The sequence below is a fragment of the Dipteris shenzhenensis genome, chromosome 9 (genome assembly GCF_047967505.1).
Source record: "Dipteris shenzhenensis isolate YYH24624 ecotype China chromosome 9, Dip_SZ_1.0, whole genome shotgun sequence".
Classification (NCBI taxonomy): Eukaryota; Viridiplantae; Streptophyta; class Polypodiopsida; order Gleicheniales; family Dipteridaceae; genus Dipteris; species Dipteris shenzhenensis.
The window spans coordinates 8,557,622-8,629,710 of record NC_141604.1 but is presented as its reverse complement, the minus strand read 5'-3'; the positions used below and the strand labels follow the sequence as shown (position 1 = coordinate 8,629,710).

The window sequence follows — 72,089 nt, the reverse complement described above, 5'->3', positions numbered from 1 at the left end:
GGGTTCAGCAATTTCCTCTGTGCCTTTTCTTCCTTCCGCAGATTCCACTACGTTTAGGCGCTTCAACTATTCGGAAATCCAGAAGGCTACAGATAATTTCAGCACGATAATTGGAAAGGGAGGTTTCGGAACGGTTTACAAGGCACGATTTGAGGATAGCTACGCTGCGGCTGTGAAAAGAATGTACAGAGTCTCGAGACAGCGGGAAAAGGAATTTTGCAAGGAGATGGAGTTCCTTGGGCGCTTGCATCACCGTCATCTTGTCACCCTGAGGGGTTTCTGCATCACTAAAACCGAAAGGTGCTCTTATTGAGTGTTTTTGCAAGATATAATCTCTTCCAGAATTATTATGAAAGTTCGCTCTGATTTCACTATCATACAGATTTTTTGCCTTTCTCGGTGTTTCAGGTTTCTGGTTTATGAATATATGGAGAATGGTAGTCTGAAAGAGCATTTGCAAGGTAGAAATACTAGCAAGCATCTTGTCCCACTGTACTTTTAATCAACAGTCATGTACCTGACTCTTTTGTTCCAGTGCTCTGCTCGGAATTAGAGATTTCGGTGCGCTAGAGCAGCCTGTTTATGCTTTCATTATTAAAAATGTTTACGCTGAAAATTGCAGCCGCTCACAGTAGAGCGCCTTTGGATTGGAAGACAAGGATACAAATAGCTATAGACGTGGCTGCCGCTCTGGTGAGGATTGGCCATACCCAGCTAGCTGCATTCACATCTAAATGTGACCGCTTTTTAGCCTGCTTGGGGCTTATGTAAGGCGACGGTCCTTCCTTTCTAACTAGGTTGTTCTGATCGTTTCGTTTGAAGGAATATCTGCATTTCTTCTGTGAACCAGCTCTGTGCCACCGAGACATTAAGTCGAGCAACATCTTGTTGGACCAGCACTTCGTGGCCAAGGTTCGTTGATGCCCCTTTATGCATCTCCTCAGTCATTAGCAAAATATAATCTCGTGCGTATAGATTTGTGGGGGTGTATTCGTTGTGCATTCCTGCTCTTCATTGAGCGTGAAGCCGTGTTTTTCTTATTTATGGAAAATTCTTGTCAGGTCGCCGACTTTGGACTTGCCCACGCTACACCAACTGCAACGTCGACTTACGAGCAAATCAGTACCGATGTTCGTGGGACACCAGGTGATAGCTCAACTAAACCTCACCAGATAGCATTAAGGAAGAAGAGTACAGAAGTTACAGAACTAGTAATGTGGGCAATTCTATGCTTCTCCCTTCTTACTCATTTGCATCTTTAACGATAACAGGTTACCTGGATCCTGAGTACGTGACGACTCGACAGTTAACCGTAAAGAGTGATATATACAGTTATGGTGTTCTTCTTCTGGAACTGATCACTGCCAGAGGGGCAGTGCAAGACAACAGAAACCTTGTCTCATGGGCTCAGCCATATCTTGTAGCAGATTCCAAAATTCCTCTGATGGTGGATCCAGACTTGGAAGCAAATTACGACGTAGAAGAGTTGCGTAGCCTGGCTACTCTTGTAAAGATGTGTACACAGAAGGAAGGAAAGCTAAGACCAACGATTCGGCAAGTTCTGAGCTTCTTGTATGAAAAACTCGACAAAGGAGGTGCAGATGGATTGCAAGGAGCGCCCGAAGGAAACAGTAAGGGTGGTGAGGGGAGAACATTTAAGCAGAATGCGGCTGTGTCCAACGCAGGTGAGACGTCAGGATTTAGCTCCACGTTCTCGTCCACCACTTACAGCACCAAAGCTTACCGATTCGACACCACGTCGGTAACGTCGGCTTCAGATCGGCCGTAGAGACAAATTTGTTTGGGATCTGAGGCGTTGTCTTCAGGATCATAGCTGACCAACATGGTGCTCTGCAAGTCGCAACTAGGTAGCTTATCCGGTTCTTGATCTGGTCGTTTCACAACTGTCGTTACGACTGTATGCCAAGGTAAGAAGCAAATCGGCATTCGGCTCGGAGTGATTAATTGCAACAGCACCGGAGATGAAAGGTTCCATCCACAGATGCAGTAGTCCAGAAGCAACCCATCCCACCAAGTGATTCCGTTCCACTCCAGCCGCATGAGTGGGCGCTGAGAAATTTCCGTTCACCGTTGGGTGCGCACCAAATGAAATCATATGTGCTGTTACTATATCGCCTGCACCTCCTCTACTGACCTGTGACATTCTTCAAAGCGGGAAATATCACGAGGGCAGTTCAACAAAACTCGTATCCCAAATCCAGAGGGTATGTCCTGCTTTAGCTCGGCGTGAATTTAGTGAAAAAGGCGGAAAGTTCTACTTTGGGTGAAGGTCGCCATTTAAAGGAGTGATAGTAAGTTCCCGCAGTTTTGTATAACTTGACTGGCGATGACAGTAACCAGCTGACCTCCCAGACTGCAGTGATGATGCTGTTTTTCAAATGGCCGGTACGACTAAAAGATTTTGTTTTTGAAATTTGAACTTTGAATTCAGAAAACTTGTAGAAAGCACGAAAACTTGTAGAAAGCACGCGTGTTGATGATATGTTTGATTGTCCTTTTGGCAGACTAAACATGTTGTCTTCTCTATTGTGACATAGAAATTCAAATAGCTAACCTTAGCTGCAGTGAGCTTAAGTAAATCTAGCTTCTTAGAGTGAGTTGCATCACCCGTCTATGACGGTATGTCTTAAGGTGAGATCTTAAAATGGCAATAAACAAAAATTCAAGTTTCATATAACTCAATTTACTCAACAAATGCAATTCAATTTATTAGGAGAGCCCTAGGGGGATTTATTATATCCTTTTGAATTTGTTGTTTGTTATATACTCAACAAACACAATTCAATGATTAGGGGAGCTCTCTCATAGTGTATATACACGTGAGCATGTGTGCACATATGTGACACAAATGTACATGAACACACATAAATTCATATGCATATAGCAATTGCCCTTTTGTCCTCTCCTCTCTTTGCGAACAGACATACACACAACCCCATACATAGAGAGAGAGAGGGAGGGAGTAAGGGAGGGAGGGGCTTTTTTTGTCACATGCATTCTTAAATTGCTAATCAAGTCACCTTGCATACTTGGATTGGCATTTGAAATGTTGGCTTAATCTTAACCCATGGCTTTGAGACCTTATATTTCCTCCTTTCATTCTATTGACCTTTCATCTCCTCCTTTCACTTCCATCCCTTCCATTTCATTGACCTTTTGTCTCCTTCCTCTCAAAGTTGCCTCTTTGTCTTTCCACCTTTCCTCTCCAAGCCTCCATCCAAGAGCTTCTTTGTGACACATGGTAAGCTCTTCTTCTTTGAGCTACCATGTGTCCTCTCTTTTTTTTCCTAGTGTATGCAGTTAATAGGTTAAAGACTAGTGACCTTGGCAAGACTATGTGGTGCTAGTTCAAACTTTTTAAATAGTCTAAGAGAGCCTAATGATTTCAATGCATTGTGTTTATTTTTTTGGTAGTAAAGAAATTGAATTATAACAAGGTGAATGATATTTAATCATTCAAAAGGCCTAGTGTCTAAGATAAAAAAAAGCAAGCAAAAAATAATTCATTGGACATGTGTGAAAAGAGACTATAAGAGTTAGAGAGAGAGAGAGGGAGAGAGGGAGAGAGAACCACTTCAAAGTTTGCATTCAAGTCCATATTGGAGTAAATGAAGAGAAGCTAAACATATTATCCAATAGGAAAAATGCACTTTTAAAATTTTTGAAAATGCCTAATTTGAAACTTCCCTAAGGCTACTCAGAGAGGGTAGGCTAAAAGAGAAAAAGTTATAAGAGGAACTCTTTACAACGCATGGCGTAGTGGCTTTGTTGTTATGAGCAAAGATTTAGATACTTTTCCAAAGAAGAAAAAGACATCTAGACACTCGTTCTGCAAGCTAAGATTGTTTACACACCAAACGGTCTCTAAGGTTGGGCAGTTGTTTGGACCAACTGTAAGCCACGACTTAATGTTTAGGCGGGCATCTCTTTATACATACAGTGTCCAAGTGTAGACCTTTTAATCCAAAGTGGAGTCCACATCATGCTCGGAGAAAGGCCTTCCTTAGGTAGCTAAGCTTTGTTGCCCACCGATGGGCAGGGTTGGATTTAGCCAATCACCATCACGATTTAGGTCCCTCACCTCCACAACCATCCGAGCCTCCCTTTTTACAAAAGGGGTTTGTACTTGGGCAGTGTGTAGAAGGGGTGCCCATCTCTGGGCACTCATTGTTTATGATCTCACAATGGGGGGTCGGTGTGTAATGGGGGGTGCCCATTCTAGCTTGCCCATGAATGTTTTTGGGTGCCCACACTTTTGGCATCCTTTGGAGGTGTGTAAACAGCCTAAGCATAAAATCCCTAAGTAGTGGTACTTTTCAAAAAATGCAATTATTCTTGGTCTTCCAAACACCTTGAAGGACAGTAGCCCGAACCACTTGCCAAATCTCGTGCTGTGTTTCTGTCAACTGACCCTTATCTCCAAGTAAGCGAGCGAATCTGAATATGAATAAAAGCCCAATCTAACCAGGATTGCATAGTTCGCCAGACAGACTTGGAGAGCAAGCATTCCCAAAACAAGTGATAATGACTTTCATAACGAAATTTGCAAAAGGGGCAAAAGAGAGTAAATTCCTTCCATTTGCACATGCGATCCTTAGAAAGCAATTTGCACACCATGACATGCCATAGAATGAAATTCAAACATCGTGCTGGAGTCGGTAAGACTAGATGAAAGTAGAGTCGTGAGGAGCAAATCACATCCAAGCTTTCCACACTTCCGACGAGATATCAACAGGAAGAAGAAGAGGGAAATTTTCCTGTGAAAGCTTGGAGAGACCTTTACCTATGGAAATAGACCAACTAGAAAGTTTCTGAGACCATAAAGAGTGGAACTTGTCCGCCAATAATCCCAAAGTCTCTCCAGAGATGAAGAAACAAAGCATTGTTCAGCAGGAGATATGAAAATGAGCTACTATGTCTAGCAAGGATAGGAATTGTGAGAGATAGGAGTCCCAAATAGACTGCCAAGTAGTTAAACCCTTATTGTGAATTCGACGTGACAGTCAAGGCTTGATCTGCACAGGTGCAATACCATTTTGAAATGGCCAACGATTGACCCACATGTTAAGCCCCAACAAACGATCACCATTTAAGTGGGGATTGGTTCGCCATTCAACATCAGAGACCCCGACCTACACCAGATAGGTAAAAGAAGACAAACCAGATCAAATTGTCGGATGTCCACGTGAAGGGCGAAAGAACCACCTCTTGCTAGGAAAGATGATGTCCAAAAAAGTCCACAACATCTGCTTGTTCCAGTCACCATCTATAAACAATTGCCCAAGGTTGAGAAGAGTGAAGTTTAAAAGGCCATCACACTTTGCCTTCAATACTTGGCCAATTCCTTCAATACTTCAAGGCCATCACACTTTGCCTTTAGTACTTCAAGCTCAATTCCTCCACAAGTGTGCCATTATTCCTGCCAAAGAAATTGAGCTGCCAATCGCTCGAACTGAGAAAATCCATGCTGAGAGAAGGGAAGAACCAAGACATGGCTGAATGATGTGCTGAATTCAATATTGTTAGTCAACCTAGGAGAGAAATCTTTTTATCTTGCCACTTGTGGAATCTGCCAAAGACCTTAGCCTTACACCAATCCAACCTCTGTGCCATGGAAATCCCCACTCCACTCATGAGCATAATGTTGGGAGGATGTTTGTTCTCTTGTGGTTGTGGAGATTAATTTTGACTTGCATTAGAAGTAAAAACTCTCTTCATGCTCATCAACCACATCATGCACAGTATGAATGAGTGGGGCCTATTCTTTTTCCCGCTACATTTGTAATAGCTTTCCTCTTATTTAAAGGTTGCTTTATCATTATGCCTCCATTACCTATGTGTCTAGGTCTCATCTCCACACTTATGCCTCTTCAAACCAAAATCCCAAAAGCATAGATACACATCAATCAAACTCTTCAGATACAATTGGCACACCACATGAATGTAAGGGCAAGTTGTCCAAGGATTTAAATCATAAGAATTGGGCAAAATTACCTCTTTAAAATCTCATAACCTCACATAATCTCCTTTGTATTCATTAGCTTGTAGGTGTGGTAAACCCTTACACAATATGATAGATATTGGACCAATAGGCCACTTATGAGCACTCTCTCCCTCACCCTTTCCTCTCATAACTCAATTTTGGTCCACCTTACCCACCCCACGACACTAGGAGTAAGAGTTATGCACTACCATCTTGCCAAATAAAGAACACTCACAGCTCTCATGAGCTATTTATAGCAAAATAGTAAATATTACTACTGGTAAACTGCATAATGCCATCAAGATTTATCATAATACCCATGATATATAGACTATTACTGCCAGCTATAATCAATGGACCACTGGTATCATAGCAATTACTATGGATATCATGGCAATTGCCACTTCTGGTTTATTTATCCTATGCACTAGTGAATTTTTGAGGCTACCAACATAATAACCTTATTTTCATGCTATTTTGTACTAAAAATGAAGATCATGAATGAAACATTAATGCAAACGTGAAAACAATAAACTAAATTCCCGAAGATAATGCATTGAATAAATTATTTTCATAATAAATAGATGTTATAGTTAAGCTTGCAGTGCAAGAGGAAGCATTGAACATACTATTCAACATTTTTTGGACTTTCTCACTTTGTTTGGATTTTTTGTTGGAATGTCACCTCCGCTCAATATCGCTTGATAAACTCTAAAATTGGGTGAATTAGCACCATTACATGGATGATCTTTGCCCAAATATGACCTAAGAATGTTGAAAACTCACCAAAGTTCTAAGCGGTCACCTCCACTCAATAAAGATATAGTAGAATCCAAACTTTGGTTCAAGTATAGCACTATGCAACATATTTCTTTAATGTTTGATAGTGGAACACCATTTGTTTGGAACAAGGCATAGAATATGTTATCCTATGCTTGTCAATGTTGTTTAGAGTCATTAGATTCTAGTATTACATTTTGATTTGATGGATCAAGTCTACCCAAATGATATTTAATATGTGTGAGGCTACTATTAGGGGTTGGGATACATTGTTCAAGGTCATATCCATGCTTCTTTTTTAGACCTGATAGACCTTCTGCTAGCATACAACTTATGTCTTCTCTTCATAGACACAAGCAAGATGATACAATAGAGTACTTCCACTCCTCTCTACATAAGATTGAAAAAAAGCATGCCGCTTACTTAAGACTTCTCCACTATTTGACACCTCCAATTCGGACATTATCATAATCTACAAGGTTTCTTCCAGCACTCAAGGCTTGGAAAAGTTCCACTTTTGTGAGAGTAGCTTGATGCATGAATTGATGGACTGTTCCACTCAGTCCAAGAACGGAAATGAATACAAAGTATTTGTGATTACAGGGCATGCATGCACTCTTCTGCGCATAACGTTGTGTAAAGTCAAGACATGCACAGTGTGAAAATTATGCCAGAGTGATAGAGTAGGTGAGGCGTTTGAGCACTAAACCTGCAGTTCATATATGAAACACATGCAACTCACTAGGTATTATAATATCCCCCTTCACAATGTCACCACTCTCCTTCATTGCCTTCTCTATCATCTCTTTGAATTCATTACTCAAATCTCACAATCTTTCCCTCACAAGACGAGGAGGTCATGCATGACTAATTGCACTACCTTGTCAAACTCTAGTATCCTCGAAAACATCATCCAAGGTAAACCCTTCTTTGACCAAATGATATCTCCTTTGTAGTTAGAGAGGTGCCCCGTGCAATCTTCCACACTCCTAGATAATTACTAGGCACACATCTTGATAGAATGATCCACACTCCATGTGTGGGTAACCGTGGTGTTGCAAAACTAGATGAACTGCTCCGTGATCCCTTTTGGATGTTGTCGTTTTCCCTTGAAGCAGGGTACAAGAACCCCTTGTGCAGACCCTCTACCAAGTGTATTAATCAGTGCTCCAGACCTCCCATGTGCATCTGCCAAGTACCCAAAGCATGTGATTGCACTATGTAGTTCAGTTCTTTGTACTGCCTAGATGGCATCATGCGCATCCTCCTCTTTACAGTTGCTTCTTATTAGTTGACTTGAATGGGTCCCAATGTAAGACTTCCTTTTTTGACCAAGAACTCTATTCATTGTGACTGATACATACTCTCGTCGATGACTATCAAGCTCACTTTCCTCAACTGGTAATCCCAAACCTCTCTTTCTACGTACTATTAGGGGTGGTCGCTTCATATAAGAAGAACTTAAGTCAGCCTCCACAATAGTGGCCTCTATCAATTCCACAAGTTTATTTCTCTGCGCTTTACTAGAGCCACCCTTTGATATGTGTTGCCTCATTACATCCAGATCTGGTCTAGTTCCCAAGTGCTTGCCTAACATAAACGCATGATAATGGGCACTTTGCAAGGCACTCATTGCGTGATCCGTCATGCATGCTGTATATAGAGAACCATATTTTCTTGACCCATGACTTGCTCTTATTCTTGAATGCTTATTCTCAGATAGATTAACTGTAGGAACAAAGCAAGCATTGACTTTTTGCGACATGAACACGCCCCCCATTGACTGACACGCGTGGCCCATAATGCCATCCATTGTTGGAGATCAGGCAGCTCTCCATCCTTTACATGTACTGGAGAGACCAAAACTTTACAATCATGTTTTTGCATTCTATTGCACTGCCCTCCGTGGTTACATTTCTCCAGCTTCTGCACAAATATTTGTGTTCTTCTTGGAGTGTTTCTACACCCGCCATTGTAAACAGTCCCGATAGCAAACCAATTTTCACCAGCACTATCTGCCATAAATCCTCAAAACACTGGTTTATCAAACCCATTCTTTAGAATATGTTCATTCAATGTTTCCCAGAATTGCACCTGAGCAATTGTGTTTTGCACTTTGAACTCACACCTTGCTATTGTCAAAAGCTCTCAAACATACGGGTCATAAATATGAGTGCCCATGGTAGCCCAACCTCTAACACATTGAATGTGATCAAAATGCACCCGCATTTTGCCCAAAATTCCTCCAGGTGTCATTCTATTTACAAGGTCCATTCCAGATGCAGGGTTGATAGTAGACATTTTAAAAATATGAGGTTGGCCTCTATCTTTAAGCTAGCCTAGAAACAATATGCTTCGCAAGAAAGGATAAGTACACAACCAAAATTGCATCCAAGCCACCTATTGACTCTGTGCCAAAATGAACTTATGTAGAAAGAGAATGTGATACAACTTTGTGTTACAACTTTGTGATACAACTTTGTGATACAACTTTGTGATACAACTTTGTGTTACAACTTTGTGTTACAACTTCTACATGTAAAAAGAGAATGTGTTACAACTTTGTGATACAACTTTGTGTTACAACTTCTACATGTAGAAAGAGAATGTGTTACAACTTTGTGATACAACTTTGTGTTACAACTTCTACATACGACTTCAACTTTGTGTTACAACTTTGTGTTACAACCTTGTGATACAACTTTGTGTTACAATTCCTACATGCAGAGAGAGAAGCTCTCCAACTTGCATAAATACCCCATAATGAAATGAAGCCCACACTCTTTGGGGCATTGTGTTGAGTCTACTTTGGTATTCCAAGCATTTGTCTCAAGTGTCCATGCTTCCTTGCACTCCACGTCCAAAAGCATGTCCTAACCTTGCAACTCCTCCTCCCCTCTCCTCCAACCTTGCAACCCATCCTCTCCATCTCCTCCTTCCTCCTCCTCCTCCCTCCTCCTCCTCCTTCCTCCTCCTCCTCCTCCTCTCTCCTCCTCCTCCCTCCTCCTCCCTCCTCTCTCTTCTTCCCCCATATGCTCTTATACCTTCTTCCTCTCCCACTCCTATGCTCCCCCTAAACCCTTTGTTTCTCAACCCTTAAACTCCATGATCTACGAGGGAGACGAGTTCTCCACCATGTACTCTACCCTGAACCTTGGAACCTCCTTCTAAACCTTGGAACTCCTTCTAAACCCTGAAACCTCCTTCTAAACCCTGGAACTCCTTCTAAACCCTAGAACCTCCTTCTAACCCTGGAACCTCCTTCTAACCCTTGGATCCTCCTTCTAACCCTGGACTCCTTCTAAACCTTGGGACCTCCTTCTAAACCCTGGAAGTCCTTTTAGACCCTAGAACCTCCTTCTAACTGTGGAACCTCCTTCTAACCCTTAAACTCCTCCTAAACCCTACAACCCCCAATGAAGGCGAAAGCCTTCATTACCTCAACCATGATGATTCATGTTCCTTTTACACATGCATGCACTTTGTTTGCTTACCACACTTAAGCCTACGTCTCTCATCGGAACACGACTCGAGGTTCGAAGCTACACATATACTACAACGACAACCCCAATATATCTGTAGGTGAGAAAAAGCCTCGGAACCTTGCATACTGAGAGAACCCAGCTCTTCCTATGGAAGCAGTAGGAAAGAGCCAACATTTGGCACCATTGCCGGGGAGACTAGCATCTCAAGTAGTGAGTAAACATATGTAGGTATGTGTAAAGAACAAACTACTTCGAACTTTCATGAACATACCACTCAAGGGCAAGGAGAGTAAAATTTTTTTCCATTTCTAGCCAAACATATCAACCCCAAGCATCAATCTTGGGTTACTACCTGAAGAAATTTTTTTTATTTCTTAAATAGAAGCCACATGATAAACAATCAGGCTAGGTAGTGGACACAAATGTGTAGAGTTTGCAATTTCGATCATTTGACCTTTTTGTAGAAAAGCAAACTGAGCTATCCATAAAGAGTTATGGCTTGGGAAGAGTTTAGGATTGAACCCTAAACCTAAACTCAAATCCTATAAAAACCCACTCCACCCCTCATTCTTCATCTTTCACTTTTTGCCTCCATTCTCTTCTTCATTCTGAGCCCTATGCAAGACACTCCTCCCTCTCCATCGACCACCACCTTACTCCCATCCTCACATTTTGTAAGTGACTTCGAGCCCATCTCACAGTGATAGCCCAGCCTTCCACCCACCGCCCATTGTTCCTTAATAATCCCGTTACATCGAGAAAGACTTGGAGAGCATTCAGGTAACCACCTCTCCCTCCCTTTCGATTTCCGTCCGTCAAGTTTTTTATTTCTTTTTCCCCCCCCCCCTTCCCATTTCCACCTCCCCCCTCCCCCTCCCCCCTCCCATTTCCACCTCGCCCTCCCCCATCCCCCTCCATTTCCACCATCCTCTCCCCCTTCCCCCTCCATTTCCACCATCCTCTCCCCCTTCCCCCTCCATCTCCATTACCCCCTCCCCCCTTCCCCCTCCATCTCCCCTCCCCCTCCCCCTCCCCCCTCCATTTCCACCACCCCCTCCCCCCTCCATCTTCATTTTCACCTCCCCCTCCCCCTCCCCCCTCCATTTCCACCACCCTCTCCCCCTCCCCCCTCCATCTCCACCTCCCCCTCCCCCCTCCATTTCTACCACCCCCTCCCCCCTCCATCTCCATTTTCACCTCCCCCTCCCCCCTCCATCTCCACCTCCCCCTCCCCTTTCCCCCTTCCCCCTCCATTTCCACCACCCCATCCCCCTCCCCCCTCCATTTCCACCTCTCCCCCCCCTCCCCCCTCCATTTCCACCACCCCCTCCCCTCTTCTCCCTCCCCCTCCCCCCTCCATATCCACCACCCCCTTCCCCTCTCGCCCTCCATCTCCACCACCCCCTCCCCCCCCCCCCCCCCCCTTCCATCTCCACCTCCCCCTCTTCCCCTTCCCCCCTCCCCCTACCCCCGTCCATCACCACCTCCCCCTTTCCCTCTCTCCCGTTCCCTCTCTCTCTTACACTCTCTCTTTCTCTTACACACACACTCTCTCTCTCTCTCTCTCTCTCTCTCTCTCTCTCTCTCTCTCTTTCTCTCTCTCTCTCACTCTCTCTCTTTCTCTTACACACACTCTCTCTCTTACTCTCTTTCCCTCTCTCTCTTACACTCTCTCTCTCTCTCTTTTTCTCACTCTCTCTCTATCTCACTCTCTCACTCTCTCTCTCTCTCTCACTCTCTCTCTACTCTCTCACTCTCTCTCTCATTCTCTCGCCCTCCCCCTCCTTCCCCCCCCTCTCTCTATTTCCCCCCCTCTCTCTGTTACCCCCCCTTTGTCTACCATCCCCCTCCTTCTTCTCTCTCCCCCCCTCTCTCTACCATCCCCCTCCTTCTTCTCTCTCCCCCCCTCTCTCTACGAGCCCCCTTCCCCTCTCTGTAACCCCCCCACCCCCTGCCGCCACCCCTACCCCACCCGCCACCCACCCGCGCCCCGCTGCGAACCACCCCCCGCACGGCGATGCGCCACCGCCCGCCCGTGCCCGTGCCCTGCAACCCCATCGCTAACCCACCTTGCCTTGCCACTTGCCCTTGTGCCAGCGCCCGCCCATGCCCTACACGTCCATAGCTCCCCACCCGTCGCTCCTCTCCCCGCCTCGCTCTCCTCTCACCCCGCCCGCCACCCCCACCCGCTGCCCCTCCACCCGTTGCCCCTCTACCGCCCCCTCTCTGCCCCCTCTCCTCTCACCCCTCGCCCTCATCCCTCGCCCACCGTCTCACCCCCCTCTCCTCACCCCCTCCCCTCTTCCCCCCGCTGCCCTCAAAACAACCCCCCCCGCTGCGCTACAGTCGCGGGGGCACTCCCCCCAACTGTGTTTTAAAAAAAAACCTTAACCTAACACTTGGATTAGCCTAACCTAGGTTAGGTTAGCCCCATTAAGGTTCGATAAGTCTAACCTCAGTTTAGTTTACCTTAGGTTAGATAACTAAACTTCAGTTAGTCACTAACTATAGTTATTGCATTCAATTAGGTTAGTATTAACCTACATTAGGTTAGTTTTAACCTTGGCTTAGTTAGTATAACGGTTCATTCATTACCCTAACTATGTTAGTTGCCCTACCTGTGGTTAGTTTAACATTAACTAGGTTAGGTTAGACTAACTATTAGGCATCTAACTAGACAACTAGGTTAGTTAACCTGACTAGATTAACTTGGTTCCAATACCTCAATTGGAATTCAAGTCCATTCACACCACCTTTAGGACCCCCCAAGGTCCTACATTAACCCTTAGGGCTTAACTCATTCGTTTGGGACCCAAATTGAACCCCCTTTGAACCCAGATTTCACACACGAAAACACTACACTATGGGGTATTTTTCCTACCATTTGCACACCATTTAAGCATCCCTAGCACTCGCTCATTGGTGCCCCCGTGTGGGCCCCGTTTCGCACAAATTCGCTCATATCTTCACGCCATAACCTCCGATTAACGATCCGTCTGCACCAGCACATTTCCCTACACACGTAGGACAATCTTAGGCACATTATTAACATGACAGTACCTACACAAACTAACACCACTCTAACCCTCCCAACATCACTACATCCACACCCGCACTTGTGGGAGAGACACCCTTGGCAAATTGCGCACAATTTGCATGCAGCTATGTTCTGGCCAATGCCTTCGACTCCAACGCTCGCCACATCTGCAAATAATTTCGCTACAACAACTGCCCCCATCAATCCTCTACCCCAAAACCCCCCCTGAGATTCAACCACTCCCTTTAACTCCTCCACGACCCAACACATTTCGAGCACCAATCAAGTGCTACGGTCGTGGCAAAAATCACTGAATGGCAGAGTGTCCTCATCATGGTAGCCCAACTACTTTCCAACCACTCTGCAGAGATTGTGGCATAGGACATGCCTGTATGAATTGTCCCATGAAAAATAAGATTCCAAAACAAATAGAGGTTAAGCCTGACGTCCCCATCGGCATCATTGGGGTGGACCATCAAAGTCTGGGTCCGGCAAGTGTAAAGTCACAACCTGTCAATGTAATTACACGCCAACAGAAAGAGGCCACCAAGGACCCTAACATTCTGATCCAACCAAAGCAACTTCTGAAAAAGAAAGCACAAGTGCCTCCACCTCTGCTAAGCAATGAGCAGCCGAGCTCATCCACATCAACTCCCGAGCCTCAAATAAAAGAAGCTCCATACCCGCATGCCGAGGTGGAGAAGGCTCGTTTTCAGGTACTTCAACAATGGGTCCAAAATGAACAAGCTCAATTTGAGGCTGAGAAACAAGCTCAAGACCCAATCCATGACTTGGCCCCACAAAGCATTGATAGTGTACTCAAGCCTTTGTTCCAACAACAAACTCCAAAACAAAATGTACCGCCACGTCAACTTGAAGGAGCCGCACTCTCTAGCATCCTGAGTTGCCCTGTGTCAATTCCCATCAGAATCCTCTTATAGAATTGTCCCAATCTTTGGGAGAGTTTCAAAGGATGGGTTGAACTCGCAAATCCCCCTCCACCTATGAATGACATTGAAGATATCCCTGTGCGGATCGGTGAGAGAGATGACATACACAAAATTACTATGCCTTTGATCCACAAGGCATATACTGAAGCCCAAGCCATAGTGGATGGTGAAGCAGGTGTAAATGTCCTATCAAAGGAGCTCTACGAAGAATGGGGTCTCCCACCAATGCAAAAAGCTAATTTCAACATACACCTTGCCGATGATTCACAGGCTAAACCCTTGGGAATAGTGAATGGCATGTCCACAAAGATCGTAGGAGTCCACTTTTCCCTTCAATTTACAATCTTGGATCTCCCCAAAAAATCCTATCAAATCTTGCTGAAATGTCCTTGGTTATGGGAAGCATCAGTCCTCCATGATTGGGGAATTGATAAACTAACAATCCAAAATTGAGACACTGCAGTTAGGGTGAATGTGGGGACAAGAGCTATTAAACCAATTGTGCCTAGAGCATTGGATGACACATCTTCAACAACAATCTCAAGCAAATAAGCTCCCTAGAAACAGCATGCCATAGCAGGTGACTCACAAAGCAACGTCAATAACTGGATACAAACATTGGCAACCATTGACAACTGCCATTCATTAGACCCCATCTTCTCACAGATCGATGCTAAGGTGCTACAGGTAGATCCTCCACTCCAACATGAAGAACCAATCGATCTAGAGATGCCATTCTTTATGGCTGACCTCGAATGGGATAATGAACCTAAAGAAGGTCCCACTTGAATTTGTAATACCAAGTCTACACATCGCAGTGCAGGAACACATGGGTGACCATGAATCCTTGAAAGAAAGGCTCTATCAATTGGAGAAGCATACAGAGACAAGACTAGTCACCTACCATGCCATGACAACAGAAAGACGTAGAAGAAAGGCATGGTTTGATAGAAATCTGAAAGCTAAAGACATCAAGGAAGGCGACTTAGTCCTGTTATACAATGCCAAAGTACACAAGGGCAAACTAAAGTATCTAGGTCAAGGACCATATCGAGTACGAAAGATGAATCCCATCAGAGGTGTGCTACTAGAAACATTGGATGGAGTCCAATTCAACACAACAGTAAACGGGAACCGATTGAAGCGCTACTACATCAACACCCAAGCCATCCCCAACAAAAATGAAGATTTGGGAAACCAAGTCTTCCTTAGTTAGGATTAGATTGTATCACAAGCCACTCACTCACATATGCACATTTTTGCACATATAGTTTGCACTAGATTGTTACATGCACACTCACTGGCATATGCACGTTTTTGCACATTTAGGAAGACCTAATTAATTTCGTATTAGGGATGATTGAGTCTTAGTTTTTCTATTAAATTCCACAAATAAGCATATAGTTAGACACATCACGATTTTGCATAGGCACATAATAGATTGCATCAAAAATAGTATCACACACTTTCATTCCATACTCTCAAAGCATGCAATGAATTCACAAGCAGGACAAGAAGCTATTTCAAAACTCAAGCTGGATTGGCAAAAGAGTCTGCAGCCACCGCAACAAGACCCCCGCCAAACATCATAACCATCTCCTATATGCAAAAATATCAAAGTTGCATACTAATTATCTACAAGCTCAATGATATGGGTGCAATCACATCCAACATGTATGCAAGATAGCAAGAAATGCCAGCCTCAACAACGAGACCCCCGCCAAACCTCTTCCCAAGAAGATTCGATGGCAGAGTCCGCAACCTCAGCAACAAGATCCCCTCTGAAATTCACAACTATCTACCCCTCCTTAAGAGGAGATAAGCTTCTTGACTACATACTACAAATTGTATGGTGCAAAAGCATTACAACAAGAACGACTCACATGCCACAAGCTAAAGAGCCATTGGATTACGCACATAGCATCCCAACTCTAAAATCAAAATAAGCCATAACCTGAGGACAGGTAATAAGATGGATCCGAGAGTATGTTGACTCTGTGCCAACATGAACTTATGTAGAAAGAGAATGTGATACAACTTTGTGATACAACTTTGTGTTACAACTTCTACATGTAGAAAGAGAATGTGTTACAACTTTGTGTTACAACTTTGTGATACAACTTTGTGTTACAACTTTGTGTTACAACTTCTACATGTAGAAAGAGAATGTGTTACAACTTTGTGATACAACTTTGTGTTACAACTTCTACACATGACTTCAACTTTGTGTTACAACTTTGTGATACAGCTTTGTGTTAGAACTTTGTGATACAACTTTGTGTTACATTCGTAGAAAGAGTTAGGTATTCTCAGTTTGCAGGGTTCCGAGGCTTTTTGTCACCTACAGATATATTAGAGTTATCGATTGTAGTATACGTGTAGCTTAGGACTCGAGTCATGTTCCGGTGAGAGACGTAGGCTTAAATGTGGTAAGCAAACAAAGTGCATGCATGTGTAAAAGGAACGTGTACCATCATGATTGAGGTAATGAAGGCTTTCACCTTCATTGGGGGTTGTAGGGTTTAGGATGAGTTTAAGGGTTAGAAGGAGGTTCCAGGGTTCAGAAGGAGGTTCCAGGGTTCAGAAGGAGTCCAGGGTTAGAAGGAGGATCCAAGGTTCAAAAGGAGGTTCCAGGGTTAGGAGGATCCAGGGTTTATAAGTTCCAGGGTTTAGAAGGAGGTTCCAGGGTTTAGAAGGTGTCCAGGGTTAGAAGGAGGTTCCAAGGTTCAGGGTAGAGTACATGGTGGAGAACTCGTCTGCCTCGTAGGTCATGGAGTTTAAGGGATGAGGAACAAAGGGTTTAGGGGGAGCATAGGAGTGGGAGAGAAAGAAGGTGTAAGAGCATGGGGGAAAGAAGAGAGAGGAGGGAGGAGGAGGAGGGAGGGGGAGGAGAGAGGAGGAGGAGGAGGAGGAGGGAGGAGGAGGAGAGAGGAGGAGGAGGAGGAGGAGGAGGGAGGAGGAGGGAGGAGGAGGAGAGAGGAGGAGGAGGATGAGGATGAGGAGGGAGGAGGAGAGGGAGAGGGTGGGATGCAAGGTTGGAGGAAAGGGGAGGAGGAGTTGCAAGGTTAGGACATGCTTTTGGATGTGGAGTGCAAGGAAGCATGGACACTTCAGACAAATGCTTGGAATACCAAAGTAGACTCAACACAATGCCCCAAAGAATGTGAGCTTCATTCCATTATGGGGTATTTATACAAGTTGGAGAGCTTCTCTCTCTGCATGTAGGAGTAGGAAAGAGCCAACATTTGGTGTCGCTGTCGGGTATGGGGGGGGTTACAAAGAGGGGGAGGTTCCAGGGTTTAGAAGGAGGTTCCAGGGTTTAGAAGGAGTCCAGGGTTAGAAGGAGGCTCCAAGGTTCAGGGTAGAGTACATGTTGGAGAACTCGTCTCCCTCGTAGATCATGGAGTTTTAAGGGTTGAGGAACAAAGGGTTTATGGGGAGCATAGGAGTGGGAGAGGAAGGTGTAAGAGCATGGGGGAAAGAAGAGAGAGGAGGGAGGAGGAGGAGGGAGGAGGAGGAGAGACGAGGAGGAGGAGGAGGAGGAGGAGGGAGGAGGAGGAAAGTGGAGGAGGAGGGAGAGGGAGGAGGGAGGAGGAGGAGGAGGGAGGAGGAGAGGGAGAGGATGGGTTGCAAGGTTGGAGGAGAGGGGAGGAGGAGTTGCAAGGTTAGGACATGCTTTTGGACGTGGAGTGCAAGGAAGCATGGACACTTGAGAAAATGCTTGGAATATCAAAGTAGACTCAACACAATGCCCCAAAGAGTGCTCAAGATAAGATCGGCATCCAAACCTAAGGAAAGATCGGCACTAGAGCTTGAGACTACATCAGCACTCGAACCAGCCATCGATGCCATGCTAGTTGATGAGCCATAAGGGGAGATAGTGCCAGATTAGCAGTATGACTATTGTACACAAAGGACTGAAATGCCATTGGAATAACCTCCCCCAAGTACTACAGAATCATCGGGATGGTTACATGGGCACCACTTGTATTAGCATACATCTCCTCTAGTGTCATGCCATGTATTGCTGCAGTGGGAGTCCTGTTCATTATGTAAATTGCTGTAGCAACTGCTTCAGCCCAATAATAATTTGGTAGATCTTTTTCATTTAGCATGGCCCGAGATACCTCTCCAATATGCCTGTTTTTCCTTTATGCAATTCCATTTTGATGTGGGGTATGACTGCAAGCCCTGCTCAACCATTTGACCAACAGAAACCTGCAAGCCCTGCTCAACCATTTGACCAATAGAAACCAGGTTCTTGCTGATATTTGGGACATGAAAGACATCAGACATGTATTTTTTTTTTCCATCCTGCATAGACAAAGGAATTTTACCAATCTACATAATAGGATGTGCAGTATCATCACTAGTCTCCACAAATCCTGGTCTTTCCATTTTCCTTGCATCCTGCATCTATTCTGCATGACTTGTCATGTGGTTTGATGCACCTGAGTCAACATACCACACATCATTGCTTTCTTCTACACTTGTCACAGAATTGGTCATGTGTTGCACCATAAATAGATGCTCATTTCTATCATCAGTCTGTCTACTAGAAGATGCATAATTGCCTTGCTGCAATTTTCCATTCATAATGTCATTCTACTTTTTGTAGTAGTCCTTAGCCATATGACCCATTTTACCACAGTAGTAGCATTCAACATTGCTGTTTGCATTTTGGCCTCTCTGTTGTCCACCACGGCCTCTTTGGCTCCCCCTACCTCTAGAGTTACCATGTCCTCCTCCATAGGACTGGTTTTCTTGAGTTTGCTGCATATTCTGATTTCTACCATGGCCTCCAAATCGGCCTCCTCTACCTCTGCCTCTACCTCTTCCATCATTTGAGTAGAAGACAGTTTCTTTTAAAGTTCCTCCTGAAGAAAATGCACCCCCATTTCTTTGCTCTTCAGAAATTAGAAGAGCAAACAACTCTTCAAAATCAGGAAATTTTTCACGAACGGCAATGGATGTCCGGAACTGTGCATAATCCTTTCCTAGACCATTCAAGGTCACAGAAACTAGATCATCATCTTCCACTGGCGACCCAATGGAAGCAAGTGCATCTGCAATTTTCTTCACCTTCATGCGGTAGTCATTGATGCTCATATTTTCTCTCTGCACATTGTGCAACTCCTGCTTGAGCTGCATTTTCCTGGCTTGCGTATTTGTGCTATACATTTTTGCCAAAGTATCCAATGCCTCCTTTGGCATACTTGCATCCTGAATATGCACAATCATAGAATCCGAAATACTGAGAGACAGCCAGTACATAAATTTTCTGGCTCTCTCATGCCATCCTTTAAATGCCTGCATTTCCTATTGATTGGGAACATTAGGAAGAACTAGTTCTTCATTTCCTGTAATGAACTCCCAATAGCCTTTTCCCATGAGGAAATTCATCATTCTAAACTTCCATGCCTGGAAGTTATTCTTGTCAAGCTTTTCAGTGACAATCTGTGGAAGAGAATCAGACGCCATTACAGAACACTGCAAAATATTCTGTCACTGCAAAAAACACAGCTTTTGCCTCACACGGGCAGATCTGTAAAACCGACAAAAGTGGTATTTGACCACACAGTCACTTCCTAGTGATGATTTTGCATCAACAGGCAACAAGCATGATTTTGCAACTCCCAATATCTTTGCACACAGGCATACGATGCAATTTCAGCGGCAACTTTTCACCAACCAGCAGAGCAGTGGTCGCACATAAAAAACAGGGCCTTTTTCTGAGTGCCTGCGAAGAATTTCCGCCTTCAAAACGGGCCCCGAAATGGCCCTAAAATGGCCTCGAATCAATACAGGCCCTGCAGCTTATATTGCCCTCTTGCCACACGGCAAAGGGTGTCTCAATCTGAGATAGTGCACTCTTGCACTTCCGACTATGCTACCTGCAGAGATTTGCTCCCAAACTCGAAAAAAAAAAGCAACACTGGTCCTCTTACCAGGACACCGCGAACTTGGTTTGCTTTCTTGAGCTCCTTACCATGAACTAGGCTCGATACCATGTGAAGATAGTGGAAGAGAGGGAAGGAGTCTCACTTGCGGCTTTCTCACATACACAATGGGGGAATACACACAAAGGTGAGGCTGAAAATAGTTTTCCTCTTCTTAGTTGTGTAAGCCAAAAGAACTCTCGTACAAAGAAATAGAAGAACCGTATATGTGGGTCTCAAACCAAACTCAACTAACTAAGGTGGCATACTAACTAAGCCACGAACTAGAGTAGATAAGGATAGCTGTCATCCAACTATTATTCATGGGCGGTGTACCAACTGCATCTGCAGCTAACAAGTCGGTGACATAAATGCACAACGGTCATCTTGGCATATCGCGAGTGGAGCTCGATATCTCAAAACTAGGAACATTCCATCGGGACTAAAACCCTATGCATAATTTGCCAAGACTTGTCTAAAGATAAGAAAAATGTCTTCTGCTTGTCTATACATGCCGAGTTTATAACACTCAGGATAGATGCTTTCATTGCATATGTTTGTCTCATGGGTAGTCCTCCCCTCAGGGTTATTGCAGGTTTGTTGCCATTGCTACAAAGGCCATCCCTATTATTTGCACGGCATGACATAACCGACATCCCACCCATGCAGCTAATCATCCCGTCGTACCAGCAAAAAGAAGTGTCGGAAGATGACAAGGCCTATCTCACATCCAACTTCCCATATCTAACCACTCTTTCAGCCAACATCATAACCTCACTTACCCTTGCTGCTACCACCCTTCCCTGAGCTCCATCCTAACATCTATTCCCTCCATCGTCTCTATGCTCATGCCTCTCACCATTTTCAACTAATCCAATACTCACAAACTTATGAGCCCCTCACACCTAGCTTTTTCCCCTCCCTTGCTAATCCTACCCTTGAGGATTACCAAGCTGCTCAAACCATTTGCCTAGTTCTTCCCCCCCTCCCCTCTGCTCCCCCTTCCACCACTATCACTTTGCCAAATTTCTCCCCAATGTCCCCCGATTCTCTCCCTGCCCCGTCATCACCTCCAATACTTTTGGTGCTTCCATCAATAGAAAATGACACAGTATTTGATTTTGAATATCACGATCTGGATAATCCAATTCATACTCCCATGCCAAGTTCCAATGATGGGTATGATTTTGATGAGATATCACTTCCCAGTAACCCCATCAAGGAAATTTGGAGCAAATATCTTGATATGAAAATTCGAGGTGGATGGTGGACCCTGGACAACTTTCCTACCAACCTTCGTCAGCATCAAATTAGTGAAGGTTGGATTAGCAAGTTGGATCCACAAGTTGGATCCACAACCTGATTGGCACCATCCCAAGCTCTTTGATGTAATCTTCTTAAAAGAGTACTTACGGGCACCTCCATGTCTCAGAAGCCATCCCAAGTTCTATGCAATTCCACGGTGTAAAAAATGGGAAGCCAACATACACACTTTGGCTGAAGATCTAGTCATTAATTGGCCAATGATCGAACCCTACTCTAGTGTAGAATGGAATATCCAAGGCACAATGGTCCGAGCACTTTAGCAGCATGAACAAATAATGCGCGACAACATTGATCGCTTCCTTCGCCAAAGTGCTATATTCTGTAAAACATTGGAACTCATTCTAGAGGTCCCATGTTACCTTGATTCCCATTTTCCTCCACTCAGCTTTAATCCCAATGAAAGGGTTGATGCTCAAATTACAAGCCAGCTCTATCAAAGAGTGATCTTCTTAGAGGCATGCTACATATCTCTGTTTGAGCAAATGGTGGATATAGGCTACTTGGAAACTGCGCAAAAATTGTATGGTGCTAAGGCTTTATAGCAAGATCGATTGGCACGACACAAGTTCCACAGCCACTGGGCTAAAAACATGGCAACCCAGGTATGTGCTCGCAATCAGCCATAACCCCAAGATGGGTAATAAAATGGATCTGGGAATATGTTGACTCTGTGCCAACATGAACTTATGCAGAAAGAGAATGTGATACAACTTTGTGTTACAACTTTGTGATACAACTTTGTGATACATTTTTGTGTTACAACTTCTACATACAACTTCTACATGTAGAAAGAGAATGTATTACAACTTTGTGTTACAACTTTGTGATACAAATCTGTGTTACAACTTCTACATGTAGAAAGAGAATGTGTTACAACTTTGTGATACAACTTTGTGTTATAACTTTGTGATACAACTTTGTGTTACAACTTCTACATACGACTTTGTGTTACAACTTTGTGTTACAACTTTGTGATACAACTTTGTGTTACAACTTTGCGTTACAATTCCTACATGCAGAGAGAGAAGCTCTCCAACTTGTATAAATACCCCATAATGGAATGAAGCCCACACTCTTTGGGGCATTGTGTTGAGTCTATTTTGGTATTCCAAGCATTTTTCTCAAGTGTCCATGCTTCCTTGCACTCCATGTCCAAAAGCATGTCCTACCCTTGCAACTCCTCTTTCCCTCTCCTCCAACCTTGCAACCCATCCTCTCCGTCTCCTCCTTCCTCCTCCTCCTCCCTCCTCCTCCTCCTTTCTCCTCCTCCTCCCTCCTCCTCCTCCCTCCTCTCTCTTCTTTCCCCCATGCTCTTACACCTTCTTCCTCTCCCACTCCTATGCTCCCCCTAAACCCTTTGTTTCTCAACCCTTAAACTCCAGATCTACGAGGGAGACAAGTTCTCCACCATGTGCTCTACCCTGAACCTTGAAATCTCCTTCTAAACCCTGGAACTCCTTCTAAACCCTGAAACCTCCTTCTAAGACCTAGAACTCCTCCTAAACCCTGGAACCTCCTTCTAACCTTGGAATCTCCTTCTGAACCTTGGATCCTCCTTCTAACCCTGGATTCCTTCAAAACCCTGGAACCTCCTTCTAAATCCTGGAACTCCTTCTAAACCCTAGAACCTCCTTCTAACCCTGGAACCTCCTTCTAACCCTTAAACTACTCCTAAACCCTACAACCCCCAATGAAGGCGAGAGCCTTCATTACCTCAACCATGATGATTCATGTTCCCTTTACACATGCATGCACTTTGTTTGCTTACCACACTTAAGCCTATCTCAGCGGAATACGACTCGAGGTCCTAAGCTACACGTATACTACAACGGCAACCCCAATATATCTGTAGGTGACAAAAAGCCTTGGAACCGTGTCTACTTAGAGAATCCAGCTCTTCCTACGAAAGTAGGAGAATAGAGCCAACACCACTGTCGCCTATGTAGGAATCCTTTCTTGCACATTTGATAAATCTTTAAAGATGCCTATGGTGGTACAATGGAGTGATTGATTCAAGCACCTCGTTGAAAAGGAGGGATGAGGGAAAGGGTAGGGGCTGCTTTGGATAGATAGGGGAGAGGGTGTGTTTTGGCAGGGGTAGGGGCTCCCTTGGATGAATAGGGAGAGGGCAACAAACAAAGACAGAGAGGAAAACAAAGAGGGAGAGAGAGAGGACAGCCAAGAGGGAGAAGAGCAACCCCAAAAGGAGCGGTCTGAGGGGGAGAGTATCTGGGAGGTAAAGAGAGTAGATTGAGGGGGGAGGAGAGCAAGATGAGGAGGGGGAGAACAACCCAAGGGGGAAGGAGAGGAACTTTGGTGGGGAGAGCAGCTCGGGGGTGGAAGAGGGCAGCTATATGGAGAGAATACTATTGAGATATTGAGCTCCACTGGTGATATGCTAGGGTGACCGTTGTGCAGTTATGTCACCAACTTGTTAGCTGCCAATGCGGTTGGTACACCACCCATGAATAATAGCTGGTACACCACCCATGAATAATAGCTGGATGACAACTATCTTTATGTACTCTAGTTAGTGGCTCAGTTACTATGCCACCTTAGTTAGCTGAGTTTGGTTTGAGACCCACATATAGGGGTTCACCTATTCTTTTGTACTAAGAGAGTTCTTTTGGCTTTCACAACTAAGAAGAGGAAATTTGTTTTCAGCCTCCACCTTTGTGTGTATTCCCCCATTGTGTATGTGAGAAAGCTGCAAGTGAGACTCCTTCCTTCTCTCCCACTCTCTTCACATGGTATCAAAGCTCGGTTCATGGTAAGGAGCTCAAGAAAGCAAACCAGGTTTGCAGTGTCTTGGTAAGAGGATCAGTGTTGCTTTCCTTTTTCGAGTTTGGGAGCAAAGCTCTGCAGGTAGCACAACGAAAAAGTGCAAGAGTGCACTATCTTAGATTGGAACACCCTTCACGGTATGGCGAGAGGACATTATTCTTTTGATTCGAAGCCATTTCAGGGCCCGTTTTGGTAGCGAAAGTTTTCCACAGGCACTCAGGAAAGTGCCCTGTTTTTGCTGTGCGACCACTATTTTGGAAGTCTGTGAAAAGTTGCCATAGAAATTGCATCGTATGCCTATGCGTAGAGATATTGGGAGTGATAGAATCATTCTTGTTGCCTATTGATGCAAAATCATCGCTAGGAAGTGACTGTGTGGTTAAATACCACTTTTGTCAATTTTCCAGATTTGCCCTTGTGAGGTAGAAGTTGTGTTTTTGGCGGTGACTTTTGACAATAGACATGTGGTTGAAACTTCAAAAATATAAGTATCATAAAGCCAAATCACACTCCTAATCTTGTGAATGACCATGTGGTTGTGAAAAGATGAGTATCATAAAGCCAAATCACACACCTAATCTTAGACATCTTTACTCATCTTTACTATTTAGTCTGACACTAAAGTAGTTATGCTAAAGCTTAAGATCAAACAAGAGCACACATAAGTGTGCAAAGCTAGTGGTGACTACAAAGAACCACCTACTTGATTAGCATCAACGATAAATCAAGCACTTTTTTTTAAAAAGTCAAATGTATTGCTAGAGTATAAACATAAGCTTTTTCAAAATTTTAGTGTAAATGCACTAGTGATGGTAACCTTCTTTCATGTGTAAACGCAATAGTGTAAATGCAATAGTGATTCTTACCTTCTTTTCATGTAGAACATTGCATTGGTTGAATAAAGAAAGTCAACGCAAGAAGGTCAAATAATCATCTCATGGAGTACAAGAGTTAGTACATATAGCGTTGTTTTTACTAAGGTAAAATGCATTAGTGTCCACTATCGCTAGCTAGGGTCCACGATTGCTACTACTAGAAGAGGGAGAGAGAGCTCATAGTGTAGCTTCCAGAGAAACCTTGCCAAGCAAAACAGATTTGTGCGTCCAAACTTCAATGCACGATGCATGCATATGCATACGACGACGTGGCATGGCGTACCCTCTGATCCTCGATGTTATCCTTGTGACCATGCCATCTTTGTTGTCATTCTTGCTGTCATCCCTTGTGCCCATGCCATCTTTGGCTAGCGTTTCTATAGAGTCTTTCATGTAATCAAATCCATGCAATTGCTATGGACTGTCTAATTTGGCGCGTTCACCCTACAGAGTTGATTTGCATAAAATGGCGGTGCATGGCACCCCCTTGATCCTCGTGGCCATCCCTTGTGACCATGCCATCTTCAGCCATCATTTTTACGAATGTGATTGAATCCATGTGTTTGGCATGGACCATTTGATTTGGTGCTTTTTCCCTAGAGAGTTGATATGCATGAACATGCTTGCCAAGTGAGCCCTCTTCTCTTCATTAAGGGTGGGTTTAGATTGTTCGGATGTCGCTAGTCTCCCAGGAGCTCACAGGAGTGTGTAGTGACATGGTGCCAATCTATTCGAATTTTGGAAGTCATCTGGGGGAAGGGCTCGCTCGGCACCTCGGCCCAAACATCTCAATAGTTGTGGTCAACTGTACATAGAACCAATTATACGTGGGTAAGAGATGAACCAGCCAATAATGTGTGAGTAGGAGCTAGTTGTGTCCACCCCGTATGACATCAAACCTGGTTAGACATCCTCTAAAATCAATTAATGAGGGGCGGGCATGTGGATTGGGTTTTAGGCTCAATGCACACGGACTTGAAAATGCGCCACTCCTTGCGATTCCAATGTGCCTTTGGTGCTCGAATTTGCACTTTGATTTTTGAAGGTGCACATTCAAGCATTGGAGTGCCATTTTGAGTCTACCCAATCCCAGCTTGCCATTTGTCTTTGACTCTACATCTGAGTGCCTTCAATATGCCTCTAGCTATGACAAGATGGTCTTCCCCAACCAGTAAACAATGGCCATGTACAAACTTTGACAAAGCTATGCTATGCAGGTCCTGTAATGGCAATGTACAAATCTCCATTTGACTCAAGCGTACAAATGAATCCTTTGTTTAGTGCACGTGAGAATTCTCCGTTTAGTTTCACGTGAGATTTTGACGATGTCTTACCAGTTGGACACATTAATGGACCGTGTGCACTCACCCTTTGAGTCCATGCACACAAGAATAAAAATGCTCACTTGGTGTGACCTTGAAGCCCAACGTAAAATAAAGCGGGCAAACAAAAATGGTGGCTATTAAAAAAAAATCAGATCCTGGCTCCAAAATGTTAGGCCCAACATTTTCCATGGCATTGGACAGGTGGTCTGGCTTTGTCAATTCTAGCCGAGCATTCCAATGCCCAAGGACAAGCTGGCTTTGCCAATTCTAGCCGAACATTCCAATGCCCAAGAATGCATCTTCTCCTCGTCCTTGTTTGCTTGTTCTTTTTGTGGTTCCGCCATGAAAACTCGAGAGGTGGAGCTCTGTCAAATCCAGCATTGGTACCCTCGCTTCAGCTCCATCTCCTTGAAGACCGCCATCCACCCCTTGCCCGAGCCCTTCGTCTCCTACCTCCTCCAGGATGGCCTCTTCCTTCCCAGGTCCAGCGACGCCTTGCCCTCCCGTTCCCGCACCCGCTACTCCGATCTCGATTACCAGCACTGGGCCGAGGAGGACCAGGATCATGACGAACCTTGCCCGCCCTCCTTCCCCCAGCTCGAAGCTCACGTCCTTGAATCCATTCGGAACTTGGGCGGTGCCGTTTTCCCTAAGCTCAACTGGAGTGCCCCTAAAGATAGCGCTTGGATTAGCTCCTCGGGATCCCTCAAGTGCCAGAACTTCGGTGAAATCGCCCTCCTGTTGAAGGCTTCCGATAGCCTTGTCCATGACCTGAGTCATGCTTTTGAGTCCTGCGAGGATAAACCGGGTGACAGGCCGGAGACTTTCGTGCTCGCTCTCCGCAAGTGGTATGATATTAGGCCGGAAATGGAGTTTCGAGGGTTCGTCCGGAAGGGGTTGCTTGTGGGAATCTCTCAGCGAGAGGTGACTGGATTTTATCCTGCATTGGTAGAGACCGCAGAGTCGTTGGAAGAGACCATCTTCAGGTTTTTCATGGAGAACCTGAGCGAATCTTTTGAACTCGAGGATTACACTTTCGATTGCTATCTGACCCGAAACAGGCGTGTCAAACTGGTAGATTTTAATCCCTGGGGAGCATTCACCCTCCCTCTTCTTTTTTCTTGGGAAGAGCTGGAGGATATATATCTTCGGTTAGCATTGGCAGTAGCCGAGATAGAGGAGAATACAGGGAAAAATTCGGAGGTAGGATGCCTGAATAGAGGGCTTCTTCGTGACGAGTCATGGAATTCTGAGCTAGAGCCGGATCGTAATTCGAACTATAAGCCTTCTGGTTTTTTAGAGGGGACTGTAGAGTATGCAAACAATGAAATACAAAAGGGAACCCAATCTCATACAAGTGGCAAAACGTTATCGAACGTTAGGCTTAGGGAACGAGGTTACAAAGCTGAGTTCCGGATTGTGAAGAGTGAGCGTCACGTGCAACCAAATCTAAGGGTGGGTGGGGGATTACCCTTCGACTACGTGGAAACGGGACCTGGTAGCGCTTGGGATGAGTTTTTGAGGAGAGCAGGTGAAGAGCTACAACACCAGCCGAGGGACACTGCTGCTGGAGGTTAGAGTTGAGCGTCATCTCATGTAAGCAATTCCTTTTGCAAATTTTTTTCCACATCGAGAGTATATAATCAGTTGAGACAAGGCGACCTGTAAATCTTCTCATGCTCCTGGATTCATCTAGATCTACCTTAAGTATCTTACCCAAGAATCAGTTTCATTCTACACACTTGAAAATATGCCGGGTCCCCCTCTCCCCCCCCATCCCCGCTGCCAGAAAAAAGCCCATGCTGTTCCATTCATGTAGCACCATTTATCACTAGCATCGCCAATCTTGATCACGAACGTGTCAGCTTCTTCTGTGCATCCACGTACTAACAATAGGTCCACTCCGTTGTCCCCCTCATGAACTGGTAACAGTTTGATTGCTACAAAGCGCAAAGCCTCCCAGGTCTATTTCAACTCATCTAATCCGTAAACAGATCCATGAAACACCCCGAACTCCAGCGGGTGTATGCATGCTCTGTTAGAAAAGTCAGTGACTCACCTTTGTGCCCCTATATGAGGAGGACAATTCAGTAGACTAGGGAAGCCAGGGTTACCTGGAGCCGGGATCTTGTTAGAAATGAAACCCTATATAGTGTGTATCCCGCAGTAAAGATTGATAGAGCGTCCCTAGGAATTACATGCAGAAGAAATACTGCGGAATTAAATACTTCTTTTCTTATGTGTACTTCACAACCATTAGTATGGACAATGTTCCAAGAAAGATATAGGATCCACAATGGTATATTTCCATCCAAAAACAGACACAATACAAAAGAGATGCAGAGTCCCACCAGATTGTGGTCCTCTGATCTTACCAAATGCTCTCCTACTATTTGCTTGGCACCTTTAGATCCCTAAGTCTGCGTGCTCATCTTTGAGCTTATGTAGACTCTCCGTCTGTGATCTCTTAATCTTACTGCTTGGGTAGTCAGCCTAGGTGGGCAACCCCTCCAAGCTTAGTCTGCACTGTGCAGCCTCCAGCACTCTTTTCTCCTCCTGGATGTAGGCCCGATCTGCTGCTCTTTGCTACTTGTTGCTTCTGCTCCTGATGATGCCAACCGGAATATTTCATGAAAGGTGATTGTGGTTGTAGATCCATACGATGTTGAGAAGCAGGAGGAGAAAGATGCCCAAGCCCTTTCAGTGATCATAGGGCCAACAACGGATTCTGTCATTCCAGATGTAGAATGGTCATTCTAAGAGACTTCTACGAGATGAACAACACTCCCAAATCAGTATTTGACAATGAAGATGGAGGAAGTTGGATCATGTACATGACCATCTCACGAAGGTGAAGGTGGTGAAGAATCAGCTGGTGGCATTCAGCAAGACTCAAGACAGCTGGCATTGTTGGTTCTTGGGATGCTTCCGAGAAGTTTCGAAAGCTTCATCACTATTGTGATGGCAAGGGAGAGGACTGTACTTGAGGACTTTGCAGGATTCTCGAGTGATAGACATTTAAACCTTGAAGAATTCCCCTTGTGAACTTGGCATACATGACTCAAATTATTGAGCCAAGGTCTTTTGAGGAAGCAAAAGATGTATCAGCGTGGCGAGCTGCCGTGAAGGCTAAGATGGATGCCATTTTGAAGAATGACACATAGGACTTAGTTGACATACTCTTTAAGGGAACGTTATGCCCACACAAGGACATAAGGTGGCTTAGTGTTATGGAGGTCAGGTTAGCCTTTGGCCATGTTTCCTAACCATGGGACAGGGAGCCTAATCTGCATGAATGGAGGCAGCTTGATTGGTGCAGCTCTGGTCCTCTTGCAAGAGAAGGGAAACAAGCTGAGGGGTTACCTATCGCCACTAGCCTCAATGTCAAAGCGAACCCTGATATGAGTCGAGGAGCCCATCAAGTGTCATAGACACTACATGTGAATCTGGCACATTCTCATCAACGTTGATGAGCTGCTCTCTAAAATCCTTAATCTTGGTGAGATAGGCTTCCATGCTGTCCCCTTCGTTCATCTTCTTAACAGTATCCAATTGCTTGCGTAAATAGGCAATTTGGGTGTAACCGGCCTTTGATCACAAAGGGCAGTGTAACTGCCTCTACTATCTCACAAAACTGAAAATACAGCCAACTCAAAACATTGCCATTTTCCACAAACAAATCTTAGAGCATAAAACTTCACGTAAGAGCATCATTGAACCATTTAACAAAGGGAGGCTAGATTGCCCCTACTCAGAAGCATGAAGAGTGACACCTGTTGACCCCAACACTTGGCACCCCTTGTGGTATTTATTTATTTACTGGTTAGCTCAAAATACAAAGGGACTCCCTTCTAGATCACCCGCAGGTGCAACCCAGTACAACGCCAACCTGTGGCTGTGCTAGTGACCAACTCCTAGTGCTATTCCTTTGGTTCCTTTCAGAAGTCATGCATAATCACAAATAGACCAATTTGACAGCATGCCAAGCAATGCATTGACACATAACCAAGCCATTACCGAGCCCAAGGCTAACCATTGCACCCCTAGGAAGAGAGTATCACAACTAGTGCCCCAATCCTCTCTTGGGCCAACGGCAGGGCATCCAACCTAGCAAGAACTCAGTAGAAATGGCTGTAGCATCGAGTAGAAAGAGAAGATGAGAATTCAGCCAACAGAAAGAGCTTGTTTCAGCCCGAAACAGCTCCAGAAGTAGATTGAATAGGTAGGAGGGAGCTGCCTATGAGTGTCTTCCAGCACCAGAAAAGATAAGAAAAGAGAGCGTCTAGCAAGCTGTAGCAAATCCGCCATGAATGCGTCCACCAGAATGGAGTTTTCAGCCCACCACCAACTCCGTTTTCAGTGCGCCTTGCACTATTCAGGAGCAAGAAGAGAGGCGTCCAAGAATATGGCCTGAGATGCAGGAAAGGAGAATTTCTGTCGCAAAGAAAGTCGAGATAAGCTTCAAAAATAGCCTAGAGTGAAGGCGTCCAGATCTAGGAAGCATGCTTGCAGCAGAGAGCACCAAGGGGAGGAGAACTGTCGTGAAGAAAGCTCGAAAATCCATTTCAGCCAGCAAGAGGAGAGCTGCAAAAATCCTCCATCTAGAGAATGAAGCTGCCCTTGGTAGGGGAGAAGTCTTAAATCAGCATGGAAAGGCAAGGAAGGGCTCCAGGGGCTTCCAGGGGTGACACCTAGGGGCCACAAGGCAAGCAGATAAGCCACATGCAGACACATGTACAAAATGAGGCGTGGGATTTTAATGCCCTTAGGGGGTCAGATGGCACACCATGACCCTAATGCAATGGAACCAATGACCCTAGCTTATAGGATCTCTAGGGGGTCAGTTTTTAAAGAATGACCCCATTGAACCAAACCAATGACCTTAGAAATTGAAACAACTCTAATAGCACGAGAAGTTGCACTTGTTGCACATGAAATCATAGGTACCTTTTGGGCATTAACTAAGGCCCCTAGCCTAGTATCCTAGGCTAAATTTAGTGACAGTTAGTTTAGACACTTCACCATCACCACCACGTCCCTCTGACTGGGCCTCATTGCGAATCTGATAAAGACTGGCCAAAGTATCCCATGCATCCTTGGCTGACTTGCAAGACCGAATGTGAGGTATAACCTCCCTCTTGCTATCCATAGCAATCACTACATGTGCGTGTGCATCTCTCTGATCCCAAGTACAACCACATGGGATGATTGTACCATCAAGCCCGTCTTCATGGGCAAGCATTCCAAGAGATTGATGGTGAGCCATTGCAAATAAAAATCCCCAAAGAAAAAGAGTGCCCTGCAATGTCAAAGCCTCATGGCTACAATGTAATGAGCTGGCTGCTCCAAAGCTGATTGCAAATCTTACAAGTGCCAACCCAAAAATGATAGCAAATGCTCTGCAACTGTAAATGCCAAGTAGGCTTCTCAAACATTGAGCAAAATGCACAAGCTATCCCCAAAGAGTGACCTGTAAAAAATATATGTTCCATCAAAATCCCCTTTGCAAAAGAGTTGTCCTGCAAACAACCAGCCCAAAACAAAGGGCAAGGGGCAAATATCCAAGTTTTTAGCTGAATCAGTCCCAAATGTTGGCTGAATGCCACAAATTGCAAAGGACAAATAGCCCAAATCAAAGGGCAACGACAAATAGAACCCAAATCTGGCTGTGCCAAGCAAATATCACTACAAATAGCAGCAAATCTGACAAAAGCCCCAGATTTTGAGAGGGCAAATATGCCAAAAAGAGGGCAAATGTGGAAAAGTGCTGTAATTTTGCAAATGTGACCAAATCTGCTGCAATTTCTTGCCAATGTCCCTGAAAAACACTAAATTTCAGATCAAAGCAGCCATATGTCACCGCAATGAGTGCAAATGTGACAAAACAACGAGAATATCCCGCAATGTGCTAGCAAACAATCGAGCAGATCTGCGCCAAGAGGGAGCAAATCCCAGCCAAATGGTGCTAGAGCTGGTTGGAACAGCTGGAGGAAGGCCTGAATGACAGAAAAAGTCAAAATTGGAGCCAAAAACACCCAAAGAATGATCGAAAAATGCTTGAAATCACGTGCAGTCAGCTCGTACCAACTCTTGGCAGCGTCGTGCACTTGCTCGTACATGTTTGTACATTCGTATGGTGGTTGTACAATTGTACAGACGGAGTTGAAATGGTGTTGTTTCTATTAAAACAGCTTGGAAATTTCAAAAAACATCGAAATCGGACCTGAAAAAGCAAATTAACAGCCATTGGGCTCAAAATACAGGTTTCTGGCAACAAAATGAGGGACCGGACTGAACTGGAGCAAAATGGTAGGTAGGAGCAATGGCAGAGCAGAGCACGAGGGGAGGCTGGTAGGAGCAAGGGAATCTACTCTGATACCACTGTTGGGTGTACGTTCGTACGTGGTCGTACAATTGTATAGATGGAGTCGAAATGGTGTTGTTTCTATTAAAACAGCTTGGAAATTTCAAAAAACATCGAAATTGGACTTGGAAAAGCAAACTAACAGCCATTGGGGCTCAAAATACAGGTTTCTGGCAACGAAATGAGGCACCGGACTGAACTGGAGCAAAATGGCAGGTAGGAGCAATGGCAGAGCACGAGGGGAGGCAGGTGTAGCATGCAACGGTTATCTGATCGTGTAATTCACAGCAAGACCTTCTTTAAACCTTTAGCGAGGAATGAGCGTTGTTTACCATAGAGAGAGAAAGGAGATGAGGGTAGAGAGAGAGTAGAGTAGACAACCGATTGGGTCCCCGTACCCACTGAGGGCCCCCTCCCTCAATCAGGGGAGAATTTGCTTTATACTTGGAGAACTGAGAAATACAAAGAACACTCTTCGAGAGAGCACGGAACGTGCTTTTGAAGAGCTCACTGTGCACACGTATAGCAGACCCAAGGACCTAAGAGGCAACGCCGACCAATGCCGAGACCTTGATGCTGTCCACACTGACGATGTAGGACGCTTCTGCAAGGCAAGGAAGAGGCTTGTGCTGTCTACCGGAATGCAGGGTTATCGCGTGAGTGAGAGAGTGAAAACTAGAAGTGATAGATCCTATAAGAAACTGAGAGATGATTGAAATATAGAGCTGAGAGTGAGCTGTGTAAACTGTAAAAGAGAGCTGAAAAAGCTGAGGAAACAGTGTCCAAACCTCTCTCCGTTTGCTGGTCCAAATGTCCGACTGTTGTACTGCGTGGTCACCTTCAGGTCAGGCTGAACTGATGGCCAAGGGACTGAGGCTAGAGCAGGGCCAGATCTGAGGATTTCAGGGGCTGCATAGGAGGCTGAAGTGGAGCTGTAGGAGGACTAAAGGCAGGAGCAAACTGAATGAGAAAACAGGGCAGCCAAGGGGCCCTTTTATAGGCCTGGATTGAGCCAATCCAGTCTGTAAACAGACTGACTCAGTCTGTTTTACAGACTGGCTGGCCTACAACCAGCCTATAAAAAGCCCTCCCTGGCTCATTGCCAGGGGACTTTTTGGGCAGCCTGCAAGGCTGGACTGAGCCAACGCAGTCGTAGACGGACCGACTCAGTCTGTTTTACAGACTGGCTGTATAAAGAAAGTTAACCCTGAGGGGGAGGGATAAACATGGGAGGCGGGATACGACATGAGAGGGGAAAAAGGGGCAGCGGGAGAGATAAAGGGAAAAAGGCTATAGGAGCCCAGTGGCATGGGAGAAGATGGAGGATGAGAAGCCACTGGAGGGAAGATGGCAGCGGAAGATATGAGAGGGATGGGAGGGAAGGAAGAATGAGACCTGAAAGCAAACTCATTGCCTGATGAATTTCTCCTTTCTTGTCTACGAGTGTTCACATGCATGTATGGATCTGTGTCCTTGTGATTACTCGTTCCTATGCCTTGCATAACAGACGGATTTGCACCAAAGGGATAGGGCAGCATACCTTGCACTGATTCTTGTGGGATAGGCATTGTCGAATAACCCGTTGTCCTCGTGCCGGCCTGTCCTCTTTTGTCAGGGTATACTTGTTCTTCGTTGGCACCGAACTTGAAATGTTGCTCCGCTTCTTCCGAGTTGAATAGAGGTCCTTGTTGACATATCGGAGAAAGCTGTGGAGAAGAAGAAACTTGGGGTGTGCGGGTACCTGCTTCAAGTTCCTTCCATTTCTGAAATTCAGAAAATTCTTTAAAGAGTTTGGAGAGGTATTCATCACCTTCGATCCTTGCAAACTCTCTCTTGACATATGACGAGGGTGGTGGTTGAATAGAGGTGGATTCGGGCTGAGATCGCTTCGGGGAAGAAGGAGAAGACATCTTCAGTTGATGATCTATCTTCCAAGCTTTCCAGGTCAAGGCTCAGGTGTCGGCAAGCACACCTTGCTCTGATACCATATAAAGAAAGTTCTTGGAGATAAATAAGACAACACTGAAGACGAAAGATAGCTGAAGAAGAAATATATATCACCAAAGGAACTCAATACAAGAGAAGAGATATCTGCGAAAGAAACTGTGGAGGGAGCGAACAACAGTCCTCCAGAGCAGTCAACTGAAGTGGGCTCTGCACTAGCTTCACAAGTTGGAACTGAAGCAGATCTGAGTCAGCAACCTATTGCCAGAAGAGCAAAGGTTTGCTGCAGATCTGCAAAGAAGGGCAGCAACAATAGAGGAGTAAGTCGATGCTGATCTGGAGCAGCTGCAGGAGAGGATGATGGAGCGGAAGCAGAGGAGGCAGAGAAGTTGTTGGAGCAGAGGCAGAGGAGATGCTGAAGCGGAGGTAGAGGAGGTAGAGATGCTGGAGAGGATGCAGGAGCAGAGGCAGAGATGCTAGAGCATAGGTGTGCTGCAGCTTGTTCCAAAAGTGATGTGTAGCCAGGGGGCCACCGCCTTTTATAGGCCTGACCCAGGAGGTCGGCCAGCTGGTCGGTCAGTTCCAGGTCGGCCAGTTCTGGTCGGCTAGTAATGGTTGGCCATTTTTGGCCTTTCTGGCCACTTGTTTGGCCCTGGCTTTTGCGTTTGGAGATTGCCTGGCTTAACAGGATGGCCTACAAGTTACAACCAGCCTATAAAAAGCCCTCCGTGGCTCATTTGCCAGGGGAGTTTTTGGGCAGCCTTTGCAGGCTGCCTTCCCTGCTTACCTGTCCAGCCTTTGGGGACCCTAAAGGGACTCCTAACCTAGGCTAAGACCTAAACTATAAGATGGAAACACTTAACCTACTGTTCTCCAGTGGGTGCTAGTGAACAAGAACTGACTACTGACTTGATCTAAGGCTGAGAGATTGACCTACGTAGCTTCTGCCTGACTGTCCCTGGACAAGGGGTCACAACATACGACAAAATCTCCTATTTGGGAACTATAATGCACTTGTCGATGTAGCCAGTGTGTCATCTTGCACCCAAGTGCAGGGGTGCATGTGACATTCCCTCCTTAACTTGGCGGTAGGTTCATTGCTTCCAAGTAGTCCGCCAATATCTAGGGAAACTCTTGGAAAAAATCTTCGTCCAACCACACTGCTTCATGGGTACCTCAATCACAGAACTCGGTGTAAAACTCCCGGATCTTGCGTCGTGACCCATGCTTGAATTTATGAAGAAGGATCTGTTCTAGTTGCAAAACTTCGGCTTCATCAAGAACTTCAGGTTGTTGCTCGTTGGAAATCTGTGAAAGAGGAGGTCCAAAATATGGCTTCAACCAAGCTGCATGGAACGTGTTGTGCATAGTCCAACTATTTGGTAGGCTTAACTTCATTGAGACATCGCTGATCTTTTGAATAATAGGGAATGGTCCGAAGCTCTTGAAGGACAGCTTAGGGCATCGCTTGCCCACCTGCTTCAATCGTTGCTTGATAATGCGTAAATACACCCATTGACCCTCTTTATATTGGACATCTCGTTTGGATTTATTAGCTTGGCGTGTATACGATGCTTGAGCTTTGGCGATGCGGCTTTTCACGGACTCCGTAATCTCTACCATGAATTCGGTGGTTTTGTTGGCTTCAAGAGATGGAGACACCATCTGTGTGAGGAGTGAGGTAAATCGTCGACCAAACGCCACTTCATAAGGTGTGCGACCAATACTCGAAGAATAGGTATCGTTTAGAATGGCCTGCACAAGTGGAAGAAACTGCTCCCACTTTCCCTGAGCATCATGACAATATTCAAATGCCATACCATTATACTTTTCCGTCTTGCCGTTCGATTGCGGATGGAAAGCGCTGGACATCTGCAGCTTAGTACCAAAATTATCAAACAAGGTGCGCCAAAAGTTAGACGTAAACTTGGAGTCCCTGTCGGATGTGATGGTCTTTGGCAACCCTCCAACGGGATACCAATACTTGATAAACAAACGAGCTACATCTTCAGCACTGGCCGTTTGTTTGCAGGGAATGAGCATAGAATATTTACTAAAGCGACAAACAATAGTAAGACATTGAGTATTACGCGTACCCGCGGATGCTGGAAGTGGTCCCACGAAATCCATACCTATGTCCTGGAAAGGACCGTCGGGGATTGGCAATGGCATAAGTAAGCCTGCCGCTTTCTTGTGGGAAGCCTTGACCTTTTGGCATATTTGACAATTCTGCACATAGCCGTATACTGTAGATGCTAAACGAAGAGAGAGAGAGAGTGTGCAATACAGGACGAGTCGAAGAAGAAGTCACGTCAACTTAGATTGATAGATAAGGTTCCTAAACACAAGTACAAAGTACTTGTATCTAGGCCTAGGACTAAGTGTCCTAGGTGTTACATAGGACTAAGTGTCCTATGTGGCATAGAAGGCACTAACACAATAAGTGCCTACACTTATGCCTACACGGCACATACCATGGCCTATAGGGCATCACTAGAACCACCAAAAGATGGCCTACAAACCCCCCTCCATGGGATGGGCTGAAGTACTCTGGAAACATCTTAGAATACCTAGTAGTTTCTGGTCATGGTGGCACATGTTCATCCAAAAGGATATAGCCACCTATGAATGTACAAGGAATGTCAGATCATGTAACAAAGGGAACCAAGTGTAAAGCCTGTCGGAAGACTTCGAACTTGGGACGAGGAAGTGCCTTTGTAAACATATCTGCGATGTAAAAACAATTGCCAGTATGTGACACTCTGGTGTCAGAACATCCTGCCCAGTCACTATCCGTGTAAGCATGCATGGTAAGTGAACCCTGATCACCATAGAAGAGGGCTAAATCCTGAGTGCCTCTGAGATATCTGAAGACTCTCTTCACTGCCTGCCAATGCTGTGAACTGGGCATGTGCATGAATCTGTTGAGCTGAGATACTGCATACTGCAAGTGAGGTCTGGTGTGACATAAATAAATAAGGCATCCAACAGCCTGCTGATAAAGAGTGATATAACATGGTGGGCTCCCATCATGAGCTGAGAATTTGAAGCCAGGGTCCACTGGAGTAGAGATTGGCTTGCAATCCTCAAACTGAAAACGATCAAGGAGCTGTCCAATATACTTGGACTGAGACATCATGATACCCCCCTCAACATGAGCAAACTGAATGCCCAAATAATAATGGAGCTGTCCCATGTCTGACATGTCAAAAATCTGCTGCAAATCAGCCTTGAAAGCTGCAATTTGCTGAGTATCTGGGCCCGTGATAAGCATATCATCCACATATAAAATCAGCACTTAAAAATCAGATCCACTCCCACGGAAATAAAGAGTGGGTTCTGTGGGACTATTCTGAAAACCAAGGGATAGTAAGTGTGCATGAATTTTGGCATACCATGCCCTGGGTGCCTGCTTCAAACCATAAAGGGCTTTTCTAAGCCGGCATACCTTATTTTCAGAATTAACAACCTCAAAACCAGGAGGTTTTGTGACATAGACTTCTTCCTGTAGATCCCCATGAAGAAAGGCAGTCTTGATGTCAAGTTGGTGCGCTTGCCAATGATGATGGGCTGCAATGGCAATGACACATCGATGAGCTTTGTATCGATCTATGCTGCCATCAGATTTCCTTTTTAATTTGTAGACCCATCGCGTTCCAATGGCATGCTTGCCAGGTGGGAGATCTACTAATTCCCAAGTGTCAGTTTTGGCAATAGATTGTAACTCAGCTTTCATTGCATCCATCCACTCTTTGCTGTCAAAAGCATCTTTATGGCACAAAGGCTCTTCATTGCAAGCTGTAGCAAGGAGTGCAAACTGAAGAAAGTGACCATGCTGTCTATTCCCTGATCTTGTCCGGGCAGCAAAAGGCTGATCTTGTTTGCTGTCCCTCAATGTATCAAGAAGCCATCTGGGAACTTGCCTTTGCTGTCTATTAACAGCTCTTTCTTCAATGACTGCATCATGAGTAATGGGATCATTTTGTGCCGGAAGAGAAACCGGCAAATCAGCATGAGGTTGAGGCTGATTATTGCTTTGTGGAGGGCCTGCAGGAGGCGCATGTTGCTGCTCAAAATCCTCTTCTGATGATGGTAGAGGTAACCAAGATTCAAAGGCATCAAACATGTCAATATCTGGCTTTGCTTTGCAGTCCACAAGAGGAGAAGCTGAATGTTCAGCAAAGATCACATCTCTACTGACAATAATCTTCCCAGTATTTGGTTGATATAACCCATACCCTCTGCTCTCCTGGCTGTAACCAATGAATATGCATTTGGTTGCCTTGTCATCAAGCTTATGTCTCAGCTGAGATGGTACATGAACATATGCAAGAGACCCAAAAACTTTCATGTGTGAAAGTGAAGGATTCCTGCCTTTCCATGCTTCATAAGGTGTAATAGTCTTTAATGCCCGTGTAGGTGATCTATTCAGCACATAGTTGGCACACATTACTGCATCAAGCCAAAATTTATTGGGCAAAGACTTGGCCTTAAGCATGCATCTGGCCATCTCCATTGTGGACCTATTTTTCCTTTCAGAAACAGGATTTTGCTGAGGAGTGTAAGGAGTAGTGCATGAGTGAATAATGCCCCGTGAGGAAAGAAATCCATCAAACTCCTTTGACATATACTCACCCCCCCTATCTGTGTTGAGGGTGACAAGCTTGCATCCTGATTCATTCTCAACCATATTCAGCCATCTCTGAAAGCATAAGAAAACTTCAGATTTGGCCTTTAAAGGATATACCCAGCAATACCTTGTGAAATCATCAATGAGAGTCATGAAATACTTGTATCCTCCAATGGCATTTGTCCTCATTGGGCCACAGACATCACTGTGTACTAGCTGCAATTTCCTTTGTGAGAGTTTTGGACAATTCTTTTGAAAAGGAAATCGATGCATCTTACCCAAAAGACAACCCTCACACACATGTTTAGAAACTGTGTGAGTCTGAGGTACATCATTTGCCATCTGCTGTGAATGTAGCGTTGCAAGAGCTCTATAATTGAGATGGCCCATTCTCTCATGCCAAAGATGAGTTTCAACAAGCTGTGAATCTGAAATAGCCAATGCTTTGGTAGAAAGTGCAGCTGCATGATGATCAAGGTGATAAAGCCCTTTTTGTAAAGTGCCAGTGAGAACTATGGCATTGTCATCACGAAGATCATATACTAGGCATCTGTAGCCATCAAAAATTACTCTGAAACCTGAAGTAGCAATTGCTGAAATTGAAATCAAGTTGACTTCAATTCCAAGCACAAAAAGAACATTTGTCAGAGTGACAGGATGGCTGGAAATGGATGTGAGTTGCACATCTCTAACTCCTTTTACAGCATATGAAGCATTAGCCTCAGAAGGGCTCCGACTTAGCCCTATCTTCTGAAAGAATACATCAATCCTTTGGTACCAAGCTCTGGGGGCTTGTTTCAGCCCGTATAACGCCTTCTTCAACCTGCAGACCTTTAATGGGGACCCTGGATCTTGAAAGCCCGGTGGCTGCTCTACGTATACCTCCTCCTCTAGGGTTCCATTAAGGAATGCAGACTTCACGTCCATTTGAAAAATAGGCCACTGGAATTGGGCAGCAAGGGCAATCACTGTCCGGATAGTAACCATGCGAGCTGTGGGAGCAAAAGTTTCATCAAAATCCATGCCTTTAGTTTGAGCAAAACCTTTGACCACTAACCTTGCTTTGTACTTATCCAAGCTGCCGTCTGATTTGTATTTAAGTTTGTATATCCACTTAGTGCTGACGACTTTCCGTCGCGGGGGCCTGGCCACTTAGTCCTAGGTATTGTTCTTCAGGATAGCATCTATCTCTGCGTGCATGGCAGCCTACCATTCTGGATTGTCCTTCGCCTCTCGAAGGTCCTTGGCTCTTCAAGCTGAGCCACCAACGCAAAATTCACGGATGGGGTCTTCTGAAGACGTTGGGACCGACGCAATCCGAAACTGCTACTCTCAGGTATTTCGGTGACTCAAGAGTCTTCCAATGTTCTTAGGTACCATTGGGGCAACCTCTTCTGCTTCTCAGTGGGAGGAGGAACCGGAATTGCTTCTGGAACATCCTGCTCTTCCTTAGTACCTTGTGGAACATCAGCTTCCGATTTTGCCACCTCTTGATGGTCAACCTGGGGCGGGGTGGGTTCGGGGGTTGAGCAATCTCCCCCTGCTCAATTTGAGGCTTCTCCTGGGGTTCAAGTTCCTTTTCCTCGAAGACGACATCCCGACTGATAAGGATCTGCTTCTTTACTGGGTCAAAGAGTCGATAGGCCTTGGATTCTTCGCTATACCCAACAAAGATACATTTTCTGCTCTGGGAATCAAGCTTGGTCCTGTCTTCCTTGTGCACATGCACCCATGCGTTAGAACCAAAAATGCGAAGATGAGTGATAGAGGGCTTCTTACCATAAAATGCCTCATATGGAGTCTTGTCCTTGAAGGTCCGGCTATCCCCGACAGAAACTTAATCCGGGTGTGTACTTTCCATGGTTTTGAACCAAGTCTTTCTGTTAGACATGTGCTTTGAAGCACCGCTGTCAACATACCAACCCTCTTTTCCTTCACTAACTGCATACGTTGAACAATGTTCACTGATTAAAAACAACTGTCAGTCGTAACATTGGCAGAATCATTCTTAGGCTCTTCTTTGTTCCTGGCTTCTCTCTTCCGCTTTTGATCCGCCTTCTTCTTTTGGCATTCTTTGGCGGAGTGGCCAAGCTTTTCATAGTAAAAGCACTTCATTTTCTTCTTTCGGTCAGCGTCCTCTGACTCTTGAACTCCTTTGGCTTGTCTTTTCCAGGCTTGTCTTTGGCCACTAATGCCTTCTTGTTGGTTTGCGTAAAGAGTTTCTCTCGAGCCTCCTCCTGAAGCAGGAGTGGGCCAAGCTCCTCAAAGGTGATTGGCTTAGTCCGTTGACCTGCAGTGACCGTGGTCCGTAGTCGCAAAACTTTTGAAACTCCGTGGCAACTTGTGGAGTGTGAGCAATGCCAATTGACTTAAGTCCACCTTCTGACCAACCGCTGCGAGCTGATCCCGCACGACTTTCAGCTTTGTCAGATGGTCATGCACACTATCACCCTCATTCATATCAAGATTATAAAGTTGATGCTGAAGAGTGATGATACGGGCTGTATTATCGGTTTCATACAGCTCCTTCAGTATGGCCCACGCCTCTGAAGACGTATCTGCCAACTGGATATGAGGAATCACAATATCTGATGTCGTGCCAATTAGCATTGCTAAGGCTTGAGCATCCCTCTCCTCCCATGCACTGAGTTCATCCGCATTTGCTGTGAGGGAAAGAGGGGAGTGGAACGATAGGAGACAGAGACACAAGGAGTGTGGGTGTGTAAAGAATGCAATGAGCCACACCACAAACTCAAAGGTTTTATTAGGATTAGGTATTCACCCTATGACTGTCTTAGGACAGTCAACCCTATGACTGTCTTAGGACAGTCATAGCAGTCATAACATTTAAAGGGTGGCAATGTGCCTTTACCCCAACAACCTCCCACCTAAAGGCCAATGTGCCTAAAGGGGAGAAAAGAATAAAAAATTACAGCAATATACAGTTACTGTATACAAGACCATAAAATTAGAATGGTCTCATCTAATCCCATGATGTGGCGACAATGTGCAAACCACTCTGTAGGCAAGCTCTTAGTGAGCAAATCTGCAAGATTATCATCAGTGTGCACCTTCACAAGCTCAAGCTGCTTGTCCTCCAGTACCTCCCTGATAAAATGATATTTCACATCTATGTGCTTGGTCTTCTGATGAAAGACCGGATTCTTTGCCAACATGATAGCACTCTGACTATCACAATGCAAAACTGGTATATCTCCTGTAATGCCCAAACCTCCCACCAGCCGAGTAAGCCATATTGCTTCCTTGCAAGCCTCAGTGGCTGCAATATATTCAGCTTCAGTGGTTGACAGTGCAATGCATTTCTGCAAACGAGACACCCATGATATAGGACCTCCTGCAAATGTGAATATATAACTGGTAGTAGACTTCCGGTTATCTGCATTCCCTGCATAGTCTGAATCTGTAAAACCATGCACCAATGCATTCTGCCTACCATAGCATATGCACAAGTCTTTGGTACCCTTGAGATACCTCAAGACGCCTTTCACTGCTTCCCAGTGCCGCTTGCCTGGATTTGCCATATACCTGCTGATGACTCCCACCGCAAAAGCAATATCCGGACGAGTGGCAACCATGGCATACATCAAAGAACCAACTGCAGATGCATACGGAACCTTGGCCATCTCAGCCTTATCATCATCTGATCTGGGGCTGTCCTTACTGCTGAGTTTTAAATGAGGAGGCAACGGGGTACTAATAGACTTCCCCCCTTCCATGTTAAACCTCTGCAGTACCTTGCCAATGTACTCTTCCTGTGATAGAAACAAAAGTCCCTTAGACCTGTCACGAGTAATCCGCATACCTAGTATGTGATTTGCATCACCCAAGTCTTTCATGTCAAAAGACTTATGTAGTTGCTTCCTCAAAGCAATGATCTCCTGCTGAGATTTGCTGGCAATCAGCATGTCATCCACATATAGAATGAGTAGCATCAAACTGCCATCCTTTGCCCGTTTGGTGTACAAGCAGTGATCGGTCTCACACCTATGATACCCTTGGGACTGCATGAAGGCATCAAACTTCTTGTACCATTCCCTTGGTGCCTGCTTGAGTCCATACAAGCTCCTCTTGAGCTTACACACAAGCTGCTCTTTCCCTTTAACAGCATATCCCTCTGGCTGACTCATGTAGATCTCATCATGGAGATCTCCGTGAAGAAAAGCAGTCTTCACATCCATCTGACATAAATCCATGTCCTCATGAGCAACAAGAGCTAACACTGCTCTCAAAGTAGTCATCTTGACTACAGGGGAAAAGATCTCATCAAAGTCAATGCCCTTCTCCTGCTTAAATCCCTTGGCAACCAATCTGGCCTTATACCGCGGTAAAGCATTTGAATCCACTTTGACTTTGTAAACCCACTTGCATGGCAAAACCTTTCTGCCTGCAGGTAGCTGCACCAAGTCCCATGTATCATTTTGAAGTAGGGAGTCCATTTCTGATTGCATGGCTTTCTCCCACTTCCTTTTCTCTGTTCTTCCCATAGCTTCCTTGAAGCTGGAAGGCTCACCACAATCTGTCAGCATGATAAAATCAGCCACATTATTGGCTCCTGGAACAAACCTGTCAGGAGGCCGTTGTACACGGGTGCTCCTCCTAACAAAATGCTCCGTATTAGGCTGCTGTCTAGCCTGTTCATCATGCATGACGGGTGGCTGTACCACCATATTTGGCTGTCCTACAGCGCCATTTGTTGGCATATCCAGTGGTGCATCATTGGCAAAATTGTCTGGCTGATTTTCAGCCTGTATACCCTCTTGAACAGGGTTATTTACAGCAGCCTGCTGCTGCATATTAATGGGCATTCTTTGCTGTCCGACATCATCATAAACAACCCTCCTGTATTCCACAGGTTGCATGGGTTCTTTGTGTACACTATCCTCTTTAAAGATGACGTCATTGCTGCGTATAATCTTCCGTTTGACAGGATCCCATAACCGAGCAAAGCACTCGCAGCCAAACACACGTAAGTGCTTATATGAAGGTGGCTTGCCAGACCACACCTCCTCTGGCACTTTCAACTCCAAAGCCTTGTTCGGCGATGTGTTAATTAGGTGAACTGCTGTTTGCACGGCTTCTGCCCAAAAGCCATGGGGCAATGCAGCATAAGACAACATACATCGAACTTTCTCCTGAATAGTTCGATTCATCCGCTCACTCACACCATTTTGAGATGCATTATGAGGGGCTGTGAGTTCCTGTTTAATGCCCTTAGCTTCGCATAACTGTACAAAAGCATGTGACACATACTCACCCCCATTATCGGATCTGAGGCATTTCAGCCTGCATCCTGTCCGATTCTCAACCTGAGCGACAAACTTCTTGAAAGCATCTAAGGCATCGCTCTTATGCTTCAAGAAATAGACCCACACTTTGCATGTGGCATCATCAATAAAAGTAATGAAATACTTTGCACCCCCTAGTGATAGCTGTGGCATCTCACACAAATCAGTGTGCACTAGATCAAGCGGTGCTCTATTCTGGGGAGTTCTCCTCTTATGAGGAGTCATAGAATGCTTTCCAAAAATGCAATGATCACAAGTAGGCAAATCTGAAAATGAAAGACGGCAGATAACCCAAACGTGACAGTTCTTGCATTCCTTTAACGGACATGTGTCCCAACCGGCTATGCCACAATGAAACCTTCGGCAGCTCGGTTATGGCAACAACATGATTGCCTACACTGGAAACATAAAGAGGGTACAAGGTATCACTCTTATAACCCTCAGCCACTACAACCTGGCCATCAGTAATCACCCATTTGGAATCCCCAAATGTGGTGTGGTAACCACTGTCATCCAACAAGCCAGTGCTAATCAGATTTTTCTTGATTTGCGGCACATGGCGAACACCATCAAGCATAAATATGCGTCCGTCAGGGAATACTATCTGTATACTGCCAATCCCTGCAATCTGACATGCATAGTTGTTCCCAAGGTGAACAACTCCATGAGTACCTGTGTAGGAAGTAAACCACTCCCTATGAGGCGTAACATGAAAAGAAGCACCTGAATCCAAGGGCCAGGTGTGCATGTCATGGCCATCAACAACCAATGTATGTGCAATTACAGCAGAAGAACATAATACATCATGTCTGTCACTGTCACTGTCCTCTGCTGCAACATTCACTGCATCCAAGTCATCTGCCTTGGCCTTGCCTTTGCCTTTGCTTCCACTGCCTGCATCCTTTGTCTCAGCCTTCTTGGCTTTCTGATCCCGTATAAACTTGAAGCACTTAGACTTCACGTGTCCCTTCTTGCCACAGTAAAAGCATTCAATATCCTTTTTGCCACGGGAATGACTGCGGGATTTGGACTTGCCAGCAGATCTCCCCTTCTGCTGAGTCCTACCTCTTTCCTGTACCTGCAAAGCATTGGAAGACTTGCTGCCCATATTATTCTTCCTGCTCATCTCCTCCATAAGGAGAGAGCTCTCCACATCAGCATACATAAGAGTGACATTTGAATTTGACAGAGTGGTCTTGAAAGTGTCCCAACTCTCAGGGAGGGTACACAACAAGAAAGTAGCCTTGAACTCCTCATCAAGGTTCAATCCCTGTGCGATAAGCTGTGTAAAGATGGCATTGAACTTACTCAAGTGTGAGGTCATAGCTGTACCTTCCTTCATGCGAAGGTCGACAAGCTTCTTCAACCAATAAACCTTACTGGCTGAACTCTTTTGGGCATACAACTCTTCTAGCCTCTGCCATAGGCCATAAGAGGTCTTTTCTGCCTGAACATTGAACACAAGAGAATCAGTGAGAGTAAGCATGATAGCCGCCCTTGCGGACAAATCAAGCTCCTCCCACTCATCATCTGCCATCCCAGATGGCTTGACACCCTTCAACCTTATGGGCTTAGAAATCTTCTTTAGCAGAAGTACATTCAAACACTGTTCTGCCCATAATGCATAATTGTGTGCCCCTTCCAATTTCTTTATGTTCAGTATTGAGGATTCACTTCCCCTTGATGCCATATCAGACAAGGAAAGCGCCTGACTCCCTGTAAGTCAAAAAAATGACTAAATAAAATTCTGATTTCTCAGAAAACCTGCTCTATCAAGAGCCAGGAGCACTCACAATAGTGCTGTTTTTTACTGTCAAAAAACCTGCAGCAAAACAGAAAATTTTCCCTCCAGTCACTGTACCTTCTGACACACTGTACCGTGCTCAAATAGGCATAAAAGAGTAACTACAGAATGCTGCAGCTGTTCCACAAGTGCTTTATCAGTGCATCATCATCTGACGAAGCACAAAACACTGCTGTCCTGGACACTTCTCCCACCTCAGATGAGGTATTGCACTGATTTTATATGCATAAACCACTTGGCATACACTGTTTTGTCCACTGAAAAAAGCTCCAAACACCTCAGCCTGTCACAAACCTGCAACAAAGTATGGGACAAATCCCAACAAATCATTCTTAAGTCAAGGGGATAAAAGACATCTGAAGTCTCTACACAGTGACCAAAGTGCTCTCAAGCACAATCTGGGCAAAAGCCCCTTGATTTGACACCTGTACCAAGTGAAAAACACTCTCAACAATGAGGTAGCATACAAAATTCAGCACTCTCCTGGCACTTTCACCTGACAATGTAATGCATAAATTGCCTGTGTGCACAGTAGCAACACAGATCCCAACGTACAAACACCGAAAAGAAAATCTTTTGAGCACTGTCAACGATGGACAGTTAGGGACTGAGTAAACTCGATGCGCCCTGGCCAAGCGTGGCTCAACTGAGATTTTCTAAGTGCCGTACACAAAATGTGACCTACATAGAAATGTCACTGATACACTGCGGAAAACGAGACCAATGTGGGCACCGTGGCTCCACACTGCCTCAAGGCATACACTGCATACACTTCCAGGCAAAAGCCCTATGAAATTGTCACCCGAAAACTGAGATTCGCACTCAGCAAAAGCATAAAAGCCCTCTGCAAAATCAAGGCATATGATCTCCCGTCAAAAAACTGTGCAAACAACCACACACTGTGGCCCCGGTCACCTCCTAGCAAGAGGGACAATGAGAGTACTTGTTGTACAAAAAAAAAACAGTTTTCCTCGGGAAATGTATAAACAGCCTTGTTGTACTTTGTACCTGCGCGTACTTGCATGTACCACGCAAAAGAGCAGAGTGCTCTTCACTCTTTTCCTTCTTCCAAAAAAAAAAAATCCTGTGCCTGCTGTACCTGCAAGTACCTGCTGTACCTTGTACTTGCGAGGGCACGGATCCCAAAAAAAAAAGGTCAAAATTTTGGCTGAGGGTACAGTCGGTACGGCTGTACTTGTACGTGCACGCCCGCTGATGGAGGTTGGCTGCCTGTGTGCAGCCGGCTGCTGCTGGTCACACGACCCGGCAGCTAACAGCTGCACGGCCGGCTGCCTGTCGTGGCTGGTCGCGGGCATGACCAGCTGCCTGTGCAACCTGGCTGCGTGCAGCCGGCGCTGCTGGCTGCGCCCGCCTGGTAGGCTGCGGCCGCCGGTAGGCTGGCAGCAGCTAGCTGCTGCTGCAGCTATGGGTGCTCGTGCACCTGCTGCGCGCAGCTGGTCGCGCACCTGCTGCGCGCGGCTGCGCCCTGCTTGCTTGCTGCTGCGCCCTGAAGCACACCGCGTGCTGCCTGCTGACAAAGGGCACGAGGCCCGAGGGGAGAGGGAGGGGTAGACCGGAGTGAGAGAGGGAGAGGGTGGCTCTGATACCACTTGTGAGGGAAAGAGGGGAGTGGAACGATAGGAGACAGAGACACAAGGAGTGTGGGTGTGTAAAGAATGCAATGAGCCACACCACAAACTCAAAGGTTTTATTAGGATTAGGTATTCACCCTATGACTGTCTTAGGACAATCAACCCTATGACTGTCTTAGGACAGTCATAGCAGTCATAACATTTAAAGGGTGGCAATGTGCCTTTACCCCAACATTTGCTTCAAATAGAACATCACCTCTTTTGTCCACAATGTCCTCCGGCTTCATCTTGGTCCCAATCACTATCTTCCATGGCTTCCGTGCCACCAGATGGCTTCGGATCTTGACTTTCCAAATTGGATAGTTCGTCCCATCGAGCTTTCCAGCTTCACCAAAATTGGGAATGAATGAAGAAGGAAGATGACTGGAGGAGAAGGAAGGACAAGCAGTGGGTGTAGAGGCTTTTGAACGCTGATCCATCTCGGTGAATAGCAAACTGAAAAACTGAAGCAAAAAAGATGTACTGAACTCCTGTGCTAGCCTGAGCTGAAAACAGAATCGCCTTTCTGCCAAGGGACTCCTTCCTTCAGAGAGTGCTTTGATGAAGAAGAGTTGAGAGCCTATGGCTTTGATACCATGTTAGAAAATAGGAGGGAATGAATCACTCAATCCTCCACCCAAGAGCTCTCCAACTCTCGCACACTCAACTCAGATAGATGATCACAGATGCAACAAACACACACTCAAAAATATAGACGGAGAGAGAGAGTATACTCATCCACCGGATGGTGGGCAGAAAATGGCTCCAAGGGAGCAATACAAAACTCAGCAGGGTGCTGGAAAACAATGATGAACTCTCTCTCAGAAGCTGCTCCAGATCTGAGTGCAGAACACAGCCTTGGAGAGGGGCTTTCAGTTTCGCACTGGATGCTGGGCTGAATGGAGAAGTGGGCCTTTCCAGGCCCCTTCAGATGACCGACCAGCAGGGTTGGTACCCTGTCTGGTGGCCGACCACATGGGCCCCATTAAACCGCCCAGGGTTGGCCCTGGTTGGTGGCCCTGGTTGGGCTGACTTGGCCTGCCACAGGCCCCTATATAAGGGTGCCCTGTGCAGCCCGTCTGCGCTGCTGCAGGAGCCTCCACGTGAGGCCTAAAGCCTCTATATACCTGCTGTTGCAGGCAGCGACCAGCCCGTGTGTTGGTTGCCTATTTCTGCCATGCTGTCCTCCCTCTGTTTCTGGCCTGAGTCTCTCCCAGCCCTCCTACCTCTCACTGCCCCTTGTCCCCTCAAATCGGGGGCTCACAGGTGGGCACAGTGAGAATCTAACACTACTGACTTGACCTAAGGCTGAGAGACTGACCTACGTAGCTTGTGCTTGACTGTCCCTGGACAAGGGCTCACAAAGGGGTCACAGCATACGACAAAATCTCCTATCTGGGAACTATAATGCACTTGTCAATGTAGCGAGTGTGTCACCTTGCACCCAAGTGCAGGGGTGCATGTGACAGCAGGTAGGAGCAAGAGAACCTACTCTGATACCACTGTTGTGTGCGGGAAGCAATGGAATGGGAGTGGAGTGCAAGGGAGCAAACAATAAGCTGAAGCAAACGCGAGTACTAGCAAATGGATTATGAGAAAATACAAAGGGGTGGTTTATATGGCCCCCAAGTCAACAATATGGTTGACCAGTGATGTCAGTTGACTTGACATACAAGGCACATACTAGGGCTAAGTGCTAACAATGCTTGTAGGCTAGAATAGAGATAGAGGAGATCCTAGAACCCTTGCTTGGGGGCTGTTTTATATGCTATCAGAGCAAACTCGATCTTCTAGATTCTATAACTTTGAATGTTTGTTTGGCTCTTGCAATTGCTTGTGTGTGATTGCGTGCCAACGTCAGGAGAATGCGTGGTTCCTGTAGGCTGCTGACGTGGCAGCCACTGACATGGCTACTTGCGTGGTAGTTCACGTGGTTGGATCTGCTACCAGCATGTCCATGGCATGAGGATGCCTGTGACATTCCCTTCTTTTGAAAGTCGGACTAGGATCTGAAGAGGGCCTCCCAATATGCTAAAGGAGGTGGCTAACTGTGGTAAATCGGGCTTATGAATCCTGATTGATACTTGGCTCATGAATGCTAACGTGAAGGAATTGAATCCTAAGGTCTTCTGCTAACTTCTAGTAAGGATACTTGTTGTGGTGTAATGCTTCAAGATGATGCTCAATTCAGTTCTACTTTGTGCATAAGTCTTGCTGTGATACTATGTCGGACTGGGGCTTTACTTGGTCCCTATGAACTACTGAAATCAAAGGTCGAGGCGGAACAGCTCTAAGCCAAGAAATGAACTTGGACCCATGACATGGGATCTTGACATCATAGCCTTGGTTTTGATAATCTGGTCGGACTTCATAGTGGTGCCACCATGGTGTCCCCAAGCTGATGTCCGCTGCCTGCGTAAGTGCAACCTTGAGTGGCCGACTGTGTACTCACTCTGAGATCTTCAAAGTTGTTGAAGCTACTTGCATGTTGCTCTCTATTTGCTGCCCCAGAAATACCCCATACAAGGCAATGGATCCATTGGCATAACAGTCAACGGGGTCTGCTTGGTTGCCTTGGTGGAAATGATGTTCTCTAAGCTGCGTGAATCTGCATAAGGACCTTTTGACCACCAATGTGGCCATAAAACTGAAACATGTTGGGAAACTGACGAGGCTTCCTCTTCTGCTGATCTCCAAGTCCCTTGATGACCACTGAGGTTGTCCTCGTAGGAGTTGAACCTGTGGATGAACCACTTGACGTAATTCCTTGTGCTCAAAGCTTTTGGTAATGTGGGCAATATTATTTCTGATGATTTCACAAATGACAATGGTTTTGGAAATATAGAGGTCACCTCCCCGTCTGTAAGCCCGAATATGAGGACAGCATTGCGGGGGTGAAACTAGGGTTTGAGAGAATGCCACATGGGCAGAATATGGCTGCCGTGTGGACACCATTCAGACAACAAGAGAGAGAAGTGTGGGGCTGCCACATGCTCAGCAAACAGGCTGCCAGCACACCTCATAGCAAACGTGGCTGTAAGGAGCAGCAGGAAAGCAAGGGAAAGTGGCGCAATGCCATGTGGCTGATCTGAAGATGGCAGGCTGACATCAGCAACGTACGGATGGCATCAGCAGCAGTACGGATAGTACGGAAGACCCATGGCGATCGCTGTGGGCAAAGGAATGACCTGGAAAGAGGCGACTACATGGAGCTGGTAGAGGGGCCCTGGCAGCAGCACAAGAGGAGGTAGAAAGGAGCAAGGGGGGAACTCAACCCTTGCCCTTATATATAGGCTGGTTGGGCTGAGCCAACCAAGTCGGTTGGGCCAGCCAACCAAGTCGGCCAGTAGGGAGCACTACAGTCGGCCCCTAGGGTTGGCCACTATGCCTTAGGGGGTTGATATTTTTGGGGGCATCCTTCCCCTATAAAAGGGAGGCCCTAGGCCTCATAACACATCATTTGGAGGAGCCCCGAGAGAGCAGACAGGGTCAGCAAGAAGGGAAGCCTTGGGCCTATACACAGGAGGTGAAGGTGACCCTGAAGGAGCTGCAGACTGAGCTTGAGTGGCAGGCCACCTAGGCTGAGGTTCCGGACAGCAAGGTGGAGAGATTCTTTGGAACGGAGAGTCTACATACGCTCAGTGGAGCACGCGGGCTTAGAGATCTAGAGGTGCTTGGCATACAGTAGGAGAACCTTTTGGTATTGTATCTTGTCCAGTTTGTGGATGGACAGATCTATAAAGTGTTGCTTCTATGTTTGTCTCGAGCACAACCTATTTGCTAGTCTGCACAAACACATGAATGTTGTGGAGTACACACACTTGATGAAGCTTGATTCCATAGAGAAACAGTTCTGTGTTAATTCTTGGGCTATCTATGAGTCTTTTGCTGCGGGATACCGTCTGGTGGGATTTCATTTTCTAACAAATGGAAGCATCGGTTTTCCTTGGCATAGGCTGCTTATCCGCCATGGCTGTTGCTATCCTTCACCATCCAGATCTTCTGCTACCCAATCCCACCGTCACCTGGCGTGTTATCTTGGGACTTCTAATTGTTGACCGCTTGGATTCTTGACCCTTGTGCATGAGCTCGAATTTTGGGCAAGATTGCATGCACTTTCGTAATCCCGTGGCCTGCAACTTTTGACATACCACTAGATGTGTGTACGCAGCCCATGGAGAAACTTGCTCAGCTTCTGATTTTCCTCCAGCTGCATTTGTATAAGCACTTGGGCGTAATGATTCATTGGCTCAGTATCCACTGGCACATGTCATAGAACTGACTCTAAAGTCTGTCCAAGTACTGAGGTGGCAGGAACTGTGCTCCCATGTCTTTGACGAACTCCGTCCACCTATACAAAGAGGCCTCCTCGTGTGTGTCATAGTGGTCCTTCCGCCACTTGAGCCACCAGGTTACTGTTGGATTAGGGTTAGTCTCCCCACCTGTGTGCCCCCAAATGAGGAGTACATCTATGGGGTGGATCATAGGACAATAGCATTAGGTTTGGGGCTACCACATCGACATCAAACAAGCTTCCATGTGGGCAGCACAAGGAGAGAGATCCTTGGCAAAGGAAAGACACCATGGAGGGCAGATCCGGCAGAGACATTTCAAGAGGCCGTCCATAGATGGGACAAATCTGCATTGGGTTTACAACAAAGAACGTGATGATGACATCAGCACTGACGTCAGCCAGAGTAAGGACACCTGCAGCAGGGTCCACAAAGCAGATTGCAAGGCCTTTGGGGCCTGGAGAAGGTACGGACAGGTATGGAACAGTTGCAGGATGGAGGCGCCTTTTGTCGGGTCTGTCTGAAGTGAAAGAATGATGGACTCAAAACACAGTTGAAGTGAAAGAACGATGCACTCAAAACACAAGTGGAATTGTGGAGTGAGTGAGAATCAGAGGGAGAGAATATAGTGGGCCTCCGAAGAGGGAAAATAATAACAGAGCAATGTCTGGCCCAGAGGGCTGAATACAACTCGAAGCAGAGGGCTGAATACAACTGGAAGAACTGAAGGAACTTCATATTGTATGGAGGGCCTAAACCCTCACTGCTGGACTGAGTGCTGAGGGACTACTCTGATGCAGAATCCTCATTGCTGCTGCTGTACGGACTGAACCGGGCCTGGAGATGCCCCTTGTGCCTTAAAAATGGTCGACTATGCTGTTAAAGCCCACTGACCAGCTTCCTGCTGCTGCCCGGCCTGCACTGACCTGCCCTGACCAGCTGTCTGCACTTCCGACTGCCATGTGGCAGTCTGACGCTGATGTGGCATCTGCGACTGTTCCTGTTGGCTGTGCAGCCTGCTTGCATGGCAGCTGGGTTGACATGGTTGCCTGCGTAGCAGCCACGTCGATCTACTGATGTGGCTGCTTGCGCGGCACCCATGTGGCTAGATCTGCCGCCAGTATGTCCACGACATGAGGATGCTTGCGACAGAAAGAAAGTTGGAGAGGGGTGCGGAACCATCTCTGAAGAGACAATGATAACGACCTTGAATCTCCAAGGAATTTGAAAGCAAAATGCTCCTCTGACTCAATCTCATAACCATCATATAGGGTGCAGATGTGGCTCTCCCTAGGTATGCCCTCAGCCGGTATAGAGTCAGTTGATGAGATCCAAAACTGCGCGACTGATATCCTCAACGAATGTGGGAGGTGGATCCGGGTATACCCTGTTGGAAAAGTCACCTCCCCATTTGTAAGCCCCATACGTCCAGGGCATCTGAAAACAAAATGCTCCTCCAACTCAATCTCATAACCATCATATAGGGTGTAGATGCGGCTCTCCCTAGGTGTGCCCTCAGCCGGTACAGAGTCAGTTGATGAGACACAGAACTGCGCGATTGATATCCTCAACAAATGTGGGAGGTGGATCCGGGTATACCCTGTTGGAAAAGTCACCTCCCCAATTGTAAGTCCCATTTGAGGAGAGTGTGGGGGAGGTAGACCTATGGTTAGGGCTACCACATGGGCAGCATATTGATTGCTATGTGGGTGGCAAACTCAGAAAGAAAAGCAAAGGGAGGGGGCTGCCACACGGGCAGCACAAAGGTTGTCATGTGGGCAGCACACTCCAGTCTCCCCTTAGAACTTGGACATGATAACTTTATCCTTGACCTCACTGCCTTGCAGTAACCCCCCCTTGGATTCAGATGGTCTCACAGTATGAATGTATTGCTGAAATGTGAGGACTGATCTGAGATCAACAGGCAATTCTTTGTATACATTAAATCTCTGACAGAGCACTTCAGTTTCAGGATTGTTACTTTGAGGTGCTCCATATGAAAGCTCCTTTGCTTTATGACCTGTCTCTTCAAACTTATATTGAGCCTTCCTAGCTGAAGCCATAAATCCTTCAGGATTAACTACATGTTCAAGATCATCATCTGAGAAAGGACCTGCTTCAAATTCAGTCACTATGGGTCTTTTTCCTTCTTAAATTTGGCTCCTCTTGACATGATCAAACTCTTTATTGATAGTGGCAGATAGGTTTTGCAGCCATTGGTCCATTCTACGATTGTTGAACTTGATTACATTAGTTAGCTCCATGAATTCTTGGTGTATAGCGATCAAACAACTTTTGAATCAATTACTCTTGTATTGATTGCATTTGTTCTTGATGGATGGCTTCCATAGAGTCATGATCATGGTTTCCAGACTTTCTGGTAGGCATTTCAGATGCATTAGAAGTCCAGAATTCAATAAATTTCACTGTTCTCATTCAAAAAGTTGAAATTCAATAATTTTCACTGTTCCAATCTAAAATTCAATAACTTTCCAAATTTGTGGCATAGACTGAAGTCAATAGAGCATAAGCAAAGGATAGAATGGTATATTCCTTTTCCCAGATTTGCTAAAAACAGGTTATATTTGTGATAAAACAGCTCTAAAAAATTTCCCTTAGGTTGGTAAATCTTTTGTGCATCAAAAAATCCTTGGCCTAAGTTGATGGAGCTTGACTTCACAGATCTGATGATGAGCAAAGTGTTGCGTTATTTGTGTGTGAGGTGTTCTTATTAAGATTTTTGGAACTTGTGTAAGCTAATAGCTACCTACTGATAGAAGATGATGTTGATAACGGTGGCAGAACATATGACTTTTCCTTGCATGTAGATGCAGCAACTACGATTGAGCCCTTCCTTCATCATATTTTATTCTTTCCCGACAAAAAAATAAGTTTCTGTCCAAAGTGTCATCCAATGCCAATGCAGGTAGTCCATTGATAGATCTTAGAATTGCCTTTGCTGTTGTGAACATTGATGCTTTCTCGAAGGCAAGCAGGCGGCTATTTGAGCAGCTAACGATGGTCGATAGACCACTATCAGCTCATAGAGCTAGCGTACTGCGCCTAACGTCAGAGTGAAGGTAAGGAAATTATTCACTTCCCTTTCATAAAAACTTCCCGAATCTTCTGAATATCATTGGATTGTGAATGACTTTCATGAGAGAGCGTAGAATATGGGGGTGTGGAAGCAGTGAAGCAACACACTATTAATACTAGACGGTACAATCCTCACTCCAGCTCCTACTTTTGGAATAAAGAATGAATTAATGGATGCCTTCACAAGGCTATTTCAACTCTGGGAGACGGACTGAAGGTAATGTGCTCATAGAAGTTGCTTGAAGAATAGTTGTTTTATGTGTTTGCTTTGTGTGAGTTTGCAGACTATATGATGGTTGACATAACACTGAGTTTCTCATAGAAACTTCTATTCTAATGCGTAATTGAATTTCAGGTCTTTGGAACATTACGAGTTGTCAAATTAAGCAGTGTGAAGGTTGGATATATTTGCAACCAATGAAAAAACAAAAGGGGAGTTGGCAGGGACATGATCATTTCTGTCATTTGTTAGCTAGCTACAATGAGCCAGATAGCCACTCTAAAAGGAAAAATCAATTTACGTTATGGTGCACAGATGAATGTGTTGCTTTATGGTTTGTAAGTTGACACGTCCAAGAACCTTTTCTCTCCATGTATTCCAGAAATTCGATGACTGCTAAAGCATTGTTGGCAAATATAAGGAAAATTGGTGCGTTTCTAATTAATCTTCAAGGGCATATTCTGGACTTCAGTTGGACAAAGGAACTTAGATCGCTTTTTGCAGATAGTTGATGTGTCTAACTTGGAGCTTTACCTTGGAGCTTTCTAACTGTTTCTGTCATAATTGTGAGACCTTGTTAGATGATGAAAGTACAATGGATTCCCTCGGACTTCGGACTTGCTAGAGGAAACTAGAACTATTATGCTGCATGTACCTCAGATGTTGCTTTGTTCATACAATACTAAATAGCTCAAATTTGCAGTTCGAATCATATATACAACAGTGCCTTGGAATTCTTTTGTACCAACCTTTTTTCAAGATCAGTTAAACCTTTTTGTTTGACTTTCTCTGGATTATGAAATAAATTGATACCAACAGTTTACATGTCTCTTGTACATTTTCTGGTGCTTGTAATAGTATGTAAGACGTTTGATACATTCCCTTCATTGGTGCATTATCAAATAAATTCTACCAGGAAGAGACTAGATATTTGTTGCGCCAATCTTTTCTATGGTTGTAAAATTAGCAAACCTGTTTCACAACTTGTCTGTATCGATTCATAATTGCATAGCTAAGTTTTGTAGCTCGAATCATAGTTGCAGCGATACTTTTGATATTTGTTGCAGCTATCTTTTTGTCCTCAGAATAGTAGTAGACGCTTTTGACAGCTTCCTTTTGTTCATATGCTGCGAATACACTCTCAACAGCAGTTTTGATATCTGTTGTAGCACTCTTTCCTGGTTGTAGCATTAGCAAGCCTTTGTGAGAGCTTGTTCCTGTTGGTACATTATCAAATTAACGTGGAGAGTCCATATCTTTCTTGCCAAAGTTTTTTGTGCATGTAATATTGCAACACCTTTCTGATAGGTTCAATGTTTCCATGGAATGTTCTTCAAAGAGTATGTATAACTTATAATGCAAATACTAAAGTGAGCCATACAAAGGTGTTTAATGTCTAGTAACCTCCAAAAAATTTAAAAGGATGGAATTTGTAACTTATAATGCAAATGCTAGTGCGAGCCATACAAAGGTGATTATAGTGCGCGACATGATTGAGAAAACTTATTTATATTCCCAACCAAGCACAGACAATGGTCTTGATCGGCAAACGCGTGCATGATGGCTTGCAGGAGAGAATGTTATAGTCAATAATTTGATAGGAACTAGAAGATTTCCTCGAAATCTTGTTGAAGAGTTTGAGACAATGTCAAAGAGAACAATGACAAATAGACAAATTCAAGAAAAATGCACGAGGAAGAATAGAAATGAGTTCTTGCTTTGGGAGCACGTGACCAACAAGAAGTAGTTGTCCTAAGAGCCTCAAGCCAGAAATTGAAATATTTCAATGCTATACTCCAGCACCTTCCAATCCACGCGCTTTTGGTAAGAATTTAGTTTTTAAGAAACAACTACGACATTGGAGTTTGCACTCAACGATGGACTTATTTCAATGCATTAGAATGTGGGCCTACAGAAAAAGTTATCTATGTGAGAGATGCACTCAATTCTTCAATTGCAGCAAAATACCTAAGCTATTTGCAAATTCTATATTGCAAATGCGTTGCGAAGTGGAAGCTATAAGAATACCATTTGCATAGATTTGAGAGTAATATGGATTGCTCGGAAGCATGATAAATGCCATGGTTGACGTGCAAAAAGCACAACAAATATTGCTAAGCTAAGAGTTTTATCCGATGAAGGATCGATGTTGGTAGGCATCAAATGAGGACTTGTATCCAAACATTGCTACATGAGTGGAATTGTTTGACCATTCGTAACAATGAAAGCACTCCATGCACTCATTCTAACACTGTTTTATACATAAAACAATGTCATCCTTATCGATACATGGATTAACCACATCACTTCATTGCCAAAAAAACAAGATCCAATGAATACATCCATCACAACCCTTCGGATGACAATGACCTTGAATAGACACATTACTCTATGGATTCTACACATCACAACAAGTTGTTGACTATAATGACTCCATCACATAGCTTGCACAATTGGAAGGGTATATTCTCCACTAAGCCTATTCAAAGATGTGTTCTATGAAGAACTCACTTGACATCTCTTTATGGACCCACACAAGAGAATGATTCCCAATGATATTCTGTGGACAACATAGAAAATACCATTGCATGTGCAATATGAATTACTAATCATAAAGTGGGAGTTGCTAAATCAAGATAGAAGATTTGCAAGAAACTTTGAGAACCTCTTGTTTATGACAATGAAAATTAATGATCTTAAAAGTCGTGTCATCCACTTGAGTGCATCAAGAAAAGTAACTTAATGCGAAGGACGTTTGACAAGATACAAACATTGATCAATTACTTAATTCAAGGATAGGAATAGGAGCATGTGGTATTACCAGCAGTAATCTATGTATTACCACCAATAACATTAATACTATTGGCAGTAGCATTACCACTACCGCAATAACGTCAATACTACCTGTAGTAGCATTACCACTACCACTAGTAACATTATAATTATAGGCAGGAATATTGCTACTACCATGGGTAATAATACTAACGACAATAGTAGAAGCAATACTGCCTCTAGCATTAGGGGAATTTTGGAGTCAAAAAGGGTCTCTTGGATTAGTCCCTTAAGATTTTGATTAACAAACTAGCTAATGGGAAGGCTTGGGCATTAAAAGAATGGAGGATGCCATATTGGCCTCTCATTGGTGGAGATTCTTCCCTTGGTACCCACAAGGCTCCCACATTCCTCCCTCTTGCCCCCACCACCTCTTGGGGCATTTACTACCCCCCTTAAAACTTTTGGCTGGTCCCCATACCTTCCTCCCTCTCTTGGTAGGCCCTCGAATTCATTAGTTTTTTCTCTCTCCTATGCCTTTACCCCCCATCTACATGCAAGTGTATTTTGGTGAAGTAGGATTTGGCACTTTCCACTTTTGGAGAGAGACTAGCAGGAAGACTTATCGCAGCCACTGCTTTGGGTGCTTTGGCAGTTGTTTACGATGCCATGAATCTTGTAGAAACATTCACAGAACCCACTGTCTTGTCATCTCACAGAAGAGCAGCAATATTAGCTCAAGCAAAGTAAGAAAATCTTTTGTAAAAAGTCTATCATCTGGAGTATACTAAGAAAGATTGTATGTACATATCAAAATTTAATATACACTTTTCTTTTTCCCTAGATGTAAGGTATTTTGCAATATCATTGAATTTTATTATGTCAAATTTGTGTTCTCATTGTAAACAGTTTTTGTGCTTCCCCCATTTGGCCCAAAATTGTGCCTGCACATACATGCCCTCTTCTGGGGCCTTTTTTGTAAATTTCTTTTTGGGGGAAGAATACCCCATGGTGTATTAGATAGTAATACACCATGGGGGATTCTCCCCCTTAAAAGTTGTTTTCAAAAATGCCTGAGAAGGGGGCATGTGCATGCAGGCATGAATTTGGGACAAACGAGGGGCTGCTGGCCCAAAATCATGTCAGTGTGCACCTACCAACTTCTAGGAAATTTTTGTTAATTTTTTTGGGGGGGAAATAATCCCGCATGGTGTATTAGGTAGTAATACACCATGGGGGATGCGTCCCCCAAAAATAAATTTCAAAAATTGCCGCCACAAGGGGTATGTGTGTGCAAGCATGACTTTGGGAGATGGAGGCCCAATTTCATGCCTGTGCACACATGTCCCCTCCAGGGGCATTTTTTGAAAAACGATTTGGGGGAAGCATCCCCCATGGTTTAGAAGCCCTAAATAATTGAGAGTATGGATATTTTGATGCAAAATGCAAACTTCCTTTGATGTGCAAGTAGAACTTTCATTAAGAACATACTAATTTGCCCAAAATATTATTAGCAAATTAAAAAATTTTAGAGCAAAGATTAAATTATTGCACAAACACTATGTCCAGATCCAAAATTTCAAGAAGAATTACAGTTTCCAAAGGTATTGTATTACTAGAAAATATTTACAACCATCTTTGCACAAAATTGTTTCTGACAACCAAAATTGGACTCCATAATCAATACAACAACAAAAAATCACTAAAAGATACATCAAACTTGTTAGATATCAATGCTCCACTCTTATGTAACTATGCATGAACCAGCTAACTCTACTTGTAAGCCCCCCATATGAGGAGAAGGCATTTGAGTAGCTCAGTTATCTAGTAGGTCCTGGTTTGGACACCAGATGGGGGCCATGTGTGGCCTGATGGCTGGATGGCTTCAGATAGAGTTGGCACACTGCCAACTAGGCTATGTGCAAGTGCAGGAAGGCATCCCATGACTGACCGCACTGAGGGTAGATAGAGCATTTCCTCGGGCAACCCACTCTCGGGCTACAAGGCCCTTTTGGATCCCCAGATGATCCCAGATGCCCCAGATGATACTGTATGGCTGAACGGTGATCGTAGGTTAGTTGCTCTATTTTGCGCCACAATTCTAACATGTGGTCGGTGGCCTATTTTGGGACCGACCTCCAGTCAGCCATTTTGGGCTGACTGGGTCGGTCTCCCAATTGGGTCTAACCGACTACGACTAGTGGCTATCTAAGAGCAAGCGTGTGAAGCCCATTATCATCACTGGCTATAGCAACCCTGTTTCCTTAGCATCCAACCTCCGGCCTCTATTGTTTCCAGCATGCCATCGAAGCTTCGCACATAGGAGCACATGGCTAGGAGGTAGTGCCATCTATTGTATCAGTTTTACAGTAATCAAATTTTTGATTCTCCATACTATTTGCTTTTCTCTCTTGCATACGAGATCCTATTATCTATTGAGCACAGAACCTTACACGACACACTTTTTGCAAGAAGGACTCTTCATCGCACGAGGAAGTCCAATTTTTGTATAGGATGTCACAAGGTTGATTGTTGCAAGAGACCGCACGGAAGTGCCCTTACGCTCATACTGCCTTCTAGTTCCAATGGCCCCATACATGCAAGCCATCTTCGACATGATCACCGTTTGTTAATGGGTCACGTTAAACGCTAAGGTGCATACAAAGATGTTGACGTTTAAGTAAGTTCTTGAGCGTGTGGTGACTCTGTTCAAGAGAGTTTTCGATAGGGCTGTGGTTGAGCTTGCATCGGTTTTGATGAAGATCAGTGTGGACAATTGTTCGGCCCTTAAATGTATAGCCAACGAAACCGGTGTAAAAATTACAAGAACACCCGTGATGCCTAGAGTCTGATTTATCATTTGCAAGGAACATGTATTCAACATGTACAAAGATTCTTGTTTGCACTACAAAACAATAGAGCCATGGGCCTGACAAGCACAACTATGACTTTGTAGAGGTTAAGTTACGAGAACTTTCAATGCCTTCTTTCAATGTTAGACATTCTACGATTCTCATTCACAAGGAATGCTACCGTTGTTATAGGCGAACTTTGGGAGGTGCACTCTATATTGCTAATGCTACTCTCAATGACCGTATTCGATCTTCCATCAGAAGCACCAAGATGAGAAGCTCGAAGGATAGTAGAGGTAGATCATGACAAGCTTTTGTGGGGATTGGGAGGAGCTCAAGGGTCCCTTCAAAAACTCTAAGAAATTGGCAAGGAAGAGAGAACCATAATCGTGCACGTTGGAAAGAAAGTAATAAGAATTAGAATAACTCTCCTTAATAATCACCCGGACACACCTAATTGAGAACATTAGATATGGTTTAAGAGGCCTCCAATATTGTGCTAAATTTATGCATACCCATTCGAGGAACACTCCATAACTTTTTCTTGTTTTGTTGAAAACCAAAACCAATTAAAAAAATGGAAGCCAAAGTATTGGGACTAGTCCTTAAAACATTGATAGTTGGTGATATTGGTATCTAGATTCCCTAGAATGGAAGAATTTAAAAATGTGCGATTTGTGCATATGCAAAGATCTTTTAATAAATCCAACACTATACATACAATTTTATATTGGTTCTTTTTCCATGCAATTCCTTGCTATATGTGTCAAAGGTCATTGCATTTCATAATGTACAACATGCAATATTCTCGATGCAAGATGAAGATGTTACATATCCCATGCAAGATGTAAATTGTTACATATGCTATGCAAAATAACAAAATTACTTTCATCTAACAAAATGTATATTTTGCAATATTGAATTACTATTAATAAAATAAATTGATAGACTTGTGGGCAAACGTGGAATGGCAAAAATGAAATTTAATTTTTGAATAAAAATTTCATTATAATAAGTTTGACACATGGGGTCCTAAAAGTATTACTAGTCGGAATCCACTTGAGCTTAGATACTAATTGGATTATTAGCATTTACACAATATTAGGTAAAGAATTTGTTAGTTGCATTTAACATTGTAGGTGTCTTTGAAAAAATACTTGTTTTTAAATTTTTGCATGAAGTATTTAAGTTTGTAACTTGTCTTGACTCTTTGGAAAGACTTAGGATTAGGTAAAGAGTTTGTTAGTTGCATGGCTTAGGATTTTAATTTAGTTGCATGAAATATCATAGGTACTAGGAAGCTTTGAAAAAATAGAAAAGTTGACATTACAAGTTGAATGAAGTGCTTTACTTTTGGAAAATCTTAGGATTTTAATTGTAGTTGCATGAGTTTGAGAAAGCATAGGGCTCTCACCCTAGAAGAGAAAGTCAATTGGGAGATGCTAAAGAAAGGCCTTTAGGGATTTGCCCCCAGTGGCCATAAATGGAGCCCAATTAACCAGTTGTATGAGGCAAAGCAAAATGACAAGGAAAACCTTAGGGATTTCATAGCCAGAATCAAGCACCGCAATGCATGCTGTGAACCGTACAAACGGATGAGTGATGAACGACTGTTGCCCTACTTTTTCAATGGATTGGCAGACTTGAAGTTGCATGATCACCTAATGGTGATGAATCCTACCTCCTTTGATCTATGTAGCAAGGTAGCTATCCACATAAGTGACAATATGATGGACAAGGCTAATGCAAATAAAACCCCAAATCCCTAAGAGATAGCTCCATCAATTGCGTCTTCCAGTGTGGAAGCGATCAAGAAAGAGACCAACGAGCCAAAGGGCTTGGATATGAGTGAGATGGCCTCCAATTTGCTAAATCAACTAGGCCAATAATGGAGGTCAAGAACCTCCAAGGAGGCACCAAGCAACCCCCACTTGTTTCCATGAAGAGACAACGTCTAGTGTGGGGTATGCAATGGCAACCATCCCTCCAATGAGTGTCCATGCTTGAGGGCAAGGTCGACACTCTACTGTGCATAATGCCATAGGTGGGGAAACCATGATACCTCACAATGCTGATTTTTGAGGTCCCTTCCCCAAGCTTTGGATCAAATGAGACCCCATTAGCCCTAACGGCTTCGCCTAATGCTCTGAATACACAAGATGGCCCTTTGGCTAGCTCAGACCAGTATAGAGCTCAGTCGGCAAGTTGTTACCACCATCCATAGTGGGCCGTCAACCTCCACTACCTCACATAGCTCCGGTCAATCAAGTATTGGTAGAGGAAGTGGCCAATGACTGGGAGGAGATGGATCTAGATCATGGACCCCTCGACTACTACCCCTATGAGGAAGGAAGTGGCACCCTAAGTCACTACCTCCTTCAAGAGGATCAGCACGTCCCCATGTTCTATACCTCTCTCATGAACTCAAGGGCTAGAGACCTAAACTCTATGGCCCGAAGGTTCCCGATCCAATGCTATACCTACCCAGGCACCCACAAGGCAAGTGAATGCCCCTATAAAGGTACTTCGAACACTCTGGTGTCATGCTTCAAGTGCCAGGGGCCACATTTCTTGAAGGCCTGCCCCTATAGGGATCTTACCCCCGCCGCTCCACCTAGTGACCAGCCCCACACCCTTGTGTGCAAGGTGTGGAATCGAGCATCTATTCAAGGACTATCCCTTAAGAAGATCGACAACCCTAGTCAATCCTCCTAAGAGCACCAACCTTAACTTGTTTAGCATCGAACAAGGCCAAGTGGCCATAGTACCCTTAAAAATCATCACAAGGATGCAAGCCAAGGCATTAGGCAAGGTAATGAGGAAACTGGCAAGGAAAGATAAAGGGACCCTACTGCAAGGCCCTAAGATCCCTCAACATCCGCTGACCCGGTCCAAGAAGGCCATAAGGGTAGGTGATTGGTTTTACTAGGTGCTCATCTAGGACAGTTCCGATGAGGAGACCATATTGAACATATGATGTTGAGATGGTTCCTCAAAATAACCCATGCTCTAGAATGGGCTTAAACGTTCAATAAGTGTTGTTGGTCAAATCATGGTGCAATTTAGCAAGCTCCTCCAAAAAAATTTGCTGGATGCATCTAAATATCCAAAGAAATCTAGTTCCTCAATGCTGGGATCCCCAGTCCCCATGTATTGGGGATCTTTAAGAAATTTGGGGATCTTCAAGAAATTTCACAAGCCCCATCCACAAGCCAACCAACCAAGCCCCCTTTCTATAGGGATGGAGACTCCTAGCTAGTCAAGGGAGTTCCAGGGGGTGTCTTGAGGCACCCGTTTACAACCAATGAACTAGAGTCCATCCCCTACGAACCAAAAAAAAGGAGCCCATTCAATGTAGTGGGTAGTTCTAGCTATCCATGGGGATTGTCCTCGCTTGCGAAGGATTCACCACAATATAATAAGGCTTGAATGGGCATTTGGTGAGTGCTAGAGCTAGGGATCAGATTGCTAAGTCTAGGGACTAACTCTTACCATCAAGCTATCACGAACAACAATTTAGAGCCTTAGCATATGGATGGGACTACCATGATTACTCCCATCCTAGACCAAGTAGTCGACGATCCTTGGTCTAAGATGGAAATAGCCACTTTTGCTCTATGGCCTCAAGACCCTCAACTTGGAATACGATCTCTTTTTTAAGGGATTGGAAACCATAGAATGATGACATTGGCACTTGTCCCCATTCCTAAACATAGGAAATGCTTTAGTATGTCCTCTCTCACTTCACCTCTCCCTAGTTCTTTTGAGTAGTATGTCACCTATTTTCTCACATGTCTTAAGAGGGCTTCCCCATGCTAGCTAGTAGGGTTGGGATAGGATACTATCCCATGGGGGCTTGGAAGTTGTAGGTGCACTTCCTGCGAGCCTAGCCTTCTCGACATTGGCTTTGCCTTCCCAGACTTGGGCTGCTCGAAGGGGAGAGCCGAGAGTTTGACAAGTGATCTTGTAAAGATTGGGGGAGAACTAGCCCCTTTCAATCCTAAGCATGGAAGAAATCTGCTCAACCAACGTTTGGGGTTGAGTCTCGCTAAGGACAAAAGCCACTCAGTTCGAAGCTGCTTAACAGCTTGAACCGTGTTTGCCGTCTTGCCGTTGATCCTCAAGCTGCTTAATAGCTTCGATCAGCTTGGCAGCTTCGAAACTAGTCCCTACAATTTCGCATTCTCAGCAACGTGATCACCGTCTGGCATTGCATTCTACGCCTTCTCGAATAAGCTTATACACACTATATAGAAGCTCTCTTACGTCGTAGCTTCCCTTCATGCAATTATATCCTCCCCTTGCCACGCCTCGCCAACCCAACATGTTGCCAGCCTCGCCCTTCATGAGCCCACGCTTCTTCTTTCTCCTCCTCCTGCTCTTTGCTGTAGCTTTCCCGTGTTGTTTCGCCTTCTGGGTCTCCCATGGATCACATGGCTTAGTCTACCAAAGGTTGCCAAACGGGGACCGCATCATGGACTTCTCGTCTGCTGGGTACAAGGAAGGAAAGGAACCCTTCCCTTCTGCCCCTGTGAAGATCACCGTGCAGCCCTCCGGAGCCCATGATGCTCCCCAGATCCAAGATGCCATCGATTATGTTTCATCGCTGCCGCTCGACAAGACTACCGGCTTACGTGGTGCTGTTCAGCTTGCGACTGGCCATTTTGATGTCCGAAACTCTTCCTTCCTCGTAAACACCAGCAGCGTTGTCATTTATGGCAATGGCACCGATAACACTACTGGAACCGTTCTCCATGCGCAACAACCGTTGCGTGTGCCTCTGCTCTCGGTGACTGGAGTCGGGGACCCCGTAGAGGTAGGACCACGGGCTACAATCCAGAAAACTGTTCCCTCTGGTACTCGGGTGCTTCATGTGGATACTGTAGAGGGCTTTGTAGAGGGTGACGAAGTGCTTGTCATCTGGCCTTGGACAGAAGAGTGGCTGAAATTGATGAATATGACGACTGTGTGGGCAAAGCGGACCAATACTTCCACCCAAGTGGAGCGCAAAATTGTTTCTATCGATTGCGCCAGAATGGAAATCAAGCTCGACATTCCGATCCCGTTTCGAATCGATACCCGATATCTGGACGCAGAACATGTAGGCTACATCACCAAATTCAAGCACGAGGGCAGAATCAGGGAGGTAGGTCTGGCAAATTTCATGGTCGAGCAGGAACAGCAGCTTCCCTATGGGAACGGCACGTTCATTATCTTCTTTGCAGTGGAGGATGCATGGATGAGCAATGTGATTGCTCGCGACTTCGGAGGAGACACCATGACTATAGGTGGGAAACGCATCACCGTAGAAGACGTACAGCTTATAAGGACAATTTCTGCTCCGCCCAAAGGTGCCAAGCCTGCAGATATCGCCCTCCAGTATCCCGGATCCCAAATCCTCGTCTCCAACACCACCACAGTGGGAGATCACGAATTCAATTTTCTGACCAGAAACGGGGCCAATGGACCGAACGTCTTCTACAATTGCAAGGGAATAGGATCTGCCAAGGCACAACCGCACAGCCAATGGGCTACTGGGCTGCTTTACGACAACATGAACCTCACAGCAGGAAGCATTGATTTCATCAACCGAAATCAGCTCGACAGCAAGTTAGATCACGGGATTGCAGCTGGATACTCGGTGTCCTGGCATTCTTCGAGCGCAACACTCACGGTAGTGAAACCACCACAAGCTGCCAACTGGGCAATTGGATGCAGTGGTACAATCGTTAAGCCGAGGCTAGGAGTACAAGGCTACATTGATGCCAATGGTATTCCTTCTGCTGACCTTCTCTCCTTATATAAACTGCAGAAGCGTTACAGAGTCCTCTGAATTTTGCCGTTTATATTGCTGTGCGATTGTTGGTGCAAATCTGTGTAATGGGCCAAAAAGTCACAGACAGCTCAGTTAGAACCTTCCAGGTTTGGACATGATGTAGCTGCAGTTGTGTCGACGCAGTTTGTTTCTACTTTTTCATATTCTGTTTCCATTGCATAATGGTGTTTTCTGAGATCTGCTACTTTACTTATTTTACTATCCTCAACTGTCTTAAATTAACGGTCTCACACAACATATTGTGTTAGCACTGCCCCCAAAGGCGAAGGCTATAGCATCGATTTAGATGACCCTTTGAAATTGGGATATTAGCCACTTGGAATCCATGTACTTGGTGAGACTCGAGTTTTGTGGAAGTGGTGCCAATTCACTTTGCATGCAATTCATGCACAACCATCGCATACTCAAAAGAACCTTTGCACCTGTGATGTTCGCGTTCTAATGTTTGTTGAAGAGAAATTCAAGTTGTTCGTTATCGCATAGGAATCTGACGTACGTAGTTTTTCCCCATCCTCAACGAAGTTTCTTGTACGCAATCTAAGAGTGTGATCATTGAAAGCTTCTCCAAAGTTAGATCTAGGAGTGTGATAAACGTAAAAATTAAGAGGGGCAGCCCGCCAAGTCAATTAGATTGGTTGAAGTCGATGAGACCTTCCAGGTTTGGATGCAATTTGTTTTTATTTCTTCATATTGTGTTTCCATTGAATAATGGTGTTTTCTGAGATCTTGCTACTTTACTTATTTTACTGTCTCAATGGTCTCAAATTAACGGTCTCACACAAAATATTATGTTAGCACTACCCCCAAAGGGAGAGGCTATATTGCTTGACTTCAATATATTGGCTAGAGCATATGAGTAGTCAATATCATCACCGTCCATTGTTCCCATCACATCTTCCATGAAGTTCCTAAAGAAGAATACAAGCAAAACTTAGCACAAAAAAATATAGCACAAAAGAGTGAAATTTCAGTGGAGCATTGGATAAGAAACCCTATAGCCCAGATTCACCACTTTCCTATCCTTTAATCCCAAAGGCATTTATTTCATCTTTTGCAATTGTTCTTTCCCCCTCTCTCGTTCCTTCCCTATAGCCCATTGAACTTGGTCGTATATAGATCTTTCCAAGTAATTTTTTGGTTTCAGCTACCTTATAGAGTGATTATTGCAATTCATGTCTCTCCAAGTCCAATAGATGTTGCTCCAAGTCCATTGCATTGGCTTTATCATGAATATCCTTATTCTGCCTTTGACTCTCTTGTATATAGTTATGCATTTCAACAATGGGGATATTTCCTAAATGTTGCTTGCATAGCCATTTTTTGAGCATTTTTCAATTGATTGCAATAACCAAGCAACCCAACATTTCCATTGCCAACAAGCAAAAAATGCTCAGCATTGAATGAAAAGGAGTGCTCTTTTGGTTGCTAGAATCTAAAGGATACAAGGATCCTTCTACTCAAAGTTCAAGATGCTTCTTTTCTTGAAAATAAATACTGTGGATCTTGGAAGCTCCCCTTAATCCGAAACTACATGTGCTTGCATATTTAGCCTCCAACCCTAAATGAACTTGAATGGTGCCATGAGTAAAAGAGTGTAGAGGAGGCGTGGAGAAGGAGAATATGTGGAGAAGTAGGCATGAAGGACTAGCATGTAGGAGGGAGGAGGGCGAGGAGGAGGAGGAATGGAGGGAGGACCAACAGATGAAGAGTAGGGATGGAGGGGCGAGGACCAGCATATGTGGTGGAGGAGGGAAGAGGAGAGCTTGGAGAGGTCACTCAAAGTTCTGTAAGATAGCATGTGAGTTTAACAGAAGGGGTTTTCTAACTTTGTGGAGCTACACAAAACATACATACATAAGGGGATTTTAAATTTGAAAAGCACCAAGTGTGTTTTAATTATGAAAAGAGGTACATAATGTTGAGATGTCGAGCTCCACTCGTGATATGCCAGGGTGACCGTTGTGCATTTATGTCACCGACTTGTTAGGTGCAGATGTGGTTGGTACACCACCCACGAATAATAGCTGGATGATAGCTATCCTTATCTACTCTAGTTCGTGGCTCAGTTAGTATGCCACCTTAGTTAGTTGAGTTTGGTTTGAGACCCACATATAGGGTTCTTCTATTTTCTTTGTACGAGAGTTCTTTTGGCTTTCACAACTAAGAAGAGGAAAACTGTTTTCAGCCTCCACCTGTGTGTGTATTTCCCCATTGTGTATGTGAGAAAGCCGCAAATGAGACTCCTTCCCTCTCTCCCACTATCTTCACATGGTATCAGAGCCTTGTTCGTGGTAAGGAGCTCAAGAAAGCAAACCAAGTTCGCGGTGTCCTGGTAAGAGGACCAGTGTTGCTTTCCTATTTCGAGTTTGGGAGCAAATCTTTGCACGTAGCACAGCCAGAAGTGCAAGAGTGCACTGTCTCAGATAGAGACGCCCTTTGCGGTGTGGCAAGAGCGCAGTATATGTTGTAGGAGAGGGTGAAGCCCATGGTGACTTTATTTTTCTGATTCGAGGCCATTTCGGGGCCCGTTTTGAAGGCGGAAGTTCTTCACAGGCACTCAGAAAAAGGCCCTGTTTTTGCTGTGCGACCATTGCTCGGCTAGTCGGTGAAAAGTTGCCACAGAAATTGCATTGTATGCCTATGTGTAGAGATATTGGGAGTTGCAGAATCATGCTTATTGCCTGTTGATGCAAAATCATCACTAGGAAGTGACTGTGTGGTCAAATACCACTTTCGTCAGTTTTGCAGATCTGCCCGTGTGAGGCAAAAGCTGTGTTTTTTTGTAGTGATAGAATATTTTGCAGTGTTCTGTAATGGCATCTGATTCTCTTTCACAGATTGTCACTGAAAAGCTTGACAAGAACAACTTCCAGGCATGGAAGTTTAGAATGACAAATTTCCTTATGGGAAAAGGCTATTGGGAGTTCATTACAAGAAATGAAGAAGAACTAGTTCTTCCTAATGTTCCCAATCAACAGGAAATGCAGGCATTTAAAGGATGGCATGAAAGAGCTAGAAAAGTTATGTACTGGCTGTCTATCAGTATTTCGGACTCTATGATTGTGCATATTCAGGATGCATGTACGCCAAAGGAGGCATGGGATACTTTGGCAAAAATGTACAGCACAAATACGCAAGCCAGGAAAATGCAGCTCAAACAGGAGTTGCACAATGTGCAGAGAGAAAATTTGAGCATAAATGACTACCACATGAAGGTGAAGAAAATTGCAGATGCACTTGCTTCCATTGGGTTGCCAGTGGAAGATGATGATCTAGTTTCTGTGACCTTGAATGGTCTAGGAAAGGATTATGCACAATTCCTGACATCCATTGCCGTCCGTGAAAAATTTCCTGATTTTGAAGAGTTGTTTGCTCTTCTAATTTCTGAAAGGCAGAGAAATGGGGGTGCATCTTCTTCAGGAGGAACTTCAAAAGAAACTATCTTCTACTCAAATGCTGGAAGAGGTAGAGGCAAAGGTAGAGGAGGCCGATCTGCAGGCCGTGGTAGAAATCAGAATATGCAGCAAACTCAAGAAAACCAGTCCTATGCAGGAGGACGTGGTAACTCTAGAGGCAGGGGGAGCCAAAGAGGCCGTGGTGGATGGCAGAGAGGCCAAAATGCAAACAACAATGTTGAATGCTGCTACTATGGTAAAATGGGTCATATGGCTAAGGACTGCTACAAAAAGCAGAATGACATTATGAATGGAAAATTGCAGCAAGGCAATTATGCATCTTCCAGTAGACAGGGTGATGACAGAAATGAGCATCTATTTATGATGCAGCATATGACCAATTCTGTGACAAGTGCAGAAGAACGAAATGATGTGTGGTATGTTGACTCAGGTGCTTCAAACCACATGACAGGTCATGCAGAATGGATGTAGGATGCAAGGAAAATGGAAAAACCAGGATTTGTGGAGACTGGTGATGATATTGCACATCCTATTGTGCAGATTGGTAAAATTCCTTTGTCTATGCAGGATGGGAAAAAGAAATACCTGTCCGATGTATTTCATGTCCCGAACATCACCAAGAACCTGGTTTCTGTTGGGTCAAATGGTTGAGCAGGGCTTGTAGGTCAGATTTAATCCTCATGGATGCTTTGTTGAGGATATCAAAAATAACGGTCGCTTGATAGCAAAAGGAAAGAAGAAGGGCAGGATGTTTACGTTGGATGCGGACATGCCTGAATTGAGTGTAGCAATGTTTGCACATGGGACCGGTGTAGTTGCAGATAGTGATATCTGGCATAAACGCATTGGTCATGTTAATATACAGCGACTCAAATCAATGCAAGCCCAAAATATTGTTACAGGATTGCCCAAATTTAAGGTTGCAGAAATGCATAAGGTTTGTGACGCCTGTCAATTTGGAAAACAGGCAAGGAAACCATTTCCTAGGCATGTTCAAGAGAGTAAAAAGCCATTGGAATTAATCCACTCTGATGTGTGGACTACTAAAGCTGCATCCATTGGAGGCTATCACTATTTTGTCACTTTTATTGATGACTTCAGCAGAAAAGTTTGGGTGTATTTTATGAAAAAGAAAAGTGAAGTGTTTGGGCACCTTAAAGCTTTTAAAGCTATGGTTGAAAAAGAAACAAGCCTGCAAATAAAATGCCTAAGGTCAGATGGAGGGGGAGAGTACCTCTCAAATGAGTTTGCAAGGTTCCTACAGGAGCATGGCATAAAGCAACAATATTCATGCAGTCATACCCCACAGCAAAATGGACTTGCAGAAAGGAAAAATAGGCATATTGGAGAGGTATCTCGGGCCATGCTAAATGAGAAAGATCTACCAGATTATTATCGGGCTGAAGCAGTTGCTACAGCAG

At 44.8% G+C, this 72,089-nt stretch overlaps 3 protein-coding genes across 3 annotated transcripts in view; all 3 read left to right on the top strand.

Annotated features, from left to right (window-relative positions):
* The window catches only part of LOC147898151 (putative receptor-like protein kinase At1g49730), a 3,475-nt gene extending 1,019 nt beyond the window's left edge, over positions 1 to 2,456 (top strand). The window contains exons 3-8 of the mRNA XM_087379492.1: positions 42 to 300; positions 409 to 461; positions 623 to 693; positions 823 to 912; positions 1,062 to 1,146; positions 1,272 to 2,456. Of these exons, the coding sequence (XP_087235618.1) occupies positions 42 to 300; positions 409 to 461; positions 623 to 693; positions 823 to 912; positions 1,062 to 1,146; positions 1,272 to 1,789 (1,076 nt within the window). The 3' untranslated portion in view covers positions 1,790 to 2,456. The remainder of the gene's footprint in view (positions 1 to 41; positions 301 to 408; positions 462 to 622; positions 694 to 822; positions 913 to 1,061; positions 1,147 to 1,271) is intronic.
* Positions 2,457 to 26,726: 24,270 nt separating this feature from the next.
* On the top strand, positions 26,727 to 56,571 carry EDA35 (temperature sensing protein-like protein). Its single transcript, XM_087379921.1, has 2 exons — positions 26,727 to 28,101; positions 55,928 to 56,571. The coding sequence occupies exon 1, from the start codon at positions 26,743 to 26,745 to the stop codon at positions 28,081 to 28,083; it is 1,341 nt and encodes a 446-aa protein (XP_087236047.1). The 5' UTR covers positions 26,727 to 26,742; the 3' UTR covers positions 28,084 to 28,101; positions 55,928 to 56,571.
* Positions 56,572 to 65,890: 9,319 nt separating this feature from the next.
* Positions 65,891 to 67,249, top strand: LOC147898149 (uncharacterized). Its single transcript, XM_087378860.1, has one exon. The coding sequence runs from the start codon at positions 65,891 to 65,893 to the stop codon at positions 67,247 to 67,249; it is 1,359 nt and encodes a 452-aa protein (XP_087234986.1).
* Positions 67,250 to 72,089: the final 4,840 nt, after the last annotated feature.

Excerpts from the sequence above, each read along its gene's own strand:
- EDA35 (XM_087379921.1), top strand. The coding sequence starts at position 26,743 with ATGCCCAAGGACAAGCTGGCTTTGCCAATTCTAGCCGAACATTCCAAT.
- LOC147898149 (XM_087378860.1), top strand. The coding sequence starts at position 65,891 with ATGGACTTCTCGTCTGCTGGGTACAAGGAAGGAAAGGAACCCTTCCCT.